Below are 61,391 nucleotides of genomic sequence, written 5' to 3' on the forward strand. Positions count from 1 at the left end.
GCACAGGGTCATCTCTTACTTCTGTCTCTTCCTTTTTTTTTTTTTTTGTTTAAGAGTGGCATCTCTACTTAGTAAATACCTGATCTGTCCTCAGTGCATTTTGTACTACTGAACAGTTTTATCACAACAGGAGATGGCACAGAGGCATAGAAACCAAAATCTCTTTAGGGCCTCAGAGAGATCACATGAGCTGTATCTAGAATAGTATATAACATCCAAGAAGAAAAGATTAAAACACCATACTTGTGAAAAACATAGTTAAGAAGTAGTTTCAGACCTGCCTTGTTTGTTGCATGGTTAGCAGCTACAGCTTAGGCAGAGTAGTTACTGCTACAGCAGCTCTACAGCCCTTCCTTGCAGACAGAGCAAAACATAAATATTGAAGTATGTTAGAGCTCTGTAGCAATATGGGAAAGGGCCAAAATAGATGGTGGCAAATAGTGGGGAAAAGGTCATGAGAAAAAAAAAAGAGGGAAGTAAGTTGTATTAAGCAGAAAAACAGGGCATGACCCTACAATTTGGCAAAGTTACAGAAATGTTAACCTTTGGAAATGCTATTAGTTCATTGCTGTTGGAAAGTTGGCTAGAAAGGCAACACTCAGGACTGACTCAGTTCTAGGGTTTCTGCTGTGCTAAGCACAGTAACACATGAACACACCTCCTCCCCTCTTGAAGGCACGCTTATAAGGAACAGCCACTAAATACTGTTATTCCTAATATTTTGCTACCCTAGGCAACCAACCATCAACTCCACTCAGCATGACATAGCCTGCAAGAACTAGATAGTCTAGAATCAATTTGCTACTCCAGTTGAGTTTGATTTTATGATCTTAACACTTGTCATTTTGGGAAGGAACAAAACATTCGCTCTTCCCAGGGTATGTAATGCTACTGGGAAGCCATAAATTTTAATTTGGTGCTTTATTTCCCTCATGAAGAGATGTTGTTCATATGTGCTGTCACAGCTGGGGGTTCCGCTTTTTCTCCTTGTCCCTTCATTAAGTTGGAACATACTCAGATACATGACAGCTTTTGTTTCCATCAATGATGGATGTTAAAGTGAGAGTTTTGGTCTGGTTTCCTTGGACTAGGAATATTTTCACATGAAATTTTCTGCTGGATGAGCTGGCACTCCTGGCTCCCTCTCCAAGCTCTGCCAATCACTATTTTTTTTCTCTTCAGCATTCAGCTTGAATTTGAAGTGGCAGGATATAGAGATTGATGGTTTTATTCTTTAGAGGAAAGGAATTAATTCCAAATGTATGCTGAAGCACAAAAGAGACTTGGGGAAGAGAAATGCTCTACCAATTTATCCAAGTGTTTTTCAGGAATTGAAAGTGGAAACAGAAAACTTATTAAAATATTTGTATTTTTTATTTTAATTACTATCTTAATTTATTGGAAAACCCATACTCTATGGAGTCTCCTATAAGATATATTACTTCATATTTGGGAAAAAATACCTGGATGTCTAAAAGCTTAGAAAAAGTATATGCTTTTCATTCTTTCCCATACTATTTTCCACTTGAAAAAATTTTATCGTGACAAAAAATGTAGCTACATACAGCAGAAGGCTCAGTTAATAGAAGTATGCCTACAGCAGTCTCTGAAAGAAGACAGGTGTTACACCAAAGGCAATTTTAATGACAGAAATCCAAGTTCAAAGGACAATCTTCTAAGGTTTTCTTACACTTTGATGTTATGGAATAAAGGTATATCCTGTCTGTAAGGTCAAAAACCCTGTTTAGCTCCTGTTTGAGAAGGAGACTCAAGCTTCAGTCAGGAGACTGGCTGAAGCTTTTAATATTTTTCAATACTCAGTGGTCTTAGCATTTTGAGGACTGAAAAGGAGGAAACGTATGTTTTCCTCCAAGTCTAGGTCCCTATAGAGTAATTGATGTCCTTGAAAATATGCAAATTAATTTTACAAATGGATTTGGATAAGAATCAAGTTTTAATGGTCATCAATTTCATGACCTTCCAGATAGAAGAGTTGACCTCTCTTATTGCTTAATAGACTCTGAAATCCAGCTGACATGTGGAGTTCACTATTTTCAATGGTGAAAGGAAGTTATTATTTTTGGTGGGGTTTTTTGTTCCCATCCCTGAAGACCACATGAAACCTGGCTACTGTCCTGGGACTTGTAGTTCAAGTTATTGTCTTCATAGTCCCTGGAGTTAATCTAATAGCCTGGGATCTTGACTGCAGAAAACATTGTATTTCCTGCATATTTGTGCTAGTTGTCTGGCAAAACTAACAGCATCCCCCTTCTTGTACTGTGGGACAGTAATCTTTCAGCTTTTGATGGTCTTTTACAGAAGGAAATATGAATTTAAAAATAGTGTTTCAAAATAAAGGCCAAGATTTACTCAGAATAGGATCAAAGCAGAATTTAAAAGACAGATACAGCATAGAAAGTTTTTCACAGAAAGAGTGATAAGGTTCTGGCATGATCTGCCTGGGGAGGTGGTGGAGTCACCATCCCTGAATGTGTTTAAAAAAGACTGGATGTGGCACTTGGCCATGGTTTACTTGAGGCGCTAGGGCTGGGTTGGAGTTGATGATCTTGAAGGTCTCTTCCAACCCAGTGATTCTGGGAATTCTGTGAATAGATGTAGCCATTCCCTCTTCTGTGGTCTTTACATTTCTACAGGAAAGTTGTCAAACCATGAACCATACCACGGGAGCCAGGTTGGATGGGGCTTTGGGCAACCTGGTCTAGTGCGAGGAGTCCTTGCCCATGGCAGGGGGACTGGAACTAGGTAATCTTTGAGGGCCCTTACAACCCAAACCACTCTATGTTTCTATGATTTTAAAGATGTGTGAAGCCTCTTCTGCTGCTCAGACAATGAAAAGAATTATTTGCTCCAAGGGAAGCAGAGAGTTGAAAGTCTGTTCATTAGGAACCTCTTACCTTGTGTGTTGTGTATTGGCCCATGTGCAAACCCTTGCACAACCACACCTTGCAACATCAGTGAGCTCTGGCTTCACACCAGTGTGCTGTACCACAAAAAGGGGGTGGTTGCTAGGACACCACAAACAGGCCTTCAGGCAAAGAAAGAACTGCTTTTTTCTGGATATTTCTGCTTTAGTTTTACTCCTTTTTGGATTATCCAACAAATCTTCTACATGTCTACTAACCTAAAAAGGAAAAGTTTAGAGACCTTTTCCCCCCGCCCCCCCCAAATTAACACAGAATGGCAGGATCAGGATCTCTGAGCTATTTATTAGACTTACCCTCCCTTCTCCAACATGGAAGGAATCCAGAGCTTTGCATGGGAAGGACTGGCCTCCAAAGCTTTTGACACAGGGTGCTGTCACACTGCTCCAAGAGCAACTTCTACTGAGGCTGTTTTCTCAGGTTCCAGTGTGTGTGTCCCACTGGGTGCTGCTGGACACCTGTAACACCCCATAAACCTCCTCTGTCCCAGCATCAGGTGTGGGGAGACTTCAGGGGATACAGAAATCTGTAGTTTGGGGTTGCCATTTTAGAAGTTAGGCCATTGTGTGCTGCCTATTGGCATAAAAGTAAGTTCTTAAAGACACCAACAGAAATTATATCTATTTTTTTCTAATAATTAACTCTTATGAATACAAATAATTAATGCCTCAAAATACAGTAGCTCAGTGAAAGCCCTAAAAAGACTAAGGGAAACTACAATTAATTCTTTTTTAAGACATTTCTCAGACTACTATGTACTAATGTTCATTTTCATCTGCTTCTCTTTGAAAGAACAAAAACAACTGGTTACAGTTCTCAACCAATTTCGTAAATTTTTGTGCCTTCATTTGGAACCCCCTTCATGTATTTGCCAACTAATTTAAAAGAACTATTGCATTGCAAAAATATTCAGAAAACCTGGATGCAATTGATTCCTGTAAGACAGTATGTTCTACAGGAAAATAAATTATCTATTTTTAACTCTTTAATCCCTGCTGGTCTGTACCAAAACTACTTCCACATGCATGCTAAAAAAAAAATCAAAAATCACTGCATTAAGCAGCTGCCCATCTGAAAAGTGTATTTTTAATTTCAGATTTACTGTTTGTTTTTCTGTGCATGCACCCTGGATATTTTTCAGTGCTGAGCAACAGACTTTGATATGGATGATCCCTCTTTCCCACCCAACCCTACTCATTCAGATGAGCAATTGGCTTTGCCTCTGGGTCAAAGCTTTCTTGGATGACACCTGATAAAACCCAGGTAAGATTTTTAGAAGTATATGTACAGTATTTATAAATAATTACAACTGTAGACACACAGGGTTCATCACTACAGCCATAGTTAAAACAACTGAGGTTGAGACCCAATGAGGTCTCTAGTAGATAGAAGGAAGGGGCTCACTCCTGAGGTGGCATTTAAAGTAATTTCTGAGTAATAAAGCTCTAGACTCAGGATTTGACTGTCCAAGTTTGTTTTTACTTCATCCTTTTGTTAAAGACAAAAAAATAAAAAGCCTTTAATATTACCTAATACGAAAAAAGAGAGCAAACCCAGAAGAGAAGTGATGTGAGAGAGCTTTGATGGACACATGGGTTTGCAGGTGCTTGAGCTCTCCCATCCATCACAACCATTTTAGTCTTCTTTAAAAAAACAGTTTCTGGACTAAGAACAGGATGCTGAGAGAAGGACTGAGCTGAAATAGCTTTCTCATCCTGGCTATTTATTTGACCTTGAGATGAAATGAAATACTGAATTGCACGATCATTTCTGGAAAGTTGCAGAAAATCCTCACATATTTGGATCATAAAATTTGAGTCACTCTCTTCCTTCGGACTGCCTTTTCATTCTCTGCTTTACTCTTGCTGTGTCCTGAATGTCTTTTTATTTCTTAAGAATTGGGCTTAGCTAGTCAGAATAGCAGCACTGATGTAAGCCCATGATGAAAAGACAACTAGAATGTATCAAGCGAGCTGATGCTGGTAGATGTTACGCACATCTTGGAGTGTCTAAAAACGTTTTTAAAAAGTCATTCTGTGCAGGCATATTGCTACTGTAGAAGAAACTGAATTTCTTTAAGAAGAGACCCAATGCAATAAATAAAAGCTGTGTTTTGTCTTTTGTCACTCCACCTACTTTGCAAACTACCTTGAACTCATCATTTTGACCAGTGTCAAGCTGGCTCAGACTTTCAAAGCTGCCACAAAATGGTTTCAGCCCTTATCCCCTATCCTTTCTGAGTTCTCATTACTCCATACAATTTTACTTGCTCTCGCAGGGATTTGATGAGACCAGTGTTTGCAAAGAACTGTAGTACAGCTGAGTTGAATTTGCAAGAGGTAAATTGTGGGTGCTGTTTACATTGCTGACCTCTGGGAATACCATTTAGAAGCATGGAATTTTGGGCCAGGGTTTTCTTTTTGCTGTATTCTTGGAAAACAGAACAACGCTATTGCTTTTCTGCTTTTCTCAGTCTTAGTGCTTCAGAAATCTGCCTTTGGTGGTTTACTCCCCTGAGCTCTGTTCCTACTACCTACCTCACATGGACATGAGAATGGATCAGGTTTGACATATCTGGCTCTTCCAGATTTAGAGCACTGAAAGAAAAATGTCATGCTGAATTTGACAGCTCTTTGTCTGAGTATGCCATGATCCCCCAAGGCTTCTGTCTCCATCGAGCAGTCTCACACCCTGTCAATTATTCTCCCAGATTTGTTTCAGCAACCCCAGCTGCCTTTCTGCCAGGTAACTTCTTCCACTACCTACAGGCTGCTAAATTGCCCTGAACATCTTTAACAAACACACAACAATCTGGCCCCAGTCCCACCTCACTTCATCCCACAGAGTAATCATCACCCTCCTCTGCAACCTCATTTTCTGGATTTGAGATGGTAAAGAATGTGTATCTTGGAGCCCCTCAGCTTGGTAGGTCCATTACTCTCTGCACCTGTCAGCAGAGCAGGCAACTGCCATGGAAGTCGTGGTTCAGCCTGGGAAAAGACCCTTCACCAGGTGAGTCAAATGCAGCATTTACACAGCTGCTCTGAGGGAGCCACAGGAACAGCTACAGGAGCAGTGTGTTACCATTCAACCTCCTCACTGTGTTACAGAGAATGCCAAAATTGCCTTCTGTGCTTCATTTTAGCTTCCAAAAGCTCTTGCCAAGCACAGAACAAGAGCTAAGGCCTTGTGCTGGCATCCATTTTGAGAAAGTTATCTGGAGGACAGCATGGGAACTGGAGAGCTTCTGAGAGCTGCTTTCACCAGGCCAGAGCTTCCTAGGTTCCCAAAAATGCTCGTGCATTACAGCCCACAGGAGCTGATCCAGATGCTCTGGGGTAGTTAACCAACGTGTAGCAACTGCAGGAAGAGCAGATGTGTGCTGTAAACTACACCTGATTCAATATGATGAGCACAGACATACTATACAGCTGATGCACAGATAACACAGGTTTAATTATCCACAGTTTGATTATCCGGTGTTGACATGGTTTTTATGACTAAATCACCCTTGAGACACACGGAATCTGGAAATTGCAACCACAGATAAAAATTTCCTTGCAGCTACATAAAGTCACAGTACTTTTCTGACAAATTTTGGCTGAGAGTTTTGAGCATTTTTAACTTATCTGGTGTGCAGTGTATTTTACAAGGAGTGAAGTCTTAAGGCATAAATCATTGACTTACAGGAAAACAACCGTGTAACAATATTACAAGATATAGAGAACAGGATGCACTTGGGTTCCAGTTTCTGTTCACTGGCTCACCAGAGACAAGGATCATAAATCAAAAATAGAGAATGGAAATCAAAGAAAAGTAACAGGAAGTGTCAAAATGAAAACCTGGCAGAAATTACCAATAGGAAGAAAAAAAAGGAAAGACTCCAGATGTTTTGTTAAAAAATAAAAACCTGGGAAAGACTCAGTGAACAAAAGATCTACAAGCAGAAAAGAAAAAAATGGTATCTTGGGTAGGGGCTTCTCTTTCTTTCTCGCATACAAGCCAGGTCTATTGAGGCAAGAAAATATGCATCTATTAAAAAGATGAGGGAGGTGAGGAGGAAAAAAATCATATAAACATCACCTCCCTTCCTTTCTTCCCATGAAGCATAGCTCTGGAAACTGTGATCCTAGAAATATTTCTATCAGGCTTACAATTCAAAAGGTTCATTAAATCCAGGATTATTACCATGAAGAACTTGATCAGAGCAGCCAGGCTGTAAAGTTTAAGGGGCTCCTTATTCACACATACCTACAGGCTGCAGCACTCACAGTCACAAGCCAGGAGCGTGTGAATCCCAGCCCTGCCAGCACCAAGCTCTTTCCTCTGGGGCCATCTGCTGGCTTTCCTGCAGATGCTTCCCAGGACGTTTCTGGGACCATGATTGCTTTATCAGGTGCATCAAAGGTGAGCAGTGAGGAGCTATTCAGCATGATGTCTCAGGGAGCTGCAATCCAAGCTGTGTTGGAAATTGCATCTCTTCCCCACATGCCACCACAACTCACATTACTGGTGCACATTCTACAATACATCTTCTGAAGACTTTAAAAACAAAATCCAGCCCCACTTCCAATACTTCCCTTGCAATCAGATTTTCTTCCTCCTTCCCCACGTGTGTGCCATATTTAAATGGTCCTATATTTTAATAATTTTGGGGGTAAGGCACACTAGCTCTTAACTCAAATAACTCCAGCCAACATTAATAAATTTGCCTAAGACTTTCAAAAAAAACTGTGAAAGAGAAAATTAAGTTGAACACTGACATTTAGAAAGAAAAAGTTATTAACTGATCCATGTTTAATTTCTCTAAGAATTAAACTTAGTCAATAGACTACTAACTCAAGAATACATTACATTTTTATTTGTACATGATCATTTCAGGATAACTTTACCAACTGACAGATATTTGTACCATGCTGCTACTAAACTACAGCGTATTACTGTAAATTCCTTTTTAAGTTCCTTAACTCAGTAATAACTAGGTGCTTAAGGCTATCATTAAATAAAAACAAACAACAAAATACCAAACAGCAAAAACCTACCCACACTGCCCCAGGCAAATCAAACACCTTTCTCCCTTTACCCCTCAGCATATTTTACAAGTTTTATGATTGTTTGAACAATATTCATGAACCATATTGTAACATGAAGAAACCTCCAATTCTAGCATATTCCATACAAACCTAAATTCATGTTTTGAGGAACAAAAATATCCCCTTTTATTAACAGAAAATGTGTGCTGACCCACTGTGGCATTCAGTAGCAATTTGCATCTGAAAGGCTTATTACCTTTCAGACTAGGGAGGCAGACTGATATAGTTTCCAGTTTAAAGGTTCCAGTTGCTATAATGCAAAATGACATAGCTGGTCTATATTTTATTTGTATTTCATTTAAGCATTCAGCTTTCTCTACATAGCTCTGTTGCACTGCAGTCACATCTATTCAGATACGAGGAATCGGGAAAGCCACTTGCCGTATACACTGGATCAGACTGCATGCAGTTACATGTGAAAGTGCACTGTAAATTTACAGTCCATCTGAGCAAAGACTTCTAAAATTAACATGATGATTTCCTGTATATTGTTACAGCATCCACTGCTTTGAGGAGAAAAAAATGAAGAATATGCTTCTTTAGAGACAAAGAAGATCATGATAATGATCTGCTAGAAATCTTTAGCAATGCAGACATCAAAAGTAACTCTAGTTTCTTTAGGCATAAGTTATTTTCTTGAACAATGCTGAAAAGCTTTTTAATTATTTCATAATCTTAGAGCTGTTTGAGCTCAGAATAACCTCAAATTTGAGACAAATCTGAAAGGCCACAGAATACAAAACAGAATTCTTTGGTATTTTTGGCATTCTACTGCACTGCAATGATGCTCAAACCTCAATATTAAGTCTTGCAAACCTGTACTGTAAAGATGCTGGAGTCCTTAACAAAACAAGCCCCTTCTTATCTGCTGGCTGGTTGTGTAACATATAAATTAACCCAGTCAAGCTAACAAAACCCAGTGCTTCTCCACAGCCTACAGCCAATGAAAAATCCCCTCGAGTGACATACCCCAAGATAGTCCTGGAGCAGTGGGAAGTAACATCTGGAAGAGCATCTGACCAAAGACCGAGAATAAGGTCTTCATGGTCCTCAATTGCTTCCTCATGTGGAATGCCTGCAGGGTCACTCTCTAAAGACTTCACGTTATCCTTTTTCTTCTTCTTCTTCTTCTTCTCCTCCTCTTTTTGCTTCTGTACCTTGTCCTTGAATATGTCACGATGCTTGGGTTCTTGTGGACCACAGAAGAGTTTGTCTTTGCTTAGATGCAGCAAGTCATCTTCTGTTGGGATGCAAATCATGGCATGTAATTCAGGGCTCCCCTTTCTCAACAGTGACAAATTGACCCAGACGAGAGCCCTTGGGTAGCTCATCAAAATTGGCAAAAAAACATCTTCAGTCATTTCCTTCTGTCCCAGCCGAGAAATGAGGCGGATTCGCCGATCTTTCCCAGCAGTGGGGTAACACCAGGCTGATAGCTGCATTAGTAGTTTCTCACTCCTATTAAAAATTTTCAAAAATAAACATCACAGATAGTTATTAACAAGCAGTTTAACAGAAATCCAGCACCCCACATATTTGCAAGAGCACGCTTTAAAAAAGCCCTGGGGCTTTCTGTAACCTTCCAAGCTGATAATTGTATCACTCTTAGCCTAAAAAGAACATTGGTGAGTGGAACTCATGAGTGTTCTTCAGAAGGAAGGAGACATTACTTGCTAAAGCCTCCAAAGCTTGTTAAAACCACAAACACTCTAAAATCTCCAGTGACACTAATGCAGTCCAGAACTTTCAGTGTTTTCTTCCCCTGGTAACCACACAAAGATGAAAGACCTGCGTTCAGGCACTTTTCAATACTGTTGCTGCCCTCATGCGTTGCATTGGAATGCAGGGGACTCTATTTTCTGAAGACCCTGTTAAGGAGTGCAAGAACCACCTGTGGTGATTCTTGGGAAGAGAATGTAAGATGATTTTCACAGCAATAATCCTAAAGTCACAAATATGAGCCTCTAAAAGCTCCATCAACCTGGAAGCAGACAGAATACACCAACTCTAAGAACAGAGTAAACTCCAGAGTGTTACATTTAAGAAAATTTAAGGAGTTTTCTTCATGTAGTCATCAAGTTTGCTGGAGAAAAGCAGAAGGATTTCCACTCAACAGCAGATTCTAATTCATGATAAAGCTATTTATTCTCACTGTATTTGAATGAAATAATTCTCTCATCTTAATAATCAAGGCTGAGCTCTTCCCTTCCTTAATTCAATAAATACCAATAGAGAAATAAAATGTGTGTATCATTTTGTCATACCTGAGAACAATAAAGTCACTTGTCTTAGTTTCATCTCTCTCACCAAAATCTTGGGTGCTTGTAACATCCTCTGTCTTTAGGGCACCTTCAGAAAATGTTATTTCCATGGTCTCCTCTGCCTCACCAGTGTCAGGGGAAGCTTCTCTGACCACTTCTGCTTTGGGGTCACAAAGGGTCTGCCCTTCAGTTGTGCAGCAGTCGGGATGTGGCGAAGAAGGACATAAAAATCCTCCTGAAGCTTTCACTCTTTCTTCCCAGTTCTTGGTCAGCTGCCCCCAAGGACAGATGAAAGGAGACAGAGTGCCCAGCTTGACATAATTTGCCCTTTTTGCAGGTGGACGTCTAAATGATAAATCAAGTAAGTAGGTAAGAATATTTTCAAAATCAAGTATTTAAAATAGAAAGGGAATGCACAGTTAACGTCCTAACCACAGTGAACAAGAATTTTAAAATTACAGTCTAGAAAATGCTGCTGTATTTCTGTCAGCTATATCCTTTCAGCCATGTTGGAAACATCTACCTGCTGTGACTGACACCACCACCTTTTCCTCTGAACTTCTCCTACTTTCCCCTCCTATCTGGAAGGAGAACCAACACCAGCTGGTGCAGAGGACACTTCCAGCTACTCCAAACTCATGGTTAATAGTTCTCTTTGTTGCAGTAAAAATTAATGCAATCTTCAGAATGCCTGATATTTAAAATTAGATACCAAAATGTACCTCTTAATTTACTTTATTCTTTATCATTTAGTACATAATTGGATATAATCCTTTGCATTCTCTTACCTCCTCCCCCATTTGCTGCTTAGGGATCTCAAAATAGTTTTGTTTATTTTATTGCTATGCAGCCTTGTTACAGCTCTATAACTGAGCATGTCTCTGGGAATAGAAGGGTTTAATTTATATGCTCTGTTTAGCAGAGTTAAATATATCTACGATTCCTAAAACACTGGTGAAAGATCTCAAAAAGTCCAAGTCTAAATGAACACAACAATAGATAATTAAGGGAATAATTTAAGCAGTATTCATTTTTGTCATTCTTACCATCAATTTTTAAATTAATGTTACCGTTTGAATTTTTCAAGAAGACTGGTTTCCAGTTCTTTGGCAAACTGCATTCCTGCCCGGCAGTCTGGGAAATCATTTGGAGTGTGAGGTGTTCTTTGGTATTCAGAATGCTTTAATGCCTCTTGCAAGCCACCCACTCGTACACCTCGATATATCTGTTATAAAAATCAAACGCCCAAAAAAGCAATGTTTGAACCAATTCCAGGTTCCTAGCTGAAGCAAAACATTAATGCCCAGAGGGTACTTCCTTAGCAAACTGAAAGTCTAACACTTAAGCTTTAAAAAATGAACTTAAGCATGGTTTCTACAGTTCTAGATGCTAATTTCAACAAAATAGTTAGTCACGCTTTAAATTTCATTCTGCAAAACTATCAACAACACTGAAGAGAATTTCACAGGTTCTGATCTTGTACATTGCCAGGAGCGTTTATTACTTCAACAGCCGCTGCCTGATGTATTCTAACCATACAATAGGTATCACTGCAACTAAATCCCCTGCACATTCAAAAGCGTAATTTTAACTACAGAAAAGCATTAAAACTGCCACCCAAACACTCAAAGCAGGATGCTTCAAACAGCACCAAAGGAGTATTCAAGCTTAACTCAAACTTTGTCTTGAGCTCTCTCCCAAATCAGAAGCAACCTTGGTGACAGAGGTGTAGATAGCCAAGCTGGAAATTGATTAGCAGCAGGCACCAAATGATTTCTCTATAGAGGCATATGCTTGTAGAAACACAGAAGTAGAGCTTCAGCTTTCTCTCCTGACTCCCCACTGATTTGCTGCTGCTAGACTGCCATGTGGGCACAGCTGTCTTGCAACAGAAGACATGGATAATTATTGTTTAAGTTTCAAGACGCACCTTCTGTCATGAACCAGTTCATATGCCATTTTTAAGTGAAATTTTGATCCTGTAATTGGGAATTAGTTATACAATGTGAAGTACACTCTCTAAAATAAATTAATTTAAACTAAATTAAATAAATTATCAAATTGACTGCAATTTGCCATCAAAGTCACTTACAAAAGGAATCCAGAAAGCCATGCCCCAGCCCTTTGGGAGACAGATATCCCAGCCACTCCCCCATCCTGGTCGATCTTCTCCAGCCATTTTCCCTGGCTGCTGCACCAACAGTATGGGAATCTTAGACTCACAAGGACCCAAATCAAGGTGTGATCCAGGTACCAGTAACTGAGCTCTCATATGGTTTAAATCCTGAGAAGGAGGAGACATTTCCCATAAGTTAATAACCATTCTTCTTCCCTCTTCCAGATACCCTTCCAAGATACAGAGAAAAGGTGAGTTTACAGCTAGGAAAAATATAGTAGTAATACACTATATATTTGAACAGAACTTCATCAAGGCATGAGAAATTATTTTATAGAAAGTATTAAGCACCCTTTTTCTCCCCTTCTTACTTCCACAGTCCTTCATAAAGAGCAGGTACAAGGTACAACATAGATGAAGGGGGAAAATCAAGTTTTGCAACTTTGTATTTATAGACCTGTGCACAAGACTAGATTGAACAGGTGCTTACAGTCCATCAATACATGGAGCAAATCAGAACTATATCCAAGGAGATGGGAAGATTTGGTCATTAAACAGTTTCACATAAAGCACACTGGCACCAAGGTTTTGTCAATCATCAGTTGTTATATTCCATTGTTCCACATTAAGAATACATTTATGAAGAAATAGACCATCAGACTCCCCATGTTTTATCAGGTAAACATTAAATTTCATGACAGCATAAAGAACACTGTCTTATACAAAAAGATTGTGCTGGTAACTGTCATGTGCTAGTGTAATATTTTTAAGTACTCTGCTTTTTTACAATATGCCAGACAGTTTGAAAGAGCCCAAAATTACATTTCAGAAAGAGTATTTAGAAATATGTTTTTTGCCATACAAATATTTTCTCTTTCTGATTACAATGGTGCCAAAAGTTTATCACCTCTTGGGACTAAATCACCTTTTTATCCATACACTTTATGGGCTGCCCTCCACTGTCAATGAAAATGTCAAGATAGGAGATTTCAAACCTGCAACAGCAAACTTGAAGTTCTCTACAAATCACAAATTATTGCCCAGCTCAGTGTGCTGCAGTTCAGAAACAGAGGATTTCTTTCTTTTTAGCTTCCACAGCTCTTTCATCAGAAGAATCGTCCTGACTACAGCTAAAGGCCAGAGCCTTCCTGTGTCACTCTTCTGCTGCACAAGTCAAGATGATGTATGAAAATCCAATTCCAAACCTTTCTGTTATATAAACCTACAACTGCAGTCCTGCAGGCAATTCAATAAAGCTTTCTTTTAATTGAACCCATGGTCAATGGCTGTGCAAGAACATTATGCAAAGGCTACAAAAATCCGCTTCATGTCAGCAGCTGGATACTATGACATTAAGGAAGCTATTGATTAATCTTAGATTTATACAAATTTCAAGAGTCTCTTTCTATGGACTCTATGAACCATTTCCTCAATGGAAATCCACCTCCTTAGTTACCTGCTCTGATATTTTATTTTCAGTGACGTTCTTACAGATGTCATGGTCCCAGATAAAGCTGTGAGCACACTCTGCAGGTACACCCTTCAGGTACAGCTGCCTAACTTTATCATTATCTACAAAAGAAAAGAACCTTCAAAAAAAATTCAAACCATTTCTGTGGTTTAAGTATCAAATTCCATATCATAAGTATAATGAGCAGACAACCAAGAAGAGCCTATTAAAAGCTCGACAAGCATCACTGCTTCTGACATATCTTACTATCCATGTTTTTCCAAATACAAACTATGAAATCAACTGTTAGTGTTAGAAAGACTAACCTTGTATTTTCTCACCAGCGTTTCTTCTTAACAAAAGACATGACTGTTGGCAATGCAAACTAGATCTTTACATACCACCTTTAAGATTCTGGAATCTGGCAGAATGTGAAGCTCAAGAGATTTGGTGAAAATCAGAAAAAGCAACATTATAAAGCCTGAAATAAGTCTGCCTAAGTAAACTTGTAAGAGAAGCAAGAGCTACCTTTAAGAAATGTACATACAGGAAACATTTGTGTGGCTATGCCTAGCATACAACACTTATTTAGCACTAGTTTCCTGCTCTGGAGCTTTTCAGGCTGTGTGCTTCAAGGAAGGGACTATTCTTGCTTATGCCTGCACAAATCAGCAGTTGTGTACATTACTGAAGAAAAACAAAAAATGCCACTTCAAAATGTATTGCTGAAGTATTAAAGCTATCTTTTCTACACTTTTACGATCTAAGGAAAGCAAAGAAAATGTGTACCTACCTTTAGTGATCTAAGGATTAACAGCCTTCAATGTACAGTACAGTATGCAGTGAATGCTGATCCATTTAACCAAAGTAATTCTTATCAAGAAACAATACAATGAACCTATTAATAGTTCTGTGATTAAAAACTTAGCGGGATTGCTCCTCATTTCATCATCCACAAGGTGTTACATATTAAAGGAACATAATGTGTCAGGGTTTGTTTTGTTTTTAAAAATTATTTAAGTCCTTTAAAAAAAGGTTCTGCTAAAATGTCCAGGTAATGTAGACAAAGACTCAAAACCGGAAGATTTGGATTATTCAGTGGTACTAATGGTACCTAGCAATAGGTACTGCCAAACATAACTGCAAAAAATATTTATTTAAAATCCATAGTCTTTAAGATGTACCCATTACTAAAAGTTGCAAAATCCTTTGCAAGAAATATTAACTACTGCAGCACTTGTGACAGTTTGGTCATGTTGCTGATACTTGCCATGCATTCTTGCTAACAAATTAGATCTATGTGAGGAGAAGAAATGCAAAAGAAATTATCAGATTACAGTGGCATTGCTTCAAGTTAAGAACAATAAAACTAAGAAGGGAATTCTTGCCAACTAAGCAGAAGAATTCCTTCTCTGACCAAAAATTAAGAACAGTAAATTGAGTGGGAACTTAAGAGAACTCAACACTCCTACAGGCAAAGCACATTCTGTCTGGAGATAAGGCAAGTATGAATGCCTCAAAAGAAGGAGAAAAAGAGCAACAAAACTGTGTGTGGTGGTAGGGAATGCTTTCCCAACTCTTACAGATAACTAAGGCAGAAGGGCACATAATTACAAGCATAAGGTAAGGAAAGTACTTTTTCCACCTTCTGTACAGAAAGCATTTGTGAACACCAGAATCTCTTTATGCTAAATTATTTAAACATGTTCTAGTTCCTTCAACTGCAAATTAATCACTGCAAATTTCTCTGCTTTTTAACATTTCTTTCTATTACTACAGTTCAGGCAGCCTATCCTTGTCATCTTCTCAGAGTTCTTTGCAATTCCTATATTCTCTAATGGCATGAATATTTGTTTCCCCATTATAGAAAGACCTTTTAAGTCAGTCTCTTTTCATCACCACCTCTCATCCAATATCCTCCTTATTAGCCTAAAATATCCTTCTCTAACTTGGTACATTCCTTCTCTTTGATCCTTGCTGAACCTGGAAAATTTACTCTTTCTACTAAGCATACTATAAGTCAAATCATAATCCCAAATCCTCACACCAGTTCTTCTTACCTCTCTCCTGTTTTCTTCAGTTATATTTTAAGATTTCTAGGGAAATAACCTTATTGATGATTAAGTTGCTGGTAATAGTAAAAATAAGACGTTAGGGCTAGTATAAGAAATAGGAAGTTTCACTACTAAGCACATGAAGCTCATCAGCAAGCTACTTCTGCTGGTGTCAATGGTTGGTGTTTAGACAATACAGGCAGATAGAAGAAGGCTTTGTTCCATTTCAAGCTATTGATCTGATTTGCATAGCTGATTATCTGTCTTACCTGGCCTTAGAGTTCTACTTGAAATTTTTCCTTCCTCCCTTTCGCAAAATAAAGCACAAAAAATAGAAACACTGCCCGGGAGCAGTCGGAGAGCCCTGTGTCTGCAGGAGGGTGGGTATCAGGACAGCTGGGGACATATACCTACACCTCTGCAAGAGGTGCATTTAGAGGCATGGACCCAGGCTCTGTGTCTACAGAAGGAACTTTAGTTCACATATCTTTCATGGTGTATTCTCCTCCTATGCATCTCACTCACTGATTATGTAGATGTTTCACCATACTCCATGTTGAGTAACAACATATCAAAATGCCAGAAGTGTACTTTAAACTGGAGAAAATTACAGTACTAATGTGCAGTCATGTGGGAACTGACTGCTTACTGGGAGTCTTGACTCCAGCCTGAAGAAATAAAGACAGTTGATTTGGTTAAATCCGATCAGCCCGTGTTCATGACACACAGCTTGCACACCTGCATATGCACTGAAGAGATAAAGTAACTTGGAAAGACTGAAATTACATTTGATTTGTTAGTGTCTTACTTACAGGGAAAAACTACACAGGCATATCTCAGAACAGCATTTTGGAAAAAAAAAACCAGTACGAACAGATGTGTATCAATTCCACAGACTGCACGTATGACAATCCCTAAGCAAAGGTGATGGCCATAACTTATCTAAACTAGTCACTCATTTGACAAACAATGCATCTTTAAATTAGTAAAGTTTATCTAAGAAAATCAGTTGGCTTTCATACAATACTGAAGAACAAAAGAGGCTAAAATACATATGGAACCTGCATGCTAATGTATACAGTGCTATTTCAATCTTACTAATATTAATCCTAATAGTACTTGAATGTCCAAGAAGCAAAAAAGAGGGAAAAAGTGTGGAATACACCAATAGTTCCCTTTTACTGCTCAATAAACAAGATATGATTAAGACAAATAAATTCCTATTAACATTTTTAATAGAGGTCAGCTCACAATATTACTATATCTGACTAAGTTCACAACACAATCAAGGCTCAGAAAGTTTATATAATTCTAAGGCTTATAAAATGACTTTTTTTTTTTCCAGAAGGAAAGGAAGCACTGCAATGAAATAACAGATCTTAGAGAATTCTTTTTTTTGGGGGCAAGTTCTACTGGAAAACAGCGGTATTGTCTATCTTCTTTCATCCTTCTGCCTACTCAACTTTTTCAGTTGCGTGTAACAGTAACTTATTTAGCAGAACCTAAATTAGAAGGAATTACATCATTTACCTTTCCTTGCTAGCTGAACAAGGACCTCCTTCTGCTAAATAAAAGTCAGAAAGGACAGAAGCAGTTTTAAGTTCATTATGGAAAAAAAAAAGACTCAGAAAGAAACAAAAAAAGCAACACCAGGTTTTCTGAGTATCTGTGGTATGGAAGGTATTTTGCAAGTGAAGGATAACCCCAGGTAGAAAGAGTTGAAGATGGACATTTCTACCCAGCCAAAGGAAAAAACACAGAGGTGCTCTTGACTCCCTGTCTTACACCATTACCTCTTTACCATGGCCATCCTTCCTGAGAGAAAACCAGATCCAGCAGTGGGAGAGAAACTACTATGAGACATTTAAAATACCTAAATTCCTTCTGTTGATCTTGCCTTCTTGAGCACATCCTCACAGACATGACAAGCAGAATGAAAGACATCAAATTACTTTCTGTAGCTGCTAACTCTTCTAGCAGTTCAAACCAGTATCTGTAAGCAAGTGCTACGTATCTCACCTTACTTCTCAGCAGGAAGGAACCAAAGTTGAGGTCATGTATGCTGCAGCATTTCCATCAGGAACACTAATGAGAAAGTTAACTGAGCAGAACTAATTAACAGAAAGGCTGTTCTAGATACAGAGGGTAGAACAGGAGGATGTAATTGAAAATAGCAGAATTTTGCAAAGAGCTGAAAGTAACTGAAGTAGGTGTTCAACCTGACTTAGTGATATGTAAGACTAGATTATTCTAGTGTTATATAAACAGACCACTAAGGAAATTCAGTATTTTGAAGTCTCTGGAACTTTCAACTTGTCCTATTTGCTACTGCTTGCTAGCTGGCTATCATGTTTCTCCTATTAGGTGAGGCAGCCTGTGTCCAGTCAACCTAAATGGGAATGCCTTCACTGTACACAAACCCCACTTTTGCACATTTCTAGAAGACATTCACATCCATATGAATTTGAATTTTGCACTGAAACATTGTGTAAGTCAGCATTGAAATGAAAATTTCAGAAGTTATGCTTGCATCTTTCATTTTCTATCATAACCAGCATCTTGGCCATCTGAAATATTAATCCTGCAAAGGTAGTAACTTTTTGCAGTGGAATTGCAACTTTCAACATTGTAGGCCTATAAACAAGAAATAGCAGATATCTTCTTGGAGAGAGAAACAGGAAGATTAAACACCAAACAGAAATTTACTATGGAGCTTTTAGCACCTGGTTGGCCTTGCCAGGATTCGAACCTGGATCATCTGTATGGTCAGACAGAGGCTTCCATTGAGCACAAGACCAGCTTTGGTGCATGTCCCTCCCTCACAACTGCTGTTCTAGAACCTATGCAACTTTCTAGCTGTTTCTGTTCTGCCAGAGGCTCTGGAAATGGGAAATATTTTGAACCAAAACCTAGAGGAAAACAGCAAGAGACAATCCATAGAAGATGACAGTAAATGAAAACAAAAGCATAGAGAGAAACTAAATCTCTTCATATAATATAGACAAGGGATTTTACCTTGGTATTTTTCAAAGTCTGGCATGGCTTTTGTCTTCTTTTTTGGCAAATTGACTCGAGGATCTCCAACAGTGAGGCCAAGTATTGTACCTGGTGGCATATCCGATGGTGAGCTCATCCCTTTAAAAACACACAGATGAACACTGACATGAATCCAATTAAGTTGTGATCTTTTTCTGCACTAGTATTTTGTGCATTTTTGCCTGCAGTGATGTGACACCACTGCAAGCCAGTGAAGCAATTCAGAATACTCTATTCAATATGTTTTGAAAATTCACCAATGCTTGTTAAATGTTCAGTAACAAAAAAGTCAACAAGAGCAGTTTAAGGCTTGGTTTGCAATTACATTTACATTCAGCATAGAAAAAGTCACTGTCACAGATTCAATTCATCCTTTGCATTTGACAAATTTCAAAGAACTACCAACCTTTGTTTTACACCTGTCTTCAAGAGAAACGAAATTTAGAAGTGTTTTGTGAAAGTTCTACCTCATTTCTGCTTAACTGCCTCACATTAGATAGACAGCTTGAGTACAGTGTTGAGATCTACCAAAGTGCCTTACCTGTTTCAGTGCTAGAAATTGAGAAGATATTGTTAACTTTATGATACTTTACAATTCAGCCAAATACACAACTGTTAATTTAGAAATGAACATATATAAATTAAGTATAATACTTTCACTTTGGATTGGAGGCTACCATTTTATCTGTGGATGTATTGCACAAATTAGTGTCTTAATTTGAAGTATGTGGTGAGAGAGAGTGAGAGCATACATCAGACTGTATAACCCATCAGCAATCCCAAATCTAAGTTCACAAAGATAACAAACAAGATTCAGTTTCTCTATTAAGAGTTTGAACCACACATAGGATTAAATTAAATTTAAATACCCCCAATGTAACATTTTTCAATTCTTTGCCATGCCCTAGCAAGTACCTAAGCACATTCTCAAAGGCATCACTCTCTTGATCATGCAAAAAATAAGCATGTACAAAATGAAGTCAACTTTATTAGCATGCTAGTTTTGACCACTAGATTTTAAGTTTCCCCCGCTTCCACCAATAGCACCCACAAGCCCAAATACCTTCCAATAGCTCAAAGATAGCACTTTGACATTGATGAAGAGATACTTTTTCAGAGTCCTTGCAGTTTTCTACCCACCAGTTATTCAGTTCAGCTTCTGAATCTGCCACCTCCTGGAAAACAATGTATCTAATTAAACTGAAATGTTTATTCATTATTTTATATCAGTATGAATTCAGTCTCAGTTTGCCTTAACCATTATAGTCACTTTCTTTCTCTTCAAGTTTTAAACCAAAGTAATTTTTTTCCTGAAGTGTAGTCCTATACTTTACAATAACCTCTAATAAACTGTACAATTTCACCTGTGTTCCAAAAATAAATAAAGCAATCCACAATAGTTCCTAATTCTGACATAATTTCTTACAGAAAGCCAGAGATTTCATGGCCTCATCATGTTGGTTTCAAGAGACAAAAAAAACCCCTTAAAACTACAGTGATGCTATAATGCCAAGAAGTGGATGAAACGCCTACATCCCGGAGAAACTCCATATTTGATTGAAAACATCTAAGTTTTCTGTACCTTACATGTCTTGCCCCCTAGTTCTAGGTGCTCTAGCTCATTGCTTGAGAAATGGGATGCATGATTTGTCAAACAGAATATGAATTATTCTGGACCTCTCAGCAGAAACTACACAGCCTGCTCAACAGCACCACTGTTTTTATTTTCTTCCTACTCCCACTGACAATCCAGGTGGGAGTTCTTCCTGAGATCAGCATTAGAGACTCAAAAGAGAGAAGCTACCGGGGTAATACATAGGTCAGCCTTTATGAAAAGTAAGGCTAGATAATTTAAGGGTCTTTCTAGCGAAAAACAAGCTTGCACATTCTAAGAACGTTACCAAAATTACAGTAACATCCAAAGTCAATTTCCTTACTGTTTGGACAGAAGCTGCCTTCAGGGTCTCTGTAAGGACGGAGTGTGATAATGGGCCAATCAGCCGGTATCTGAGAATCTCCATGCTTCTGTCACTGAAACAGGAAAGTTTCAGGTGAATGTACAATTGTACAACACACATTATTTTCCCTAGTACTATTAAGCCAGAAATGCAGCTATGTTATGAGGTTATGGGCCACAGCTCCTGACTCTACTGTGAACAAACCTGATTGCAATGCCAGTAGTCCGTGAGATCCAAGAGTAGGACTGGAATGGATCTCTAGTGCCGTCACCAATTATTTTTTTCACTGGCACAGCCTTTTCTCCTTCTTTATCCTCCTTCTTTCTTTTATTGCCAAGGCTCGTAACAACTTCCACTTGTTTTTCCTCTTGAATTGATGTTTTAACAGGCTCAGAAATACAGATTTCTTCAGGTTCTGAACACTGAAAAATTGCTTTTAACTCCCTCAGTATGTCCTTAAGAAAAATGAAGTTTGCATTAGGATGATATGCAGTGCACTGCAAACCTTAAGTATACTTTTGAAAATTATACTCTATTATTTCATTTTCCTATAGGGATTTCAAGGAATAAAATTTAATTCTGCTGAAGTCAAGGGCTTTCTAAGAAAAGCTGAATGTAATATTGAAAGTTGCTAAGAACTTGTTCTCTTGAATATTAACACAAGAAAAATTGCCTGTGCACAACATTTTACTTTTGCATGTTTTTTTTTTTTTTTTTTTTTTTTTTTTAAGCTGATAGCTAAGTATCAGATTATAATTATCCATGATGATACTGAACTTATCCTGCTGGGGGTGCCAGTGGAAAGGATGTGAATCAAGCAATATCATATTGCACATAAATCCTGAAGGAAGCGACACTAAAAAATTTTACAGAGGCTCAAACACTGAACACCCCAGCAGCATGCACTTTCTGTACAAGCTTTATAAAAACAAGTTGCAGAACATGAATATTGTTAGAGTGGAAATAGTCTTCCAACTTTTAGTTCCTGAAGCCATGTATTATATCCAGTTCTTCCAAACTTTTCAGATGACCTCTTTCACATTAATAACACCTAATACATAAAGAAATAAGAGTTCAGCTATATAGGAAAAAACACCTGCTTGACAGCTGGATGCACCCAGATCCACAACTGTCTGTTTTCAGACCCATCCCTGGGTTTCCAAATAAATGTAACAGGACCAAGCATATCCTCAGGATAGCGATCTGCTCGGTAAAGATTCAGGGAACCTTCAAATCTTCCAGACAGGCAAGAAGCCTCTTGAAATGTCAATCCTAAAAAAAGAAGATACTTATTGAAGAACAAAATAATATGTTGTTTAATAAACAAAGTAAAACTGAAATTCAGTCTGGCTGCTGAGTGGCTAATGTTGCACCATAATTAGCTTATTAATAAGCCACTGAAATAAAAATGTCTAGTCCTACAATGACATCTTAATTACATATTTCACTCAAAATCACAACTCAGTATCAACTCTGTTACTACTATTGAGTAACTACTACTGATACATTACTAAAAAAGGAAAAGGATGGGTCATCCTTTAGTCTATTCAGAATCTTTATTTTGAACTATGTACATTTTACCTGTGTCAGTGCTACATATTCGAGCAAGTTGCTTCAGAAGCTCATTCTCTTTACCCTTCAACTCCAGGCAACAATAATATGATAAGTCCTGAAACAATATGATAGTGTCAAAGTGAGGATAACTCTTTAAAGTGAGCCTGTTAAGAAAGGATGAGACAGGGCCTCACAATTTACACTTAAGTAGAAATTTTTCATTTTCTAAAATTTGCCGAAGTGAAATGAGTTTCTTTTTAACTTAAAATTAATAGATGTAGGAGCGTGGTGAGGCATTTCTCATTTGAGGGCCAACCCGCCTCTCAAAACAACAGATCAAAAAGGACATAGAATAAATTATCTCTCCTCAATAGCTGCTCAGGTAGATGATATAAGGATTCAGTTAACCTCTTAGCTCTTGAGAAAACTGAAAATGCAGTATTTCAGTCATAGTTACCACAATTTATAGGTTCATCTTATTCTCTCTGAAACTTGCCACCCAGAATTACACTTATAAAACGATTCATTTCATACTTAGCAGTCTTATTAAAAGCTGACCCAACGGTACTTCACAGAGACAGAAATATTCATTATAAGTAAGCAGTTGATTACTTCACCTTGGCAAAATACCCAACAAAACACGTAGATGTGGTACCTGAAGAAGGCATTGCTTTGTCATGGCTCGGTAACAAGCCCTGTAGCTCTTCTCTGTAGGGCTGTTTCCTAAACAGTATCCCCATTTCTTTACCATATGAAATCTCTTTGCATGCCAAATATGGGTTTCCAGCCAAATATTCTTTCTTTGCCTGTGATTAAACTCTGCTACCAAATTTATGTGGCGTCTTCTAGCTTTGCGGCATTTAGTCTTTGACTGTTCTTTTTTCTGATGTACAGCTTTCTCTGCCTGTTTTTTAGAAGAGAGGATATTGAAGTAAATCTCAAGAGAAAAAAAGTCTGAAAAGAAAAAGGCTGAAATATAAGAATACAGGAAGCACTAACATTAAGTAATACCATGTTGTATCATTCTTCAGGGTAACTAACTTTGAAATTGTCGATGCAAATTACAGCCACAGAAGTGCATTAAGGTTTGACTGAAACCCATATATAAAACAAAATCCCCACACATTCAAAAACTTAACAGTGAACAGTAAGTGCTACTACTTCCTCTATGAAGTTTTTGCCACACATCAATATAGTCACATGAACAAATCAATGTGACCTGGAAAATGCCTGGAGATTTGAGCTCATACAGAAGCAGTACAGACTATCAGACTGACAGAAAGGACCCTATCAGTTCTACAACTCATAGAAGCTGACGAGAGAGGACTGTGGTAACATCCTGAAAAATTCTTGATAACCAGACTTAATCAATTAATTAAGGTCTGAATTATTACATGTAGATGCATGACTAGAGAGGAAGGTGTGACTCATTCAATGGTTGAATTTTCTTTTTGTGAAGAAAAGTAGTACAAAGCAATAGGACTATAAACATACAAAAAGATTCTTAGAATATTCTTTGTAAGCTCACCAAGAAACACTTGACAACAGACCACTGGTTATAAGAATAGCAAAGGAAAGAAAATGACAGAAGATCGATGCCAAGAACACTAAAAACAATGAAGCAACATATGAAATCAAAATAGAACTAAAAAAAAAGAAAGTATCTTCCCATCAGACCCATCATTCACCACAGAGAAGGAACTACAAGCCACTGGATCAATGGTAGGTGACTGGTTTAGAAAGGCATTTACAGAAAAAGGAATATGACATTGTAGGTGAAAAATATACATCTTTAAGCTTATTGAAGAGATACGAGATGGTCCAGGTAAATGTTTCAATGAATATGGTTATGACAAGGGGTCTTAAGACAAATGAAGAAAATGCAGCAGAATTGAAACAGATAACTTTGAAGATGCAGATGAAACACTGAAAAGTAATAGGCAGAACCTTTACAAAAACAACAGAGATATGACAAGCTTCAAGAAAATGTGAGCCTGTGCAAACACATAAGCCACAGCAAAAGACCTGAAGACAGAAAATGTAGCAGAAGAAATACAGTTGCACCAGGGCCAATTAAATAATCTCAGAAATCCAATGGAATGGAAACTGGGATGGGAGAGGGAGTGTGAGCATGAACACAGAAGTTAGACAGGCTGTCATATGAAAGGAGTTAAAAAAGCAGGACACAAAAGAACCAAACATAAACATTACAGAAATCCAGATTTAACAAGGATAACACATAACTAACTATGCAAAACAGCCCATGGCTTCTTCCTTCAGTTCCCTTAAAACATGCCCAAACTGCATCTCTTATCATGTCTGACAAAGCAAAAAGAACGTGAACCAAAACAGTAAAATGAGATTCAGGTTGTGAAGATCCAATAAAACACCCTAAAAAACATGTAATTGACATGTGGCAGAGAAGTATCCAAAGTGATTTCTGAACCATAAACAATCACCTTCAGGAACTCAGGGTGGAGGGGGAAAGGTCTCAAAAACAATGCAAAAGAAAAAAAAAGAATGCAATGAATAAATTTATCAGTCAACCTTAATACACAGAAAATTTACCAAGCAAACTTAAATGATCACTTTAAGAATTCTGAGAGATGATAAAGTGATCAATGCCAAACATTGGGAAGATCATTTCCCAATTTTTAATTTTCCTTTTTAAACACACAGGAAGGTCACAGTGAGTAAGGAGCAAGTAACCCCCATAGGCATAGTCACAGTGAGTAAGGAGCAAGTAACCCCCATAGGCATAGTCACAGTGAGTAAGGAGCAAGTAACCCCCATAGGCATATTCTGACTAAATGCTGAGATACTGCCTCAAAAAGAGTTCCATGAGCTGTTAGGACTAGTCAATCAGTAAGTCTTAAGCTGCATACAGCCTGCCAATAACCCCAGTGTACCTCCCACAGCTGTAACACTCGAACCTATGCATCAGCTGTGCTAACTTGAGGCTGGCACAGTCACATCCTCAAGAGGTGGTGGGATGCAAGGCAGACAGGTCTTACTGAGGACTCTTGGACCACCTGGGACCAGTGCACCACCTGAACAACCTCTACTGCAGTGGACTCTTTTATCAGTACTCTAAGAACTTTTCAAGATGTCCAGTAATCACAAAGCCAGGTGGTTAGTGAGACCTATTTGAGCTACCACCTGAAACTGAGGTGTTCCTGCAGTTTGAATCCAAACGTCAGTCAAAATTTAGGGTACTCAGGGAAGTCTGGCAGAAGTTCAGGTCTGAACATTAATAACTACAGAGCTGAGCACTGTGCTTTGGCTGTGCCCACTACATGAAATACTGTAAAACACACTTATACCTCTTTCCTGGCCATCTCTTGGAGCCGCCTGGGTAGGCGTTTCACATTGTGACTCATTGCTCGCCTTCGCATGTGCCTGGGGAGGGTCTGGAAAACCAGAGAGTTGGAAGACTTCTGCGAAACTGCTTTCAACATGGCACTGATCTCAGCAGCACGAGCTTGAGCAAAGGTAGACACTGAAATGAAAGGAACTGCATCAGAGCATGACAAACAGCAAAAAAAAACAGAGGAGGATACTGTACGTAAATTACAGAATTACTCCTACTACAGCAGTCCGATATCTTCTTGATATAAAAGTACTGTACACTGTCACTGAAGAAATTTCAGTTCTTTACATATCCTGAAGTTTACAGATATTGTCAAGCAAATATTTATACATGAATGAATCTCAAAGCTGTTTAAACAACAATTCTTTTTCGCACTAAATACTTCTTTGTTAAATTAGAATAGCAATCTTTTCAGGTGGTATTCATGGAGACGAAAAAAACTTTAGCAAGGAAAAAAAAATGGAAGCAGTAACATATTACAGACTGTTTTGAAACAACAAATAAAAATCCAGAGCTTGGTCTCATTTCTTGTTTATGGAAATGTATCTACTATCAGAGCACTGCCACATTTTGCAAAGCTGATTTGCTCTCCTAAGTAAATGTTCTGTTAGACAGAAAGCTATATTTAACTTACATCATGAGTAAAATCAGTTTCACTGGCTACATTAAAAGCAGATGACTGTCAGTACTCATTTTGCTAGCAAACAGCAACCAAAATGCATATTCCCTCACTACAAGCAGGTATAACTTTTCCATTCAGAAGCCTGAAAGAACCCATTGAACAACAGATAGCCATTCATTCCAGTTCACAACTACTTCTGTGTTTTGGAGAAAATCAAGAAAAACAGAAGAACATAGCATCAGTTCTAATTTTTGCTCTTGCACAAAAACAAAACCAGCAAACAATCACCAGCAAATTGCCCTGGACAGATAAATTATGACCTTTTCACATATACAAACCTGTTAGGTATTTTGGCATTTCCTCAGATACACTTTGGTGTCCTCCTTGCCATCCTCCTCTTCCTCTGCCTCTCTCTCCTCTATTTTGCCCCTTTGAAAAATATTGGTCTTTCCTGTAAGAAGGTCCAGATGACTGACTTGAAAATTTCTGCTGCTGCTGCTCAGAACGAACATCTCCTGGAAGGTTTAGAGTTGAAAAGAGGTTAGAGAAACACAAATTAATCTGAGTAACCGATTACTCTATTAGCCTTTCCTCATAAAACTGCATTGCAGACTCCCATTATATTTAATACATGTAACTGAAAAAGCCACCAGAAATCAGAAGAATTATGTTCTTTCTTACAGGAATAAATAAGAATTTTATGCTGCCCTGAAGCAAACTTGTGGTAGATTAAGTAACTTCTGCATGCTCTGAAAATGGCACAGAATCCAGACTTTGCCTCCAAGAGTCAGAGCAAAATCAGTCCATGCAACATCATAGTGATTTTTAATATTGTCTTGTCAGAGCTTTAGTAACAAAACAGCAAAGTTATTTTTTCCACTTGCTCCTTTATTTTTTTTTTCTATAAGCAAATGTATTCTTGCCCGACATATATTTCTTTTACAGCAATAATTAAGGTAAGCATGATACATGTATGTTGGTGCAGTAAGTTGCTTGTCTGGTACAAACACTTAAACCCATACTGAAATTAAATAACTAAAGCCTACAGGAAAGCTTTCTAAGGTAAAGACATACCTTTCAGGAGTGCTAAGCACCTAGCAAGTACCTAAAGTTTCAGAGGGCCTTGAAGTCCTTATTCAAAGACCAGTGTATATTCAGCCTAACAAATATTATATATTAGTTTAGATTACGTTATGTTCAGTTAAGCCTTAGTTAGGATTTCTACTACAACTTGAGATATGGTTCTCAGGCAGTCCATGCTGGACATTCCAACTAAAATAGCTCCAGACAGCCACTCCTATCACCCCATCCACTATATCAAGACAAGTGCTTGAGAGAACAAGGGACCATAGCATTCAGGGAGCTTCTCTAGTGAAAATCAACCTGTGTGTCCACAGAAATGGAGAGAGAGATTTAAAAATCCAGTTTTCAGGTTGATCAGCTTCTTAACCAAGCCTATCCCTTTGCTCCAAAAATGCTACCATTGGCATGAAGACCAGCCAGAAGCAGACTCACATTCAGCAGCATCTCAACTTATGAGAACTTAAAAAGACAAAGAACCTCCTTTTTCCATTTCAAATGAGCAAGAAACTGAAGTTTCATGTTCAGCAGCCTGCTGCAACCACACATCATGCAGAACTGCAGTAAAACTGCAGAAAAAATAATTTGGTGTAGAAACAGGAATTAGCTTTTATGTTGAACAATTCCCTGACCTGGTTTTCCACATACTTGACAGCAGCATCATCCAGACACTGAGGTGAAGGTGAGAAGGAAATAGCTGGGAAAGAGGGAGGGAAGCTGTCTCAGCAAATCTGTGTAGGCCTACAGCCGAAAATTAACTCATATCACAAACACACCCTCTTAATGGAGGAAGTAAAAATTGTAATCAGAAGACAGAAGACTGCTTGGCAAAACAGTCACTCTCTTAATAACTAAAAAACCCTTACATTATTTTAGCTACTGTATAGATCCACAGTTTTGTAACTCCTATTTAGAATTTTTATCTCCTATTTCTACAAAACAGCTTTGTAAAACTGTGATACTGACACTACAGAAGACTGCTACATGGATGAAAATCCACGCCTTTTAACAGAACAGAAAAACATAACCATGTAATCTTGGAAGTTCCCTGCTACAAATACAGTTAGAAAAATGTACTGATCTGGCAGTGTTCCTGTAATGACATTCCAAAATCTTCAGACACACCTAAGCATAATTTGCTATGTCATTCTGTCTGCTTAGGAACTCTTCAGTCACCTAAATACACAGTGATACTTCAGGTTTTTTTCATTCAATCACAAAGATGCAATTTGTCAGCTTCTGAAGGCCTCACAATAACAAGCCCTTTTATGCGCGCAGTTTTTCCCAGAAATAATGAAGGTAACAAAATATCTAAATGCGAAGGTGGCGGGGGAAATTGAGGTCCGATTGAAGCACAGAGGATTGCAGGTCAAACCACCAGGACAAAAAGAGCACCCAGCATACCCAGCTGACAGGATCTTTTAGTCTTCAGCTGCAAAGGTTACCTGCGTACAAAATGCTCCAACAATAACCCAGGACACTGCTATTTTGGGGACACGCCCCGCTGCCTCCTGCCAAGACCCTTCACAGCCACAAGCCCCAGGAGGCAAACTGGTCGGGCATGCAGGTCTGAGGGAAAACTAGTGCATGGATCATGGCACCAGCGGACCGACAGCGGCCCCCGCACCTCCCAGGTCTGGCGGAAAAGCAGGGCAGAAACTGGATTGCATGTAACATCCAAATCCATTTTGCGACTAGGAACCGTAGGGATTCGTTATGTAATCGAAGGGATGATAGAGAGAAGGGCATATTCACAGGCTACAGAATAGTTTGGGTCGGAAAGAGCCTCTGGAGACCATCCAGTCCAACCCCCCACCAAGGCGGGGTCACATAGAGCAGGTTACACAGGAACGCGTCCGGGTGGGTTTGGAATGACTTCAGACAGGGGGCTCCCACAGCCGTACCTGGGGTCGGGCAAGCTCTGCTCCCGCCGCCGGCGAAGGGCCCCGGCTCTGCGGGCAGCGTGACGCTGGCCGGCTGGTTCCTCATCTTCTTGGCTCGCTTCTTCTCCCGCGCCCCAGACATCTCCGGCGGGGTCGCGGAGCCTCTCTGCAGCGGGCAGAGGAGGGCAGAGGTCGGCGGGCGATGCAGCCGCAGCCCCCGGCACCAGCCCCGACGCGGCGCTCACTCGCGGCACGGCCTCCACCGACACACGTGGACACTCACGCCCAGCACTGCGCATGCGCATTGCTCCAACGCAGCCCTGGAGGACTACATTTCCCAGAGGCCCGCGCGGGCGGCGCTGGGCGGGCCGTGCTCTGGCTGGACGCTAAGGGGAGGGAGCGCAGGAGCGGCGGCCGCAGCGCTTCCTGCAGCTTCAGCCCCGGCTCCAGCCATGGCCTCGCTCGTGAAGAAAATAATCAGCACTACCAGGGCCCCTGCCCTGGGTCCCTACAGGTAAATGCCTTAGCTAAGAAAGATCTTAGAGTCTTGGTGGATAACAAGTAGACCATGAGCTGGCAGCGCCCTTGCAGCCAATGCTTTCCTGGAGTGCATCGGGAAAAGTGGCCAGCGGGTCGAGGGAGGTGATCCTGCCCCTCTGCTCGGCCCTAGTGAGGCCACATCTGGACTGCTGTGTCCAGTTCTGGGCTCCCCAGTACAAGAAAGACAAGGAGCTGCTGGAGAGGGTCAGCAGAGGGGCACAAAAGGATGAGGGGACTGGAGCATCTTTATGAGGAGAGACTGGGGGGGCTGGGCCTGTTTAGTCTGGAGAAAAGAAGAGGGAGAGAGGATCTCATCAACAGCTGTAAATACCTCAAAGGCAGGTGCCAAGAAGATGGTGCTGGACTCTTTTCAGTGGTGCCCATTGACAGGACGAGGAGCAGTGGCCATAAACTAGAACACAAGAAGTTTCAGCTCAACGTGAGGAAGAATTTATTTGAAAGTGGCAGATTGGAACAGGCTGCCCAGGGAGGTTGCAGAGTGTCCCTCTCTGGAGGCATTCCAAACTCAGATGGATGCATTCCTGTGTAACCTGCTCCAGGTGACCCTGCCTTGGCAGGGGCTTGGACTGAATGATCTCCAGAGGACCCTTCCAACTCTAACAATTCTGTGATTTTGGGAGCAGGTTTTGCTGGCAGGGTTTTGGCAGGTCCCTGGGGGTCTGTCAGGCTGGCCTGGGGCTGAGGTGAGAGCAGGACCCCTGTGTGGGGGCCAGTCCTGGTACTCCCTCCCCCAGTAACCCCAGGGAACCTGGAGTCCCAAAGCACGAGTGGGGCTGTGGTGCCATGGCAAACTGCAGTCCAATAAGGGGAGAGGGTGTAGCTCAGAAAGTTAGTTTGGGAAAATAATTTTGGAATTAGTGGTAGGGAGTGAATGGGAAAAAAGAGGAAGAAGAATGATTGTTCTGCAGAAAAAGGTGCTTGGCTAGAGACAAGCATGTTGTGTAGGGAAGCTAGAGATGCTGACTTGTGTAGGTGATACAGAGTGAAGGCTGAGCCCAGTCCAGGGTGAGCTTGGTTAGATGGAGAATTCAATGCCTGGGAATTAAAAATCCTTTCTTATTTTGAATAGTTATAAATGTTTTTTCAGTCTAAAAACTTAACTGCTGTAAAAATATGTATGATGTTCAACATTTTCACAAGTATGTTGCTGTAGCTGTTCTGCATAGAATTAAAATAAAGAAAAATACCAGTTTTAATTGGAGAAAGATTTCTCTTTGCAATTTGGATGTGAAAAAATGTTCAGTCTGTATAGTAGATTCTCTTATCTAAAGTACTAAAGGGTTATTACCAGGAGGTTTTCTAAGAATTTTTAATTCTGTGTTCAGGCTTTGTGTTCACAATAGCATCTTCGTGCCTTCCAGGTGCATTTTTGTCTCCATTACTTTGTGTCCTGAGCTTTCTAATCTTCAAACTGTGTGTTTCTTATAGGCTTTATAAAGATGGAAAAATACAAGTGTAGAAGCAGAGAGACATGACATGAAGGTGAACTTCTGTAAACAGAAAACTGTTGGTGGATTGCAGCCAGGGGCCTGGCATTGCTTGGCATCAGGAGAACATCTAAGACAGGGGAAGGCACCAATTCTTTGTCTGCACGCACACACCGGTGTCCCAGCCTTCAACATAGCTTTCCACTCCAAAATGTTGTGCTTATTGGCAATTTTTGATGAAATACTGCTTATTGTGCAGCTTGCTAAATCTATGACAGGTCTGACATCAATAAGTTTATCACTAACTTGGTTTATCAGATTTTAGTAAACTTGTCAAAGTCCAGAGGGCAGAAGTTACACAAGAAATAACTGCCACATCTCTGCTGTGAGGTCTGAGCTTGGTTATGCAGGAATGAGGGCTTAATGTGCAATGAAGAATTGGGATGAATGAGCTGCATTCCTGGTTCTGCTACAGCCCTTCAGTATGCTTTTTGGTGACCTATTTTTCTGTTTCCTTTACTGCATCCATTTGCCACTACCTTGAAAGAGGTAGGTAGGTAGATACATAAAAAGACACATATCTATGTGTGGGTCTATACATGTCATTCATGTTATCAACCTTTTAAAGGATACAGTTCTTGTATTAATCCACCATCATTTATGTAAGGAAGATCTGATTAACAAATAGCATGGTTCCTAACACCATCTCTCTGACAGACAGTGTAGTTCTAAGGTCACAGTGTCTGCCCAGTTATGCATTTAGGTACTCTGAAACCTGAATGACTTTAGACACACATTCACATCCCTGCTGATTAATGAGTAGCTACAATTGGCCTTAGTTATGAGGTGCATCTGCAGTTGAAGAATGATTGGGGTTTGTGGAGTTGAAGTTTCCCTTAGCTGCACTCGTGCATTTGAGCACAGTGCAAGTGTACTCCCTTGGCTGGTAAATTGTCCCTGGTCTCAGTGAATGGAGGATTCCATTGGGGAGCACACCAAGAGGAGGAAGCTGAGCAGACCCAATAAGGCTGCTGCAGATGTTGATCTGGTAGTGGTATCAGAAGGTTTCAGCCTGTTCTTTCCCAAGTTATTAATGACTTAGGACTCTCAGAAGACCTCTGTTGAGATAAACACTGTCATTTGGTTTGTGATAAGGAGTACAAGACAATCTCTTTTAGTGGAGAGCCCATACCTTCTTGTTGCACAGTTCTCTGTGCTTCAAACAGAAACAGAAATTTGTGCTCTGAGGCCCCCCCCCCCACAGCAGGAGTGGTAGGAAAGAAAACTAAAGAAGTATGTACATGCACACATTTCTATCAGCAATACTGTGTCAGCTAGAAACTATTCAGTGGTTTCTCGTTGTATGGTGCAGTTTTGTGATTTGCTACAGTTTTGTTAGTTGACAGAAAAAATAATCCCCATGTAAGACAGTTTACCATATCTGACAAGCTGCTGGCTATTTTTTTCCCATACGAAATTATAGGAGAATGTAGGACAGGTGTAAAAGGAAAGATGGGAATGATGCATTGTTCAAACTGCCTAACCCTGATTATTTGACTGAGTCCCTAGATTAGGCTGGTCCCCTGTGAGGTGAATGGATTAAGACAGTCCAGCTGAGCGAATCTCAGTTGAGAGATGTACTAAAAATATTCTCTGCATATGTCCCTCTTTTTCCATTGACATTAAAGGGAAGCAATCCTCCTATTTCAGATACTTCAGGGAGGTGCCTGACTCTAGTTTGTGTATCTTGAGAGAGTTGTTGAATGGTCAAAACAAGGCATTTCCTTGTGGAATGAGAAGAGGTATGAAAAACTGTGTTGACATGTCATAAGCACTTCCAAAATAATCTCTCTATAATTTCTTTGCAAAATATTTTAATTACTGGTTGAAGAGAATTAAATTGTGTCTCTTGTATAATGTTTGCTAGATAGTTTAAATATTTGTTTTCAACTTTTAACCTCTTTGTAGTAGAGACACTAATAATTGGCAACTCAACTTCAGCAAAAGCACATTTGACATTTTTATATAAATGTTTTGCAAATAGCTTGAATTTTGCATTCTTCTGAATTACCCTGCAAAGAAGTCACTCAGGTTATTTGGTGGGAGGACAGTGATTGTTCTGGGGATGGAGTGATGAAGGCGTTTTGCTGACTGGCCAAATTCATTACTCTGGAGGAATACTGCCAGAGAACCAGGGGGCAGGTATCAGCTCACAGCTGTAACTCATTATTCTAGTGCCTGTTAACAAGAAAAATGTTAAATCTCTTTTGACTTTTCTTTTTTTTTTTTCATTCTTTGCTTTGCAGCTGAAATGTAGTTGAAAGGCATTGTCTGCTTCTTAAACTGGGATGGAATATTTATCTGGGCAGGTGTAAAAATGTTTTTATTTACTCTGCCTTCCCTCTGTGCAATCTGCACACAACCTGTATATCTGTGTGGAACCTGTAGCTCAGTCTGGTGTTGTGTTGCTGCATTCACACCTTGTGCCTTTGCAAGAAACAGGGTTTATCTCCTCAAGGGCAGAGCTATGCACTCCCATAGATGGTTAATCCCAGCTCTTCAGAAGCTTAAGCAAATTGATGTAGGACTGCATGTACAGACTTGCATGTGCAAAACCTCAGTCTTCTTTCTGATGCATTATAAAGTACTGTAGAAAATTTGAAATGTGATTTTGAATTTGAAATGTTTTTGTGGGGAAACATTAGACCTAAAATGCCACTTGTGTTTTCAGCCAAGCCGTGCTGGTGGACCGGACAATGTACATTTCAGGGCAGATAGGGCTGGAACCTTCCACTGGGCAGCTTGTCTCTGGAGGGGCAAAGGAGGAAGCCAAGCAGGTAAGAAGTCTTCCAGCAATGAACTTGTAATGGAATTGGCATGTATCTAATTAAAAGTGGAATTGTGAGAAATTGAGGAGACTAGAAAGCACGTCGCATCCTCCAGATGGGGGAAAAGCAGGAGGAAGTCATTCCATCTTAACTAACGCTGTCATTTTTCCAACAACTTGGAAAACTTGGAGGTCAGGCTAGAAATCTGTTTCATGTAGGAAGGTAAGAAAGAATCAGTGTTTGAAGCAAAGGTTCACACCCCAATAAAAACGCTGTCTTGAGTCAGGGAAAGTTTTATTCCCTCAGCAGCAAAGAGGTGGAGTGAGATAATAGGATGAGATGGAGCTGTATCATGTATTTACATCTAATGAATGGCTGGTTTAATATTTATTAGATGCTCCCTTTTATTAATTTTTATTTAAGTCAGTCTTTTTTTTGACAGTTGAGGTTTTGCTGATTCAACTTACAGTAAACATGGATTCAGCCAAGTCACGAGTTATATTTGCATACTTACAGAAATATAACCCAGCTGATAGCTAAAAGATTTTTGTTTCATTTTTCTTTAGGCTCTAAAAAACATGGGAGAAATCCTGAAAGCTGCAGGCTGTGACTATGGCAATGGTAAGTGCTGCTGTGACTCTGGCAAACAGGTGATTGTTTTTACCTGAATTAAAATATTAAAAAATCAAGTGACCTTTTAAGAAAAAAAGAAAAAAGCTATTTGCTGAGCATTAAATTGTTACCAATAGCTGGAAGAAACAAAAGAAATTGTGAATTTAGGTTAAAAAACAGAAGAAATTAATCTACGTGCAAGTCTTTGCAATGGGTATCTATGGAACACTGCCTTTCACGAAAAATTTCTGGCAATGGAACTAATATTTTAATTCCACCTGGGGAAGCTCAGGTACAGAGAATGTTGCAGTGATTACAGACATTTTAAGCATCCTAGGCTTTGCTCCAGGTGAAAGCAGGTTTGTAACTGTGCTGTTAATATTCTAGACACTCTCGATACTTTTTGGGTGGAGGACTCTACTGGTGAAGCCACACAGGATTAATGCTGGGTTAGGCAGTCCTGGGAGGAAATTCTAGCACAGAGTATATTTTCAGACCTTCCATAAACTTTTTTTTCTGGCAGCAGATATTATATCTAAGTTATTGCCAGCAGCTGGCTTACAACAGCTATTTTAATTGATCTGCTTATTAGTTCAGTGCCTCTTGGGAGAATTTGGCTTTTTCAGAGCTGGTCAGAAATGGCTTAATTCCTTAAAGTTTTATTACATACGAGGTGCTCAGATTTTTTTAGGTGGTTCCTTAGGTTGTAGCTCTAATGGTCAATATCTGCAAAACTTTTCAAAATGTTTAGAATACTTGAGAGAAATGTATGAAATTTTTTTTATGCGAGTCAGAGGTCTAAAATAACTGCACTTACATAATTTCTAGTTGTGAAGACTACAGTTTTGATGGCAGACATGAAGGACTACAATGATATTAACGATGTTTACAAACAATGTAAGTAGATATTTTGCTTGTTTTTACCATTATGGCTTGTGGAACAACTTATGTTCATGGTAGTCAAAGTGTTCTAATGACTCAGATGATGTAGTTCCATATTCTTTGAAATTACTGTAGAATTTTTTTTTTAATTTCATTTTCAATTATCAGATCAGGCAGAGCCTAATTGCTCTTATGTGTTTACCAGTACTCTTCCCCATGCCTTACCCCTGTTCTAATATCTGTGATTGTCAGGTCTAAATGGGCACGGAGGAATAAATCAAGGGCCTATTTTTCCTCTGTTTTCCTTTGATATGAGTAAGGTTGGACTCCTGGTGACTTTATGTGAGTCTGGGATCTTTGCTCATGAGTCTTTTGGCAGAGGCCTGTTTCTCTCTCCTGTTCTTTCTGTGAAAGAGCCATCTCCCACTCCCTGGTGTTTGAAACTCGTCACCATTCTGATTTAATCTTTCTTTTTCAGCCAAGTTGGTGTGAAGGCCCCGCAGTGTCAGCAGAACACAAGTTATCACTGGCCACCAGGTCACAACTGCAACTGACTGCTTGGGGATGAGTGGTGGCTTGCTGAGATTGAGAGCAGTCAGTCACCAAAACAAAGAAACAAGGGGGAAATGATAGCTGGCATGGAAGTCTTGTAGCCTTGAACCTGAAACTGTTCCAATGATTTCATTTTATACAGATTACTTTGAACTGTGTTTTATCAAGCCAAGTTTAGTGATTGCTGGATGTTTCTGTTTAAATTACAGTTTTCAAGGCAAACTTCCCAGCAAGAGCAGCCTATCAGGTTGCTGCTTTGCCCAGAGTAAGTGTCACTCTTCTATCTACAAAAAACCCCAAAATTTTCTGGAATACCTTACTACTGAAGCATTCTGACAGCTTTTATAATTCTGAAATCGTTTTGATTGCAATTATTTTAATAAAGACTCTTAATTAGTTTCTTTTCTAAGTATACTATTGTTATTCCCACATATTAGCAGAGATCTGAATATGAGATACATATTTCTTTATGGTGGAAGATAGATAAAACATTAGAAATAAGGGGTTATGATACTTGAGTAAGCATAAATTGAACTTGCAATATTACTGAACATTGCTAAATCAATAATACAACTGTCAGAAATATAATCTCTCTCAAATGTCACTCTGGTTTTTATGAAGTTGTGTTGTTCATCCAATGCTTCATAAAATGGATACATTAAATTCCTAATGTATTTCTTCATTGTTTTGTCACAGGGGGCCAGAGTTGAAATTGAAGCTATTGCCATTCAGGGACCTCTCCAAGAGGCTTCAGCATGACTATAAGTAGAGACTGGATATCTTACAATGACAGTTTTCGATTTAGTTAATGCTTCTTCCTTATATGCAATTCCTACAGCTGATTAACAGCAGTTACACACAGTTGCAATCAGTAAACTTACTGAGGAAGGGTGCTTTCTTCAGGACTTACAGTGAGTTCTCTGCTGGCAAACTCTGAAAAGTGCCTGAGTCTTGCTAAAATCAGCTGAGCCAGATTGCAGGACAGGACCTGAGCTTTGTGGAGGTAACTGGATATTCAGGTATTAAGGTACATACCTGGATGAATGTATTAGAGTTATACTATGGGTGATCTGGACATGGAAAACTATACTGATTTCTAATAGTATGTTTTTAGTAAAAAAATTTAAATCAGAAAAAAATTACAGAAATGAGAAAACAGAACACTTGAATTGCTTAGCATACATCTTCACTTCTGAGGAATTTTACTGAGGTATTTGCTTCTGAATTTTCTTAACTTCTTTCTTTACATAATAGATTACTGTTGGGACTCAGGTTTTTTCATATGTAAGCAACTGCTTAACAAAATTAATATTAATTTCAGAAAGAAGAAAATTACGGTTTTCTGAAGCAAAGTGGTACCCTTTTAAATCAGATGAAAATTAATATCTACATGTAACCTTTCTCATGATCTTTTTCATAGCAATTCAGCTTTGTTTTGATTTTAAAAATGAATAAAATTTAAAATATGTTTAATGAGAATAAAATATAATTGCAGCTGCAAAAATGTGCTTGTCTGTTATGGGAACATACTTTTCCTTTCCCTATTGTGGTTTGATATTCCATTACAAAAAAGTCTCCAGCTTGCTTATTCAATAACAGATAATTTGAACCAAAAGAATAGGCTTATTTTCTACATCCTAATAGCTAAAGATGAAATTCTCCAGAACAGGAAGCTTTCAGCTACCATCATTACAGTTCTTGTAATTTTTTCCTCTGCCATTAAGGTCAGAAGTATTTGTTGGATGGGGTGATTAAGTGATATTGAGAAATCCAACTGGTGGTGCTAGTAACTTAGCCCATCCTTCTGTATTGATCTTCTATCAAGTAGAAATGGATACTGTGAGAACAGTCAGCCCTACTTACCAGTCCTAGATTTGATGTGAAACAGCCATTCCTTCTTTTCACTGAGCTTATAAATTATACCATTATAGAAAAAAGATTCATAATGAGGTTGTCACAGCAAATATGTGCAGATATAAGGATTTTTATTGTATTACCTTGCTTTCTTTGGGAGATCATTATTTTCATTAGAAGCAAGATAATGCCTGTTATTTCAAACAGCAAGCTTCCAAACAGCCTTTGAAAAATGCCTGACTTTTCTCTAAATAAACTTCCTATACATAAACTTTGATTAGTTTTTGCTGCTGTTCTTGTTCTGTCTCCTTGGCTGTACTAATAAGGCATGTTATGCTCCATAGCTCTGACTCCATAAGCAATCCCACCTAAGAAAAAACATGGTCAGACATATTAGGAAGGAGTTAATACTAACTAATATGGCAATGACTTTCCAGGAAACACAAAGCAGATGTTCCTTCATTTTGTCAATTAATAATAATTAAAAATAATGTAATTGAATGGAGTTACATTTAAACTTTTAAATGGAGTTTAATTCCTAATTTATATTTAGGTTTCTCTGTTACAGCTTTGTTTAGGTGTATTTACTTGGTTGGGATCTGTTTCACAGATTTGTAGGAGATTTAGTTAAAGTTCACTGTAAACCAGCTGATTTCATTTGTTTTGAACATGAGCTGTGTTCAGCCTTTCTTCCCACTGCCTTCCTAAGCTGGGTCCCGCAGCCTCTGTGCACCTCGAGCCCAACACTAGATGGCAGTTGCGATGTTTTTGTCGCGTGCTGACTTGGACATTGGCTGGTAAAAATCCATTATAGCTCTCCTTGAGACTTCGGTGGTAGGAGACTGAATACACCATTGCTCTCCACAGTAAGGGACAGTCTGAGACTGAAGTGTAAATGAAACACCTGGAAAAAGCTCCATGCTGGATGCAGCCAACATTTTGCTTCCATTAAGTGCTTTTATCAGTAAGTAGGTGCCATTCTGCAAAAACTCAAGAACAGAACTTCCCTCTTAGCTTTATGATTCTTCAGGTGAAGACAGTTGTCGTTTTTAGACTATATATTTAAATCAAAGTTATTCAAGATATTTTCTTGACATGTATTCTTCTGGTACAGGGAGCCTGGAATAACTGAAACTCTCTTATTTACATCTCTAACATAGTAGTTTTCAATATTAAAAATCAGCCTTCCACAGAGGAGTGTAAAATATTTATTTTATTTAAGCAGAGTTATGTTATTTGATTCTATTCTTTAAAACAAAAAGGCCAACACCAATCATTCTCCAATATGAAAAGCCTATCTCTTAGGTCTTAATTTGCAAACTACTAAGTACGTAGACATTTGACAAATCCAGTTTTAAATAGAGATATGTTAAAAACAGGTGGGTTTTTTTTTTTCCTTTGCTAGACTGAGCTGCATGCAAAATACAAAGTTGAAATTAATCTTGTGGCATCCTGATTTCAGCATTTAAGATCTGTTTCTGTCATGTGTAACTAAAAAAATCCCACAGCAAAACACCTCTATCTGTGAAAGTAAAGCAATGTATTAAGTACTGAAGTGTGTATGTTCTACCAGGTGTTTTTTTAGTATGACTTTTTTCTTTAAAATATTTTCTACAGATTAAACAATGCAAAAAAAAAATTTCAGTACCTAGTTTTAATAAAACTGTGTTCTCTTAAAATCTTCTACCAGCACTTGCTCTTGCTGCAGTGTTTTATCTAAAAGCAGTTCCTCATTGAGTGAAAGAGCCAACCCCAGCCAGCCAGATGGGCAGGGATCTTCTGAGATCCTACAGAGTGCATATGTGTCTGCACAGAGCTGACAGGGTGCAAATTTAACCTCTTCTAGGGCTGTGTTTATTGGTAATTAGAAAAAAAAATCTAGCAGAACTTTCTTGTTAGCTTGGAAACTAAGTTTGTCCTTTCAAGTGCACTGCCCAGCACTCCCTTCTGTGAGGAAAGGTTACTTCTACCTTGGATGAAGTTGAGGACTGAAGATTGTTTAACTTTTGATAAAATACAAAATAATAATCAAAAATGCTTGACTGTATTTAAAAAATAAAAAATTATGTTGCTTAAGATCTGGAGGTGTGTCCTATAAACACAAATATTGGAGCATATCTTCCTTTTCCCAGCCTTTAACAGGAGAAAGCCCTTTGACAGACCAATTAAATTTGCATGGAAGGGACGTCTTATTTCTCAGGGCAGGAGTGTTCAACATATTTCTAGCACATACATTTTGATAATTTAGATGATTGAACTTTTTATGTTTAACATAGATAGTATGAAGCATATTTCCTCTTTGGGAAAGGAAAAAGAGAATTCACCTGTTGCGATTATAGATTATGCAAGGATAAAGATGATTGAGAAAGTCTGCTACTGTTGAATCACTGACTGGTTTATATTCCTCTTGTTTTCATCTGCATTGCTTAATGGCCTGAAGAAGCTGAACAGTGAGGAAGAACATACATAGTCACCTGTCTTCCTTGTTACAACAGCAGTAGAAAGAGTGACTCTGAGGTGAGCAGGTCATTTTGACTCCCTTGTATCTTAACATTTTATTTCCAAGTGCAGTCTCCTCTGTTGCTATGAATACTACTGATCTCTGTCACAGAGCTCTTGTTGGTTTATGCTTAAAAATAGTTTAATGCTTGCCAGACTGCAGTTCATGATCTTGCCAGTAGTCAGCCTGTCTCTGCCGATTTAACCTCCTGTGTTTTGGAGTAGGGCTGTGCTGGCATATGTGCTGGTGGCTGAACTGAATTCCCAGCTCACAGGAAGAAATCAGCCATGAGATGCAGCTGAAGATGGAAGTGCTTAGGGCATCCTGGAACATGGCTGTACCCCCAGCTCAGTCCTATGTCACTTTGGGGTGTTCTCATTCTGCTTAGTACCTGTTCCCCCACTCCTCAGCTCTCAAAAGTGCATGGTGTTGTTTGTCATGGCTTCTTTTTGTGGAATGCTCTGAGTATGTGGATAAAAACTTTGACTACTTCTGTTTCAATTTTTGATGCTCACTTTAATGTCAATAGATTTTTAATAGAACTAGCAGCTTGTTTTAGCTTCTCTATTACAGAAGGCTAGAAAAACTAAAAAATAAATTGAAAGTGATATCTGCCTAGCAAAAATTCCCTAAAAAAAAAAAAGTATGCATTTGGGTTCTAAAAGTTCATGGTGTTACCTACAGGCAGTTGACGTTAAATGAAGCTGACAAGTTCATAAGAATGCTGCTAAGCAGAAAACCTTAGATTTAGGGATACCACCAAGAACTATCAGGTTATACAAAAGGTTAATAGGCCAAGCATATAAATTAGATTATTTAATACAAACCAGAGTCAGCTGGAGTCAGACATGTACATGCAGTATGAAAATATCTCTTAGAGGGGATTTGTATAATTTGCTGGTGACAGGATTTTTGTGAAGTCCTATTATACAATAAAGCTACTAAAAGAGCAACACTGTGCTTGCCATTTTTAGGTAACTGACCTTTTCTCCATGTCCTACATCCTTATGCCGGAGATCTTGTAAACACAGTCCCCAGCAATGTATTATATAGAGTCCCTTTGCACAGGATATAGCCTCAAACTGTGCCAGCAGAGGTTCAGATTAAACATCAGGAGGAATTTCTTCACAGAGAGGGTTGTCAAACATTGGAATGGACTGCCCAGGGAGGTGGTGGAGTCATCATGCCTGGATGAGAAATGACTGGATGTGGCACTTACTGCCATGGTCTAGTGACAAGGTGGTCTTCAGTCAACATTTGGACTCGAGTAACTTAGAGTTGTTTTCCAACCTAACTGATTCTGTGATCCTGCAACATTCACCATCAGAACAAATTTCTACTCTTTATCTGACCCAAAACACAAATCACATCCAGGGCCTGTTTTCATGGGAAATTTGTTTGAAAGTATTACCATTCAGCTTCATCTCCAAAATTATTATTTAGCATTTTGGAAAAGAACCCAGACAGTCCCTGATAGCATATTTCTCCAGGAGGACAGCACTCCAGGGAAATATAATAGATAACCTTTTCTTTGGGAACAGGTTTATATTTGTCTCTCAGACAGGTATGTATTTTCTCTCTTAGAAGTCCATTTTAGAAGCTACAAATGCATATGAGGAGAGCTACACAGCTAAAGACAGGTTATTATTTGCCATGAATGTTAACAGCTGTGAAATTATTTTCTAGGATTTATACAACTAAAATATCCTACTCAGTTAAAAATGCCCACTGTATTGTACTACAATCCCTTCAATAAATTTGAGTTTAAAAATGGGGAGTGAGCAGCACACAGCTGGGTCCTGGACACTGCACTCTGTTATCTTCTATTTTCTGGAAAACTCTCCTCTGCATTTAGTTAGAGCTTGGTAAATTTCCTCTCCCAGTCCTCTACGTGCTGTACACTTCAGCCTACATTGGTAGTCCAGGCACTCAGCAAACCTGCCTACATGCAATAATTGAAGAGAAAAAGGCTACGCTCTTTTCTTCATTTTTTGTAATGTTGGTTGGAGGTTTCAACAGTTTGAAGCCAGTTAATCTGAACCTGGGAAAAACTCCTAATTGAAAGAGGAATGATCAGACTGCTGTTGAAAAATTATCCTGGTGCGTATAGAAGGCACTCTGGCAGGGACATGAAAGTTTGGATATTTCAAACACTTGAAGTCTTGGCAGCTTGACTTCAAAAAATCTGTATTATATAAAACGTTTTCCAATGCCTCCTATTCATGTGTCTGTAGCTTGTGGTTCAATCCATAAAAGCCTTTATATTTTCCCAACCCAATTAGATTTAAAAATATTCATATGAACAGAAGAGCGGGCCCAAGAAGAAGACGTTCATTGAGACACAACTTCTATTCCTTGTTATTAGCTGTCTCTGAAACACATGGAAAAAATTAATTTAGCAGTTAATTGAAGGTATAACTTGATATTCACTAAATCTGACAGGAACTCAAAGTGAAAGTTCCCTGGAAGTATCACAGGATGAAGGGGATATCTGCTCTTCTCCCAAATCTGTAAGAATGTTCTGTGTGGACCTAAAAGCAACCACTGGTTCTGCTTCCTCTTCCCCCATCCCATTCATACACAGTTCCTGTTACAGACATTAACATCACCTCTGTGATGTTACACATCACTGCTACATTCTTGAGCTCCTCCTCACCTGCTGCCTTTTCTCTTAACAACTTTTGAAATCCCTACATCCTTCCAGTCAGATTTGACATAGAGGCAGGCACTTAATGGACAGTAAATCCTGAGTAAGGACAAGAGACAAAGGGCACAAATTGAAGTACAGTATAATACCTTTAAATACAATATTTGTTTTTTTCTTTTTCTGTAAGGATAGTTAAGTTACGGGAATAGGCTGCCCACAGTTGATGGAGTCTCCACCCCTGGGGATTCAAAACCCAGCAGGACAACCTGTTCCTGCTTGAGCAGGACTAGACAAGCTCCAGAGGTATTTTTCTACCTCAGCTATTCCATGACAAAGTATGGCTGAGGAACTGTGTCCAGCCCCTGAAGCTACTGTTGGCCATCAGCAGCTGAGAAGCTCTGGGGCTCACTTGATAGCTAAATGATAGTGCCCAAGGGAGTGATTGGCTGAAATCACAATGTCTGGCCATCCCAGCTCAAAGTACTCCTTTCCCAGCTAGAAGACTCGGCAAGGGTAGGGAACATGAGAATGTGGGGCTTCCTCACACTGAATTGTGGTGTTCCATGAGGGCGGGTAAGGAACACAGGAAAGGTGGGAAATTTTGCATGGGAATGAAGGTGAACAATGAAAGACATCCAACTGCAGTGATTCTGTCTTACTAAGAAGATTGTTAATATAACATGAAAAAAGCCAACTCCCTTTAATGGTTTCAAATTCAACACACTTAGCATGTCACTGAGCATTCCCTTGTTCTTCCGTGGACATAGCTGCCTTTAAAGCCCTACTTTTTTTTTTTTTTTTTTAACTAGGATCAGCTTGTATCCTCTTAGTCATACCCTCTTAGAGATAAAGCTGTGAATGTTTTTGATGTCTCTCCAAGTAAGAATTTTTCCATTCCCTTAAGCAGTCCTGCTTTCCTGCCCAGAATCTTGCTTTATTTCTTCAATATCCTTTCAAGATGGAAGAATTGCTCCCTTACACAACAGAATCCCATGTTTAGATGGTCACTATTCTGTTCTTAGCATCGTTTGCTCCTCTTGCCTGCAGCTGTTCTCTGAGCTGGGTCAGTGCACTCCCATCATCTGAAATGCATTACAGACAGAGAAGCAGGGCTGCTCTTTCTGCTCCCTTACAAAACTGTCGGGGAAAATACTGTCAAAGCAGACAGATGCAGGAAGAATTTCAATAAAGCTGTAATCATCACTGGGTGAAATTTCTGGCAATGTTCAAGGCCAAGTTGGATGGAACCCTGACCAACCTGATCTAATGGGTGGCATCCCTGCCCATGGCAGGAGGGTTGAAACGAGGTGAAATTTAAGATCCATTCCAACCCAAGCCTTTCTATGATTCTCTTACTCTCCAGGAGCAGGAAGATGTTCTTTGAGGTTTCCTAGAATCAAGTTAAGTGCTTTGCTGAATTCACAGCACACAGAGATGATTATTTGCAAAAACATAGGAGCTTTTAAAAAAGACATAATTTTAAGACATTTAAAACAAGTTGATGGATTAAACTTGTTTTGACTACATAGGCAAAGCTATCTGGCATAAATTTAAAGATCCTGCAAAAGAAGAGTTGTCAATGGCCAAGAACTGCTTCTCTTCATAGGCTAGCTTAAAAAGTAACAATCTGTAAAAATCAGCAACTGTCAAACATGAAAATTAAAGGGAGGTGAGCATTTTTTTTAATCATTCTGATCTAATTTTACTTGGGTCATAAAGGCACATAATCCTTGACCAAACTGCTTGACCACCACCCTACTTGTCTTACAGACTGCAGTGCTTGTGCTGAAAACCATTTTCCTTAGCCCTCTAGCAGAAGCATAAGCAGCAGTGCAACACGCTGGCTTGCCCTAAGGCTGTGACATACTGGCATTGGGAAGGAAACAAAGACTGCTCACCCCAGGTGCAAGGGGCTCCTTTGGAAGTCATGAAAGACAGTGGTGTAAGGTATCTGCCACCCTTTCTGCTGAAGCTGTTCTCTTCTGATTTACAGAAATACTCGCTAGCCCAGAGAGATTTTGAGCGTGACTAAGGACGCCAGTGATTAGGAGGGAGGGGAGAGGGAGAAGGTGATTCCAGCTATTGCAGTAACATTTGCTGGGGAAAAGGGGGAGCTGTCTGCTTTGCCTGCTCATCCTTTTCCACATTCCAGCAATACCATAGGGTAACCTGTGGTGGTGGAATCACCGTCCCTGGAGGTGTTCAATAAACGTGTGGATGCAGCACTTAGGGACAAGATTTAGTGGTGGACCTGGCAGCACTGAGTTAACAGTTGGATTCAATGATATTTTCCAACCGAAATAATTCTGTGATTCTAATTCTGCCTTCTGGGGCATGTGAACACCTTACATGATAGACTCAAGTGTGAGGTTCTTAGTAAATGTGGAGGAAGAAGAAGAAATAACTTTTGTAGCAAGACTGTGGTGACAGAATTTTGACCATAATCTGTAAGTCTGCCAGAGGGATAATCTTATCCCCTTGAATTTTTCTCTTCACTGGTGTGACAGTTTTCCAGAGGAATTTTATTTGGCCTGTGACTGTTCCTTCCCACCATGTGACCGAATATGCTGTGTAATGTGCTTTCATCACAGCACCATACTGCTGATTTCAGCTGATAAGGAGAACAAGGGGATCTAAAATGACTGGCATAGAATGGAAATCACAAAGCAGTATTAAGGCATAGCTTACAAAGACAAGCCTGCAAATAATAATGAGCAGAGTCATTACTTTAACAAAGGTTTTTTATTTTCCAAGACTGCATGTTACAGTCTATCATTCTTCCCAAAGAGGGAAGAGTTATCACTGATAAGACTTGTATATACTATAAGGATGACCCATGTAAAAAGCATGACTTCCAATTGATTGCTTCCAAAAATGTTTTTTACTGTAAAGTATTTTTGACCCTCTTGTATAAAAATGCAGAAAGCAGCTGTATGCCTACAGAGAAAAACAAGATATGCTCAATAAGGACAGGACAGTTTTTGCTGTCTCTTAAACAATAACCCATGTGGTCCTTCCCTCCTCTGTCAACATACCTATCTCGGTCGCTGCTGCACTATCCACAGCTTCTCCTGTTTCTTCTTCTTTTGTTTCAGGCCCTTCACTTACTGTCTCACTGAGCAGCTCAGTTTCCACCTGTTCTCCCGTCTCACCTGGGAATGGTAACCATGGAGATCAAATTAGGATCCACTAAAAAAAAACCCACCTTTTTTGCTTTGTAAGCTCTCCAATGCCTGTTATCAAGGAACCCCCTGAATGAACCCAGAGAGAACAAACAGGAAAACACACATTTTTCATTATCCAGCTATATGGTTGTCTCATGCCCATGAAGTTCTCCTAGTGCTTTCAGAAAATCCCCTTGATGCTGTATCCAAAGGAAATCATGAGTACTATTTCTGCTCAAAATATTTTTCCTGTATTTTATTTCACAGATGTGCAGTTTTATTTGCAATTGGAAAAAAAAACAGAACTAGAAAACACAGTAACGTGCAAGTCTGGCTGAAACCCTGCTTTCCCAGGGAAGCTGCTGCCTAACTCATTTCCTCCCATAGCTATGGAAGCACAAAGGGAAAGCAAAACAAATGCTAAGTATCATATGAACCATAGCATAAAAATAGAAAATCCCTTCTTCATCAGATGCCTCTGGGAAGAAAATGCACTCAAGTTAAGGTACTACTTCTACCTTGGAAATAATAGGAGCAAAACTCTTTTCCCCAAAAGCTTCATTCACTCACCCTGCACACATAACTTGGTGCTAAAAGCCTCACAACTCATCTTCAGACAGACAACTGTAAACATGTTTCCACTGATGAGAGGTGACAGCACAAGGTCCAGGGTGTGCTGCTCTGCCTCTGGCACTGCCCTGAGGCTCAGAAATTGTGAATAAAGAAATTGGAGTTTGCAGCTGGGCAGGATGTGTGTTTAACAGGTGAGTAACCTGTCATTTACTGCTTACATAAAACAAGGCTTTATTCCAAAGGATAGATTATTATGTAGAGGACAAAATTCTTTCATGAAGAGACACAGGAGAGGACAAAGCAATCCAACAACTATGCTCAGCTGTAAAGGACGAGCAAAGAATGAGATTCATAGAGCCAGTTCAGAGACAAGCAGCACAAAGCCACGGGAGTAGTGGCAGTGACAGTCTCCAGTCACTGGCTCAGGACTTCATACGGATCAGTCCTTCTGCACCTCGCACTTCTTCAAGGCCAAAGTGGAGTGAGGATGTCTCCTTGCAGAGAAATACTCCTCCTGTGCTTCACCTGCTTATTCCCTGAAGAAGAGCTACCCCAGGAATGCATCTGATTCCTTACTGAGCTACTTTGTACCTTTTAGGAGAAATGTGATTCCTCCTGTGAAGTGTTCATCTTCTGCAAGCACAGTCCATGTCCTCTGGGCACTAACCCAAAGGAGAGCATAGCCTGCAATTTCCAGGAAGGAGCACACCTCCTGCTAAAGGTCCCTCCACAGCACATGGAAATCCCTGTCACCTCAGACACCACTGCTTCCTCACACAGCCCGTCTCTCCACACCCAGTCATCTCCAAGCATTGGTGCAAAGACAGCCCTATGTCTCTCCACTACTACTTCTATTCTGCTTGTCTTGTAGGCAAGCTTCCAGGACACACTGGAGATGCCAAGTGTGCATCAAAGAGATCTTTTTCTTCTACATTCAGCTTTATGTGTGCAAGGACAGCTGGTTTATAATTAGTACACGTGACTAAGTAATTGAGCCTTTGGGCTGTGCAAATATTAAAGAATGTGTCTGAGCTACCAAGAAACACAATATTTTAAATGAGGGGTATGGTGGGACATTTTACCTGCTAAGAACAAAAAGGACATGAAATGAAATAGCAGAGATGAAAATGCTGATTAAATTTATTACAACTTGGACTTGTAAATCCGAGGCTTCCCCAGCCACATTCTTCTACGCCTCACATCGTACAGGCTCCCTCGACCAAATTCTGACTCCAGAAGCTCATTTGAAGCTCTTATTAAAGCCAAAAGGACCCACACAGAAGTCCCTGGAGGCAAATTTTTGTCTCCTGAATTTATGAAAGCACAAATATTACCCTCAATGAGGTGGTCCTCTTCAGTAATATGTACTTTCTCGACGACTTCCACTACAGAGCTGTCACTGCCCTCTACCAGCCCACTGTCCTCTGCTGGTTCTGGAGATGGTGCCCCAGCATCTTCTCCTGGCGCTGGCGGTGAAGGCCCCCTGCTCTCCTCTCGCCACACAGAGGGCAGCTCAGAGCTCTCCTCCTCTCCTGCAGGTAGGGGCTCGGTGCCCTCTGGCTCCTCCCTTTTACTGACTGACTCTGTCTTCCCCTCCACGTTCAGGATGGTGGCTGAAGTCTCCTCTCCCAGCAGCTGCTCGTCTGGGTTGGTCTCCTCAGAGGCAAGGCTCACACGCTCTGCTGGCTCCAACTGTGTTTGGTCAGCTACAGGTCCATGGTCATCTGCAGTCAGGGTGTTTGCACCTGAGGATGCTTTTAGTTACAGGAGGGCAAGGAAAGGAAAAAGGGAATTACAGATAATTGGTGAATGGGCACGTAAGCTGGATGACAACTAAACCCACAGTGAACCACACAAGCACTACCTATCAAAGAGCTCCCTCCTGGCTAGGGAAAATACTCCCTCATAGGTCTGCTGCACATATCCACACATATCCAGTAGAGGATGATGCTGCTCTTACATTAAAAATAAGTTTTCATTTGATGCATGTAATACATTTTTATATGAGAGAGAAGACTTGTTTGCAAGTCAGTGTTCTATTACATTTTCCCTTTTGAATCTACAGTGTGCAGGTGGTTTGCTAGTGATGGGACACTGCAAGGAAACACCTTTTCTTGCCCCAAACCAAGCACAGCATCAGCGTGGGGAGTGTGAGGGAGGTGGTGTCCTGGGTTGCATGTGAGAAGTTCTGGTAGTACCTTCAGGTGGACTGAATAAAACCCCTGAGAACCCAGAGGATGAGCAGTGCTCACTTCTTAAAACAAAAACCACTTTGTCTGTCTTTTTCAGTACTAAACTACCACTAACAAAAAAAAAAATTAACAACAGAAAGCCTAAACAAATTTAAACTTCCACTTCTTTCATCTTTCATCAACTTACTGGCTAGTAAAGCAATGGGTTTTGGCAGAAAAAAATTATGAATAAAGAACTCACAAAATTACTTTGACAGGTATTTAAGGATAAAAGTGGAAGACTCAAAATGAGCTATACCTACCTATCAGACTGACTTACTAACATTCTAACAAAATTCAGTTTGACAGGATCTTGTACTTAACCTTTTCCTAAAGAATGTCAGGATGAAACCCCGGTAATTCAAGCATGAAATCTGTTTATATAATAATTACAAAACTGGAAAAACTGCATTTTCTGAGAAAATTATGATTGCCGTGTCAAAGCCAGTAAGTAGAACCATATGATACTGTTCACAGATGAACACATCTATACATGTTCATATAGACATAGATGAACAGGAAAAAAATAGTACACCCTGCTCTTAAAACACCTGCTTGAATACTGCTGCCCTTAAAGTAAGTTTACAGTTCTTTTGAGACATTCAAACATAACAGCTCCCCAGCAAGTGTCACCTTGTCAGCATGTGCCTACACACCCAGGGAAGGATGGCTAAGCCAGAAGAAGAGCAAGAACTGAGAACCTGGACTGTTGAGACAGACAGAAGGCAATTTCGACTATGAAACAGATAAAATCTCATTTGTCCCAGGAACTGTTAAACCATCCAAGTTGCAGCCAACCCCTCCAAATCCACAGTGGAATGACAATTTATAATGCAACTCTAACAACAGGAGGTAAACTCAGCTATGGGTTACCTCAAGGGGCAGGGGAAAGGGCAGAGGGCCCCAGCTCACAGGGCAGAGTGTCAATCTGTCAGTGGATTTCCTCTGTCAACCTGTTCAAGCCCCTTTTCCATCTGTTTACACTCGGTCTCCACTATATCCACTGGTCATGAGGGTTGCAGCCCACTTACATCCCCTGTAAAACACATCTTGGCTTGTTTTAAGCCTGCTGCTGGTCATTTCATCAAGTGGCAGTTCTTGCATTATAAGAAACAGCAAATATATTTCCCTGATTGCTTTCTCTAGATCTCTATCACACCCTCTCTTCCAAGCACTCCTTTTCCTAAAATGCAGCTCAAGGTGAAACAGATACCAAATCAGAATAGTAGTGAGTGAATGTTAAACTTAAGCTACTCTAAGTAGTGATTAAAACAGCAATGTATGCTCAGAGACCAGAAATTTGATGTTTTCACATTTTTATTTTTTGTCCCTTTAGACACTTTTCACACTTTCACCTTCCTCAGTGCCAGATGGAGAGAGATCATTTAAAGCCTACAGACAGAAACAAATGAGCTGTGAAAATTCACATTATATAGAGTTTTAATTCATGTTAGCAGTAAAAGAAACAATTCAAATGTGTTATTACTAAGAATCTCCTATGATGCTCCTATAAGCATCAGCCCTACAGCTTCGAGCTAGCCCTCTCTACATCAAAATATTTTATACAAATTGGATTATAAAATACTGCCATGCACCACAATATCTGCACCGCTGGAAACCCTGGAAGCATTCCTGTGCTCTCATCTGAAATGCAAAGAATTCCCTAATATGGAAAAAATAAATCCTCTCAGTAATCTGTTCAATACCTTTATCCCTGAGAGAAATTAACATCATGTGGCAGTCAGCATTCCTAGGATTCCTTCTAGTTTTGCTTTATTTCTAATTTTTTTTTCTCTGCTGTAGACTATTTTAGCTGGAGAAACAAAGAAAAACACAGTGAATGTATGTGAGCCATGGCTACAGTATTTTCTCTTTGCCTTCTTTTCTTTTGGAAAAGCCTCAAAGTTTTGTGAGCTACACATCAACAGAAGAAAATGAAATACATTTTCCTCTATTAACTTATTTAGAGAAGTTTTTTTTCAAATTATCTTTTCTTATTAAAGTAAATTAGCAAATTGCTATCACATCTGGTTAGTAATTGCCAAATTAATGCAGATCTTTCAGCTGTAATTACAACTGCACTTCATCCTTGCCATGACATTAGTGTATGTATTCAGTAAATTTCATGACCTATGCTGCCATGAACATGCTTTTATACAGAATAATTAAAATACGCAGAATAAATCACTTTTGCTGTTTCTTTGAGCCCTTCAGTGTTCCTGTGAAGGTATCATTTAGTGGAGGATGGAAAGGCAGAGGAATTGGTACATTGACCAGGTGACTGAGACAGCAGGTACAGCATAAAGAGGTTTCTCCTGATACTTTCAGCAGATGTGTGCTGGCTCTGTAGAGGCATAGACAACGCTCAGCCCACAACCTGCTCTCCTCTCTGCAGTCACAAGCCACAGCACCACAAGACAACACACAGAATATAAACCCATGCAGAAACCATGGATGCTGCAGGCAGAGTAACAACAACAGATCATAACTCAAGCATATAGGAAAGAAATGCAGTAAAATAAAATGCAAACAACTTTTTTGATCTGCCTTCGAGATGTATCTTTCTGGAGAGGTCAATTCCTGTAACTTCAGCATTCAGATTCTTACAAAAGTGTTTCCAAACCTTCCTTGGACAAAGAGCTAAATATAATGACTATGGAAACAAAGTTTTGTTTTATTTCTACTGAATAGCAAGGATATTTTTATGGAACATCCTGCAAATACACCTTGCTCACAAAATTAGTCTGCTGTGACTTGAGCCAATTAAAGCCACAGGATCACTGCCGATGCTGCACAGTATGTCGAGGTGGATTTTGTTAGAGAAAGGAAGGATAGTGGGGTCAAATATTGCTAGTTTATTATTCTTTTAAAGAAGGAAAGAAAGAGCACTAGACTGGCAAGGTACTAGACAAAAAGACCAACAGCAGGACGTGTCTGGAAATTAAACAAGCAAAAAAATGCCTGCGGAGCGGAGTGGAAGGGTCTTAGGCATTCATTCACAAGAACCACCAGTTTCGAAGCCATCCCTCACGGGGCGCAGCTCCCTCCGCTGCGCGGGCAGAATGAAAAGCCGAGGCAATGCCGACGGGCTTCTGGCCCCGCGGGGTTTCTGTGGGAAACCAGAAACCGACGGGAAACAGAAACGCGACGGGATGGGACCACCCTGAGAGCAGCGCGGCCCCGCATCCCCAAAGAGCTCTGCGGGCAGCTCCCGCCCGGCTCCCCCCGCCCCGCTCACCCGGCAGCGGCGGCTCCTGGGGGCGGCTGCGGGCGCTGCTGGAGCAGCCCATGGCGGGGCCGGCGGGCTCTGCAGCCGCTCCCGACGGCCCGGTCGGGTCGGCTCGGGTCGGGTCGGGTCGGAGCGCGGCGAGGCGAGGCGCGGCTGGCGCGGCCGGCGGGCAGCACCGACCTGCGGAGCCGGGGGGCGGCCCCGGCGATGGAGCCTCCCCCGCCGCTCAGCCCTGGCCGCCTGCCCCGGGGCGGATTTCTGCGCTGGGTCAGGGTGCCACAAGGTGTGAGTGGCAGCAGGCGGGAAGGGACTGCAGGTCCGTGTGCCCCAGAGTTTAACCCTGGGGTGTGCTCGTAAACCTCGCTAGCAAGCTTTGAGCCACGAGAGCATCGAGTAGAGGAGACCCGTAGCCCGGGAAAGAGGGTCCAGGTCAGGGCAGGGGTGTTAGACGGACTTGGAGGCCACGCCGATGTTTGGCGGTCCGTGAATGTGGCTGAGCTTGTGAACCCGAGACTGAGGGTGTGGGGTGTCTGTAGGGAACCCCAGACCGGACCCGGGGAGAGGAGCACCGGGGCTGGGTTATCTGCACAGTCTGTGTGGTTTGGGCATGCCGGGGTTGTGCTCGTACACACGCAGGAGCCGCAGCCCCGCTGCCAGCCCCCCCTGCACACAGGAACAGCTGCACCCGCGGCACTGAGCGGGACACACCCCTGGGGTCGCAGCAACTCGGAGGCAAAAAGGAATCCCTGGTTCGCAGAGTCCTCTGGGTTCAGCGGCCACCTGTAACATCCTTACCATCGGCCTGAAAGGTAAAATAAAGATAATATTTTATATTTGCATATAGGCAAATCAACAGATGTCCAGGAAAGCTGAGGTGGCCTAAAAAATTCCCAGAGTAAGAATGAAGAATCTTTGCCACACATTTGCTTGCATAAGCAGATAATGTATTTATTGCACCCAAGACATAATTTGATTTTGTGAAATTTAGACTAATCATGTGTTCTTCCAAATGAACTTCTTTTACCCACCCAGAAGTTTATTCAGACAAATCATATTGTATTTGGATATTTGTCCAGGGTTTGTGATGTTCCATAGCCAAGGTAGAGCAGTAGCAATAACTCCAATAATTTCTGCAATAGTTTCTGCTTCCTCAGTTTGAATTAATTTTCAGGATGCTTTTAAAAAACAACAGCAAAAAATCCACTGTAGGCTCTACAGAATTCTACGTGTCTATATATAAGATTACTAGGCAACACTAGACACTGAAATGCTGGTAACTTTAGGATTAGCAAAATGTGTTGCTCTGTGACAACAAAAGCAGAAGTGCAACAAAGGGCTTAGCAACTTAAAAATTAATTTCAGAAACATTTAACATTCATGCTGCTGGTGTGAAATCCTGACTGCTGCAGTGGGAGCAAGGTCAGTTCCCTGCACTACAGGATTTCCTGTACAGCACAGGTGAAGACACCCAGGCATCCCACAGCTCTGCTGCCACAGGTAGGAAACAGAAGTGTCTGTGACTGTGAAGGAGTACTGACATGAGCTGAGGAAGCCTGACATGCCAGGAAACATACTTGATATCCCACCTTTCTTCTGTGATCTTTCACAAAACAAAGTAAGGAGGATGGGCCACCAGGACAGACTCATTAAACACTGGGAAACATCAAACACCGAGGAAAATAAAAAAGGGAAGACTACATTCAGTTCATTCTCTCGCCTGCAGAGCTTCGTACCTGCTTCCCTGCAGTAACCAAAGGGTGAGCTGTGCAGAGTGCACCTACCATCCAGCTTACTGATACAGCAGAGAAAGGAACTCAAGGTTTACAAGGCCAGACAGAGGGAGCACAAGTCAGCATGTATTGGCAGCAAGGCTCACCGGGGGTGCTCTGTTCTTCATGTTCTTTAAACAGGCCTTGGATAGGAGACAGAAATAGAAATGAGAACCCAAGGGCCATTTGGCAGGTAACTCCCACAAACACTAATTAACAATGTCATGGTCTTCCCTCTTCCTGCGTGAAGGAGAAGTTGCATCTTTTGAGCAGGAAGACTGGACATAACAGAGCCAGTGCTGGAGCTGGACACAGGCAGGGCCACGCCGGGACAGGGCTGCACCTCAGCATTTTGGCTGGATTGCCACAGCCAGGCCAGCCTTGGACAACGTGTGCTCTCTGCAGAGCACTCAGCACAAACACATCTCCCCAGGATAACTACACGCTGCCTCTCTGCCACTGTCCTACCTTCTGGGAGCACAGGGTTGTACAGACCTTGTACAGACCCCAAAGAAATTCATGCAAATGATACAGTGGCTGCACCATGATGTTGGCAGATGAAAATCCTTGGTAGGTTTTCCATCCCTTCCCCTTGGCAGAGCACCTCTCCACAGACTCTCTGCCTTCTCTAATCCAAACCACCCTGGTACTGCCCCAGCTGAAGACAGTACCAAAGTAGCTAAAAAAACACCCCCAAACCTTTAAGAACAAATAAACTAAACAGTTATATTGAACTATTTCTTTTATTCAGGAATACAAATTGGGAAATTAAAATTAAATGTAAACTATGAGTATTCAGGGATAGCTGTATATCCAGAGGTAGAGCAACAAATACCCGTGACCTCTTATACACAATCAGCAATAAACTTCCAAAAGCAAACTCCATGAAGATTTCTCTAAGGCCCTGATAATTTTTAAGTTCTCCAGGCCAGTACTATATGAGCAAATTTGTTGCACTCATTCCAGAGCTCACTAACTGTTAAGATTTCTGAGTATTTTAGATATTATTCCTACTACAGCAATTAAATTAATATAAATTTTCTGATAGTCCCAAATCCTGTGACTTTCCAAATCAAAGTGACTTTTCAAAACATTATGTTAATCAAGAGTTTTCTTTTTGATGACTTTTTTCTTAGCTCTTTGGGTGCAGAACAACCAGTACCTAAACAAGTAATAAAATATTCTAGATTGTTTATTTTGTCAAGTAATTCAGGCCAAATGTTTCACGATCCAAATATTTGTAGGTCCATTGAAAGCTGTTCTGTGATGCTGATTTATGAACTGCAGACAGTTGCCTTCTGAAACAGCTATTTTTGTTTGGCCTGGGATAGCAACAACCTTGAAACTTAGCTCCTAGTACATGCCTTGTAATTTCCTGGAAAGGAGGCAATCTGAAGATTTTCTCATCAAAATGATTACTGTCTTTAGAAATCTGCACCTGTGGATTTCTGCACAATTGGGCCCTTAGAAAATGCAGTTTCCTATTGTACTGGCACTGGATTTAAGCTGGCTACACATATAGGTATAAAAATGTACGTATTTATACATGTATATATTTATGTATGTACATACACACATACTTCTTAGCATGCTTTTACTGGCTGAAAAATCTGTCCAGGTCTGCAGATATCCAGGTATTCACAACAGACAGTATTTAACCTCAGAGTTTTCCCTATTCCCTAATGAGATAACCTTTCTGCACTCAACCCATTTTTCTTTACAACTCCTTTCTTTCTTTCCTTCCTGCCTTTCTCATAGTAAAGCTGCTTCAAGGGTGGCTGAAGAAAGGTTTTAATTCAGATCTAGTGAACCTGTGCCTTACTGGGATTCTAAATTCCCAGTAATCTGAAACAAAGAGCTGCATTTGTCTGCCTGACAATACAGGGGATAGTTCAGTGCACAACGCTGTGAAAATCAGATGAACATGTTTGCATTTGCTGTAAATGCAATGATTATCAGAGAACACAATCTGTCACTTTTAATAGCCCTGATATGCAAAACTAGAGAATAATGGCTGTAGGTATTCACATAACATTGTTGTGTAATTGTGCAGAGACTTGACCAGACTATAAATCAAAGCAGGACTATATTTTTTGCATATTTTCATCCTATTAAAAAAAATGTTCTGTTCATATTGGTAAAATAAATATATAAGCCTAGCTTGTCAGAAGATCAGTCTTCTTTTTTGAATTGAATCTCATCATTCAGGGTTAGCATGTGACCTGTGGCACCTGAAGGATGGCTACGGACACATTGTCCCTCTTGGCTTTAGCAGAGGTTACAATTTGAAATCCCCCCCCAGTCACACCACACATTTACTGGAGCTTTCCTGGTGACAGGTCAGTACCTGTTACCATCTCAGGCACCTGGCAGCTCTGACAAGGAGCAAGTGCTGAGTTCTACACAATGCCTACTGACACTAAGGGAAAGGGGCTAAGCAGGGATACAGCTTCAGATGTTCCTCTGCATCCCTGGCTGCCAGAGTGATCCCACTCTCTCTGAGGATCAGCAGTGCTGCCACTTCAGCTTTATAAAGACCTCAGAAGTTCAGAGAATTTAACAGAATGATCCATCCCAGACTGTACCATAGGGTGCCCATGTACTGTTCATTTTTCAGACTTCAGAATTATTTTTTTCTCATTCTTCTCTTTCTTTTCTTTCCAACCTTTTCTCTCAGTTAACTATACACTGTCTACAACAGCACACATAATTAGCATACATACCTGTTTTCTTAGTACCTCATTTTACTGTTCACTGGATTTTCTGATGAGTAATGAGAAAAACTGATGATATTATTACCACTGCATTTGTGGAGGCAGTGCTTGGGGTTCTGTAAGACAGAGAAGAAGTCGCTTTGGGATTCTCTGCAGAAAGGCATGCTGCTTGGATGAACCCACATATGCACTATGTCCAGTGCTGATTCCTTGCAGCCAAACTGCTGCAAGAGACCCCACAGGTGATCCTGGCCAGCTCCATGAACTTGCCTGTCTGTCCCCAGGTATGTGTAACCCTGCCACCACAGCTTGTTTGCTGATACACTGGCATTGGTGTCAGTGCTGCTGCAGGAGATTCCCTTGATGCTTTAGGATTTTAGCTTCTATATTTTTCTTATATTCATAATCCTGCAATACTTTAGTGTATAACTCTAAACTCCATATAGAGTATCAGCTACTGTCTTCCCATTTTGGTCAGACAAAACAATTCCTCTCTAGGCCTGGGAATCTGTCTCAGGCCCCAAGAAATGTAAAACAAAAGAGAGTTGTGGGGGGAGCAAACTTAGGGTAAATGACTTCATTACCTGAGGCTGTAATTGGAAGATTAACTTCCAATATGCAAATGGACCAAACTTGTAAAAGTATGAAAACCTGTGACCAGTTGTCCATTTTTTGGGTGTAGCCCCTGGGGGGGGGGGGGGGGGGCTCTGTCTGCCCTAAAGGTACCTGAAGGCCCTTCAATAAATATAACTGCTTTTTATACCCTTAATTTTGTCTGGCCTCTGTTTTTAATTAATCCCAACAAGGCATCACCCTGACTTTTCTTTTTTAGGTACACTGAGTTGGTTTCATTCACCCAAAATGAAGTTGCTTTCTAATTTTTGGGATAGATCAGTGTTCCACCACTAACTTTTCTGGTAGTGCTCTCTTCTACCTCTTCATACCTCTAATTGGTGCTTCCTTACACAACCTTGTCAGCATTTTAGTGGGGAAAAGTGGTGAAAGAACTTCAAGACCACCGCTCTCTGGATTAAGTTCTCCCTCTCTGTTAGAAACCCTGCTCCTGCCCTCTCATCAGGCAAGCACAGAATTAGGCCAGGGTGAGAAGTGGTTTTGCTTTCCCCAAGTACTCTGCATTCCCTGCATGCTCATCTCCACTGCCAAACTGAGCCCCAGCCTGCAGAGCCCCAGACCCAGAGTAACACCTGGCTCAGCCTGAGAATGAGCTGACCTCCCTGGCTCAGCATAGCGGGGCAGGCAGGGGGGCAGGATGGGACCACAGTGCCTGCTGTTGGTGCTGGGAGAAGTAACCCTGCTTTTCCTGAGGCTGTCAGCTGCTCCCTGGGTCGCTCCATCTTGAGACTTGTTTGTTGGAGATAGAGACACTGTCTGCTGCTTCCCTGCCTTTCCACTATTTCTGCTGTATCACAGCCTCGTTGTGGAGGGGAGCTTAAGATCCCTGAGGGTGCCTGAGTGCCTGATGTGTCTTCCCCCATTTCTTAATCTTCAAACAGCTGCTGTGAAGGCCCATGCACTCCCAGATGCTGTTTTTAACAAAACAGGGGCTGTATAATATTGTTTAAGGAATTTTAGTGGGGCCAAGGCCTTTTCTTTCTTCTAGTGTAATTTTCATCTGATTTGGACTGGCCCTTTGTCTTTATAAAGGACATTTTATGGGCCACAGAATCCCAGGAGAGGCCTTCACAGAAGGGAGATTTGAGGGCTGAAAGACAATAGTGCCCTTTTCTACCTGTATTCCCATCACCCCCAACCCAATCTTTATTCCACCTAGATTTAGGGACAGAATTTGGGGTCCAATGCCAAAAGTGTCTATCAGAAAGTTCCTTTGGAAATGCAGAGGTTTTTAAAAAGCACATTACTAGAAAGAACTAGTTTTATAAATGTCTAAGGAAAGTTGTTCTCTCCTAACGTGAGCGGAGGCTGCAAGGGCATCCTTGGAAACAGCTCCCTCTCCCGGAGCTACGCATGGCTCCCGCATCTTGCAAGGTGACATAAAACCTGGAATAGTCCAATGGAATGGCATCGAGGACTTCACAAGGCCCACTGAGCCATTACTCCCTTGCCAGTAATTTCAACAAGAACGAAAGATGAATGTTTCACCAGATCATAAACAACCGAGTAGAAGTATAAAGAGTGAAAAGCAAAGTCACAGTTTGATGGGGAATAACAGCAATGCACCTGAGGGCTGGGACAAGGACAAAAAGGAGCAGGAGGAGAAAGAGACATAGAATGGAGTTTACTTTTCAGTTGCCAAAGAAAAGTTTGAAGTATACTTAAAAATTGATTTAATCATACTCTGTAAAGGGACAGAAATGGGTTTTTTCTGTAAAAGATATTGGACTATAGAGACATATCAAAATGCAACATTTTTATATTATTATTTATATACTACATGTATCATTTATGTGCTTAACAGTGACGTTATTCCCAGAGAACTTTACCTTTAGAGATGGACCAATGTCAGAGTTTCACTTGTGGTATTTCAGTTCCACTTAAGTTTGGTAGCATTTTTTCCAAGATACCTTTATCTCAGTGTTACTTTGGATATTAATTTAGATGCTTAAACTGATCTGTCAAAACCCAAGGTTGTTACTCAGAAAAAAATGATTGGGATGATGGTTTGCATTTTGACCAAAGGCTGCCTGTCACTGAGAAGGTTATCCTGTTGGAAATATTTTGGTTAGGTCTGTGATCATACATCAGAAAAAGTTACCATGGAGGTAGTCATACCAGGAGAAGGGCATAGCAGTATATTGCTATAAATTATTTCCCTTACTTGAAATAATATCTATTAATATAAGCATATAGAATAACTGAATGCAACATGTTTTGTCATGGCTTTTTAGTTTGTTGCTCCATATTCCATATCAATAAATGCATCACACTTCCTAAGGCAAACCAGGCCAACACTTTCCCATGCTTGTGCTAACCTGGGCGAGTCTAGCAAAGCTCCTATGCTAGCTCTGTAATTTCATAAGAATTGTACACGCTGGGATGCTTTTTGGTGCAGTGTCTTAAGGGAATAAAGTCACACCAGCAGCAAACCCCATCTCTACCCCTTTACAGACTATGTCCTGTGGCTGGATCCCTGAGCATCCTCTAGGGGGATGTCACAGGCAATCTCCGAAACTCACACGCAGAACATCCACACGGCTCATCGCTGCAGGCGCCAGCTGAGCTGCTGCTGCCCTCTGCTCCTCCCCGCGCCGGCCCGGGGTGCTTCTTCTAGGATGGACAGCACTGTGGGATCGAGAACAAATGTCCTCGGCCTGAAAATGGGCGTCTCTTGCCGCGGCCCCGGTCCCAGACAATGCCGTGCGTGTGCGCTCAGCGAGATCGTTTTCAAACCGGCGGTTTCCAGAGTGCAGGGGGGGCAGGAGAAGTTTCCCTGCACTGTCCCTCCGGCACAGCCAGGGACTGAGCTGCTTGGGGTCGGGCTAAGGGCACGCACGGCTGGTGGGAGCGCAGCCGCCGCCCCGGCAAACCCGGGAGCTGCACTGAGGGCGCCCAAAGCTGAACCTGCCAACAGGCAGAGTCGGGCCCAAGTCTATTCCCAAGCTCAGTGGCTGTTTTCATGGAAAAAACCTGTCAGTCTGCTCGGGCGCGGCCCCGTCCCGGGGCTGTATCCCGTCGGGACAGGCCAGTCACGCAGAACTGAGGCCTGCCAGGGCTGCCGCGCCGGACAGAGGGCGGGCGCTGCTGCTTTAGCGAGGCAGTGCGCACTGTGCAGACAGACAGCGGGACACGGACAGACCACCACGTGTCCCCCGTGCTCGTGCCTTGCGGTGCCCAGGAGATTTATTTTCTCCATCCCGAAGATTTCCCCATCAGCCCTGTGTCAGAAGTGACAGTCCCAGGGACACTGTTGTGGTGACACCCCACCTGAAGTGCTCAGCTCTGGAGTCCCCAGCCCAGGAAGGACATAGACCAGTCAGACGGAGTCCAGAGGAAGCCACCAAGATGATTAGAGGGGTGGAGCTAGGAGGAAAGGCTGAGAGAATTGGGATTGTTCAGTCTGGAAAAGATAAGGCTTTGGGATGACCTGACTGTGGCCTTCCAGTATCTGAAGGGAACCCACAGGAAAGATGGACAGACTTTTTTTACAAGAGCACGTACTGCTAGTGACAGGAGAAAGGCGAATGGCTTCAAACAGAGTAGGTTTACATTAGACACTGGGAAGAAGCCCTTTACTGTGAGGGTGGTGAAGACACTGGCACAAGTGCTGCGGATGTCCCCAACCCCGTGAGGTTTTCAAGGCCGGGTGGGGTGGGGCTCTGAGCAACCTGGTCTAGCAGAAGACGGCATGGCAGCGAGGCTGGAACTAGGTGAGCTTCAAGGTCCCTAGCAATCCAGGCCACTCCGTGATTCCACGATGGGAGGCTCAGGTCGCTACGGCTCTTCCCGCATC

The 61,391-nt window shown here is 40.7% G+C and overlaps 2 protein-coding genes and 1 long non-coding RNA gene across 4 annotated transcripts; 2 read left to right on the top strand and 1 right to left on the bottom strand.

Annotated features, from left to right (window-relative positions):
* Window positions 1-5,415: 5,415 nt before the first annotated feature.
* Window positions 5,416-29,659, bottom strand: POP1 (POP1 homolog, ribonuclease P/MRP subunit). 2 transcript variants are annotated; one of them, XM_068184188.1, is made up of 16 exons: window positions 29,441-29,659; window positions 26,795-26,971; window positions 25,788-25,963; window positions 23,120-23,368; window positions 22,492-22,579; window positions 22,007-22,182; window positions 21,115-21,365; window positions 20,890-20,983; window positions 20,016-20,127; window positions 18,932-19,051; window positions 13,869-13,984; window positions 12,389-12,580; window positions 11,367-11,521; window positions 10,300-10,641; window positions 9,005-9,493; window positions 5,416-7,673 (listed from the first exon to the last, which is right to left on the bottom strand). In XM_068184188.1, the coding sequence occupies exons 1-16, from the start codon at window positions 29,559-29,561 to the stop codon at window positions 7,664-7,666; spliced, it is 2,868 nt and encodes a 955-aa protein (XP_068040289.1). In that variant the 5' UTR covers window positions 29,562-29,659; the 3' UTR covers window positions 5,416-7,663. The 2 variants fall into 2 exon arrangements, with proteins under 2 accessions (XP_068040289.1, XP_068040281.1); XM_068184180.1 differs by lacking the exon at window positions 5,416-7,673 and having other exon boundaries at window positions 7,782-9,493.
* Window positions 29,660-29,784: 125 nt separating this feature from the next.
* RIDA (reactive intermediate imine deaminase A homolog) lies at window positions 29,785-40,753 on the top strand. Its single transcript, XM_068184197.1, has 6 exons — window positions 29,785-29,933; window positions 34,139-34,244; window positions 34,802-34,856; window positions 35,676-35,744; window positions 36,491-36,546; window positions 36,978-40,753. The coding sequence occupies exons 1-6, from the start codon at window positions 29,872-29,874 to the stop codon at window positions 37,038-37,040; spliced, it is 411 nt and encodes a 136-aa protein (XP_068040298.1). The 5' UTR covers window positions 29,785-29,871; the 3' UTR covers window positions 37,041-40,753.
* A 2,828-nt stretch (window positions 40,754-43,581) lies between these two features.
* Window positions 43,582-46,144, top strand: LOC137470641 (uncharacterized). Its single transcript, XR_010997172.1, has 2 exons — window positions 43,582-44,951; window positions 45,053-46,144. It is a non-coding gene; the product is annotated as an uncharacterized lncRNA (long non-coding RNA).
* The last annotated feature ends 15,247 nt before the right edge of the window (window positions 46,145-61,391 follow it).

This window comes from Anomalospiza imberbis, chromosome 1, assembly GCF_031753505.1.
Source record: "Anomalospiza imberbis isolate Cuckoo-Finch-1a 21T00152 chromosome 1, ASM3175350v1, whole genome shotgun sequence".
NCBI lineage: Eukaryota > Metazoa > Chordata > Aves > Passeriformes > Viduidae > Anomalospiza > Anomalospiza imberbis.

What these genes read in the sequence shown, in the direction of transcription:
- POP1 (XM_068184180.1), bottom strand. Translation starts at nt 29,561, where the DNA reads ATGTCTGGGGCGCGGGAGAAGAAGCGAGCCAAGAAGATGAGGAACCAG. An exon ending in AATGCCAAAATACCTAACAG is followed by an intron (nt 25,964 to 26,794) that starts GTTTGTATATGT and finishes CTTTCATTTCAG; the next exon opens with TGTCTACCTTTGCTCAAGCT. An exon ending in CTTCTTGAAAAATTCAAACG is followed by an intron (nt 10,642 to 11,366) that starts GTAACATTAATT and finishes TTTATCATTTAG; the next exon opens with ACGTCCACCTGCAAAAAGGG.
- RIDA (XM_068184197.1), top strand. Translation starts at nt 29,872, where the DNA reads ATGGCCTCGCTCGTGAAGAAAATAATCAGCACTACCAGGGCCCCTGCC. An exon ending in CAAAGGAGGAAGCCAAGCAG is followed by an intron (nt 34,245 to 34,801) that starts GTAAGAAGTCTT and finishes ATTTTTCTTTAG; the next exon opens with GCTCTAAAAAACATGGGAGA. An exon ending in AGGCTGTGACTATGGCAATG is followed by an intron (nt 34,857 to 35,675) that starts GTAAGTGCTGCT and finishes CATAATTTCTAG; the next exon opens with TTGTGAAGACTACAGTTTTG.